General features: G+C 39.8%; 2 protein-coding genes across 2 annotated transcripts; both read left to right on the top strand.

Annotated features, from left to right (window-relative positions):
• Positions 1-25,337: 25,337 nt before the first annotated feature.
• cav2 (caveolin 2) lies at positions 25,338-36,242 on the top strand. Its single transcript, XM_041795938.1, has 3 exons — positions 25,338-25,692; positions 28,635-28,822; positions 31,791-36,242. Exons 1-3 carry the CDS (start codon positions 25,543-25,545, stop codon positions 31,939-31,941), a joined length of 489 nt encoding a protein of 162 aa, XP_041651872.1. The 5' UTR covers positions 25,338-25,542; the 3' UTR covers positions 31,942-36,242.
• An 8,805-nt stretch (positions 36,243-45,047) lies between these two features.
• cav1 (caveolin 1) lies at positions 45,048-62,914 on the top strand. Its single transcript, XM_041796322.1, has 3 exons — positions 45,048-45,395; positions 46,323-46,490; positions 60,824-62,914. The coding sequence occupies exons 1-3, from the start codon at positions 45,360-45,362 to the stop codon at positions 61,163-61,165; spliced, it is 546 nt and encodes a 181-aa protein (XP_041652256.1). The 5' UTR covers positions 45,048-45,359; the 3' UTR covers positions 61,166-62,914.
• The last annotated feature ends 9,175 nt before the right edge of the window (positions 62,915-72,089 follow it).

Below are 72,089 nucleotides of genomic sequence, written 5' to 3'. Positions count from 1 at the left end.
ACAATCAGCAGAGCAGTGTTGATGTCTTAGCAGTCGTTAACCTTTCTCTGTGATTTTAGGTGGTCTTTGCTCCATTGCTGTTGTTCTTAAACTCTTCCAGTTCCATACTAAAAGTCTCTACAGAATGACGCATTTTGTATCAGAAATGTTTGCAAATGGAAACTGCATGGCTGGAGACTTGATTTTATACACCTGTGGCAACAGGTCTGATTGAAACACACTGATTGGCACTTGACCACAGTGCAGCCTGAGTCAGCATGAATTTTAATTGACTTATTTGCAACGGGACCACGTACACCATTGAGTATATGTGAAGCCACTTGATATTTTGTACCAGAGTTGGCGTAACACTAAATTTGTTAACCCTAACCCTGAATAATGATTTTAATTGTGTTTCCGTGCAGCCTTGCAGCTCACCAAGATTGATCTATTTTCTTGAAGTTAGCACCCATGATAGCCACCTATATGGCTGTCCAGCTCTCAGCCTATGGTGATAGTTGTGAAGTACAGATGCACAGTACCCAAGTTGTTCCACTAACCTCTGCAGGTCACACGTTGTTTTTCAGGTCTCGTTCCAATCAGACGTGCACTCCAAAAGAAAGACTTCCTTAACAGATTTCTTTTAATGCATTATTTCCACACAGTAAGGGAGAAAAGCTGTTAAAAGTGGCACCACCTGCCTTATCTGTGTCTTTATGTTTGCCAGCATGCTCAACACAATGCAGCGATTGCTTGCAATTCATAACAACTAGGAAAAGATTACTGATTACATCACCTTGCATGCATTGTGTGATGGTGGTGGCTACACTCCCAGCATTAGTTATTTACCACCATGCACTCACATTGATGCATGGGTCTTTTTAAATACAAAGCAGTCAAGTTCAGTACCTTATTGCTTTATTCATCATCTGTCTCAATTCGTTATTCTACATCCCTCCGTCAGTTAATCTACATATGAGTGAATCTATCCCTGGAGAATTATGTTTATAACAGACAATAATTTAACCCATCATTTGTATTAATTGTAGATAGTTCACTTTAAATGAAGGACCAAAAAGATCCTTCTTGTTTGCTGTTTTTGTGTGTGTCATCCAAAAATGAGCGGATTGACTCTTTTACTTCATATTGTGCACACTGATTTATGCTCTGCCTTTTGTTGTAGGTTCCCCCCAGGTGACTCTGTTTCCTCCCACAGTAAAAACATACACAACAAGTGAAATGGAAACTTTAAATAGCCCGCAGCTGTGGATGTCTTTGTCCATGTATATAAATGTGACAAACCTGTCCAGGAGGCATGCTCAATAGAGATTCAACTAGCTATGATCTTAAGCTGTATATCAATAGAGAGATACTGGGTTCAGATCTTCCAAAAGCAGTGCTTTTTGCAGCTTTTCTTCCTGTATATTCCATTGTGGCTATTACGTCTGCAGTAAACAACCACACAGCATGCATAAATGAGAAGAATGACAAGACATCTGTCAGGAAAATCATTCTGATATGTTTGCAATGCTCTTCCACTGCATAGTTTCACAACTCTTGTTTTTGCCAAGAAAAAGCCAAGCCCTGACATTCTTGTGCTTGATGGAGGGTGATGGAGCATGCAGGGCAGAAAAAGAAAAAGCAGACATCTTTAAACAGTTATTCAGAGCTTCCAGTTAGAGCTGCTGTGGTTTGGGATGTGTGGGCTGGTGCAGATGTGTGTGTGTGTGTGTGTGTGTGTGTGTTGCAGGGGATGTGCTGATTCTCATGGAGGAGCAAGGAGGAGCTGGGTGTGTCAGGCCCAGCCCGTATTTGTGTCAGCATGAATAAGGCTTTATGGTGAGAAGAAGCGGGAAACTACTGAGTGATGGCACTTAGATAAAATGTACTTCTTGAACTAAACTTTGTGACACACAGTCATGTAGCTAAGACTTAGATGTTGATAAATCTGTAATATCAGTTCTGTTCAGATCAGATACATCAGTGTCTAAATGGGACATAGACAAGGTTGGTAATGTCTAACATGGAATGGTGCCTTTAGACAGCCCATTCCCTGGTGTATCCCTGATATGAATATTTTTCTAATCTTGGCTTTAGTGATGGATTTTGATTCCCAATGACTGCACTTTAGTACTGTGCCCATACTACACATTAACTGTAAGGCTTCAGTAGCCTGGTATCAGAACTCTCTTGCCTACCTTTTATACAAAACCACCCAACATCTTTTTTTGTGGTTGCACTGCTGTGTGCAGTGAAGCCGCTGGCAATGCAATGGAATAGGAGTTAGTTAGCCCCAAGCTAAGAGGCCAGCAGTGCCTCTTTAACAGCTTTTCTCCCTTCATGAATATGCTGAACAAGCCTGCTCCCATTTAAGAGGTGATGTGAAAAGAGTCACCATTCCCATTAATCCCAGCGAGGCTGGAGAGCCGTAAATAAAGCCATGCTTTTTGTTCACTAGCAGACCACTGCACATCACTTCAGTTGATGAAATGTTCATGAATACACCAAAATGCACTGCCTCTATACTACCAAACCAGTCCAGAAGAAGCCATTCGAGGCCAACCTTACATGCATTTTCAGTCACAAGGATTACCTTTTAGTATCTGAATGCCCAAATACAGACAGACACTTATTGATGCATTATCAAATAAAGATATGTAGTGTTTTATCTAAAACTGTCAACAATTCAAACATGGCCTCCAGAATATTCCTCATCTGGTTTTGCTCAAGGCTCTGTCCTTGGTCCCCTCCTTTTTCATTTTATGAATATTGACTTGGCAAATGAATTTCGAACCAATAAATCCTATTTCACTATTATGCAGATGATACTTAGCTGTACTTCCACATATAACCAATTGAAAGACCAAATGAAGAGTCACCACTCCCATTAATCCCAGCGAGGCTAGACAGCCATAGATAAAGCCATGCTTTTTGTTCACTAGCAGAATACTTCACATCACTTCAATTGATAGGGTGCTCTTGAATGCACACCAATACACGTTGCATATATACTACCAAACCAGTCCAGAAGAAGCCATTCGAGGCCACCCTTACACGCATTTTCAGTCACATTGAGGTGCATCAACACAACACTACATCTCAGTATCTGAATGCCCGAAAGAAGTAGAAATACTTTTTGATGCATTATCTAATAAAGATATGTAGTGCCTTCTCTCTAATTGTTAACAATTCAGACTAGGCCTCCATATTCCTCATCTGGTGTTGCTCAAGACTCTGTCCTTGGTCGCCTCCTTTTTCATTTTATATATATCCCCTTGGTAAAAGAATTTTGAACCAAGAAAGCCTACATCACTAATATGCAGATGATACTAAGCTGTACTTCCATGCATGACCAAATGAAAGACAAGTACCTCTAACAAAAATAAGACTTGTGTGCACTTTATGGGACATTCAACGGTGCCATGTTGTTTATACAGAGTCTTGTCTTTTTTTCCCCTATGTTGTATTTTTCACGTGGATCTTGTGCAGTATTTGTAATGTGTATGGTCTGTTATTTTGGGTTTTGATGGACATGTGCCTTTCTGTTAAAATGTGATTTTTTTTGTGCTTATGTATGTAAGGTGCGATAAAGTGTCCAGTTATCAGGGATTAATCCCTGATAATTGGACACCTTAAAAGCATTAACCCGCTTATACCATGGTTACTTGCCAAGGAAAAGAATTAACTGGAAGAATAAATCAGATGACATACTGTTCTTAAAGGATTTGTATTGTATCCAATCTAGCTGTAACCAGTTATATCTGACTGAGAGCTAAGGTGTTCAAAAGCCAAGTGATAATTATGGGGTATTTACAATCTAAGTCTTCTTTAGTTTGACATAATTATTTGTTAAATCAGTTATTGTGCCTGTTCTCAAACACTTTGCCCAACTTTGGTGAACAAAAGCTCTGCCAAAAATAAAAAGATTTTTTTACCTGACTGTATTTGCCAGGAACTAATCAACAACCTGAACACATGAACAAACGCCAAAACTTTTGTGTGTGTGTTCTTTTCCAGTCTTCCATTGTGTGTCTTGAATTAACATGCCCACTAAAAGGCTTGATCATGTTGTTAAGAGCTTTCCACAAGGAATTTTCTTTGTTTCATTAAAAAAAAAAAGTTTATTGACATTTTAGTCTGCGTGGTGGGTTTTATGGAGAAAGACATGTGAAGTAAGTGAAGAAAACTTGAAACCCTTTGACTCTGGTATTGTGAAAATGTGCAGCTGCACCCCTGACTGATTTGATAAACAGTTTCACCTTTAGCTCAAGTTGCAAAAGAAGTCAGCTGTACTGTTGCTGTCTTAAACTCAAGTCTGAAATCCAGATGAGATGGCATCTTTATTAGAAGACATGTTAGGACATAGTTATGTCATGAGATATGATCTGATGAAGTATGCACGACCAATTTGTTCTATATTTCTAAAGCTTTCATGCTGCTGGGACAAATTATACTTCCAATTTAAAAGCAATCATTTCAAATTTGTTCTTATTGGCACATGAAGAGAAACTGTTATATAACCACATATATGAACTTTCATGTTTTAGCTATTTGATGCAGTGAGTTGAGACTTTGCATAACAGTAATTGAAAATATTGTGCAAAAATTTTTCTGACCTTAAGTCTAAGAACATTCAAACAAACACATTTGCCATTTATTTAGCATGGAAAAGTTTATGTCTGTCAAAGTACTTGAATGTAGAGTTTTTTTGTTGGAGAACTTTCTGAACAAACATGCCCAGTTTTCTAACCACTACTGCACTCTCATGTCCAGAGAGGTCCTTTTGACTTTGGCCTGGCATACACTAAGGGCATGTCTGGGAAGATTATTGAGTTTCATAGCTGATTTTGAAGTCAAGGCGAATTCTGTTTGATTGCATGTTGTTTTCTGTAAAGAGTGCATGGGAGTACAACGGCCAAACACAACTTAATCAACTTTTTCTGACTGACCAGAAGAATTTCTTGGAAATTTTTGTCATACAGCCACATGCTCTCATGCAGCGAATGCAGAGAAGCAAGCAAATTCTTTAACGTCAGAGCTTTTGCCTTTTAAATGTGTCTTTTGTAGTTGCAACCACACTGTTTTCAAGACCCCTGTTCTGGATCCCATCACATATCTATGTAACACTAATATGTCTCAGTTTTGAACAGTCTCCATACCAGTTTTGACTATTTAACACACCATAAAAACGCATCATGCCTACAACACTGATGCATATATGTTCATCAACATCTGGTAGCTGTCATGTGAAAAGGAAGTCAGCATTTTCACAAAGAGCTCCAGGAGCAGAGCAGCTTCCTTTGAAAAGTAGCATGCAATGAATAAGCTTCAAATGTTCATTTTCAGTCACCCAAGGTGGAAATGTTAGCACACAAAGCCATTAAAAACTAGCAACCACTAATAGTTGGAAGGCCTGACCTGTTAAATACTGAATTTCAATCAGACCTGTTGCCACAGGTGTATAAGCCACCCTAGCAATAAAACGGTTCACAAAATGTCATTCCTGTTGGATATTCCACCAACTGTAAGTGATATTAGTAGAAAGTGGAAGCATTTAGGAACAACAGCAACACATCCATGAAACAGAAAACCACATAAATTCCCAAAACAGGGTTAACAACTGCCAAAGCGTATGTCACTTACGCTGTCCTGATTCCATAGATGAAGATTTATGAATTTCTACTAGCATCAATGTAAACACAAAAACAGCATGGCGATATCTTCATGGAGTTGGTTTCCATGGCCAAGCAGCAGCATGGAAGGCTCACATCACCAAGTCTTATGCCAGGCTGGATGGAGTGGTGTAAAGCTCACTGATACTGGTTCTGTGGAGTGATGAATGACACTCCACTGTTTGGCGGTCAAATGGGAAAGTCTTAACTTTGTATTAACTATGAAGTTTGCAGGAGGAGGGATTATGGTACAGGGCCGTTTTTCAAGGTTTAGGCTAGGCCCCTTATCTCCAGTGAAGGTCAATCTTACTGCTTCCTTGTACCAAGACAATGCTATACCTCCAACTTTGTTGCAGCAGTTTGGGGAAGGCTCTTTTCTAGTCCACCCTGACTGTAGCCCAGTGCAACGAGCAAGCAATACAAAGGCATGGTTTGATGAGTTCAGTGTGGAAGAACTTCACTGGCCTGCAGAGCCCTGACCAAAACCCAATTGAGCACCATTGAGGTTAACTGAAACAGAGATTGTAAGCCATGTCTTCTTATCCAACACTGTGTTGAAAAATGCTCTGATGAACAACAAAACCTTTGAAAATATGGTCACAAGTCTTCCCCTCCTATCACGGAAGATACAAGTGTGAAAAAGGTTGGCAGAAGATAACTAGGGACCTCCAGCTGTCAAAAAAGAATGCTATGACGTAGCCTCTAGCTCTCCTGTATTTGTTGGTGATGCCTGAGAGGAAGATGACTTTTTTGACTTTTACTGTTTATTTGCATACAAGACAACCGAAGGACACAAGGATCTCAATTTTTCCAATTTTTCAAATTAAACTCTATTGACAATTGGCAGTTTTCCATCCCAGTTTAACATGTACTTTACAGAACAAGCATTCAGGTCCTGCTTTACAATCTGACTCTAAAATGTGAGCCTGCAAGTCATGGGCTCTGCTTTTGCATCAGAAACGGTACATTTGCCTGGCATGAGTTGACATTCCATTACCACCAGGAACATTTGTGTTCATTTGAAAATGCCAAATGATAATTATACATCAGGCTTAATAACATTGAAGGGGGCACTATTTCGCAAAACAATACTGTTTTTTTCATGCTTAAATCCTTAGCTTCAATAAAGCCAACAAAAATGTTGCCACTTGTTCGTCTCTGGCTGATTCAACACTTGAAAACTCGTACCACCGTGGTACCATACATGACCTGACAGCTGCTCTGCATACCTTCCAATGCCGTCATCCTCCACGTGATAAGTAAGCGGCATAAAATCACCTTCAAAGAGGGAGAAAAACATCAGAGTCTCACCTGGATGGAGCCAAACAATCATCACTTTAGAGAGTAATTCTTTGTCTGCCATCCATGAGAGGAAATTACATCCCTTTGGCACAAAGCGTGAAATCTCTATCAGTGCTGGGATGACAGGGTGTTACCACAAGATTACAGGGAATGTAGCGCAAATGATGCTGTTGCTATTTTCTTCTTACTCAATTGTGTCTTTGTAGTTTCATTGAATAGCAGCATAGTAACTCATACAACTATGAGTGATCATTTCCCCCAGGGCTCTTGAAGTTTCTTTCATTTAAGGAGGAAAAAGCTGTGACACGTGCAAACAATACTCTTGTAAATGTCAGGTAATATTTTCCATTTTTCAGTCTGAAAGCCCTTCAAGGTGATGACTGTTGTGGGTTATACTACCAACCAAAACTCTGAAAGAGCTATTCAAGTGTTTTCCTTCCGATCAAAGCTACATTGTTGACTTCCTGTAGTGCAGGTTGAAAGATGGCTTCATTCACAGCTCCACACAGTACTTTGAATGTACATCATTGATGTCAGCGAGGATTTCTTTGCTGAGAAGTTAGTTTGCACAGTCTTGAATATGCAGTCTTTGCTGTTGTAGGGAATCTGGCCTCTCTGTTGTGAGTTGTGACCTATAAGCTCTGTGATTACAGCACCAAAACCTTACCTGGCTACAGATTCTACCACCGGTTTTCAACTGGTCAAGCCTCATGATGCACCCCCAAATCTACAGTATTCCAAATTATTATGCATATACTGATTTTGTTCGTTTTTTCCTGAATAGTCTTATAGGATTTTTCATTCCTCAACAATTATATTGTAGTCTGAATTTTATTCTGAAAATTACCGATGATGACAATGGCATTTTTTAAAAATAACTCGAAATACAGTGTTCCAAATTATTATGCAAAACAGAGTTTCAAAGAAACGCAATAGTTTCTAAAGGACTGCAGATAGAAATATGTTGTATCTTTTTGCATTAGGAGGTAATTTTCCCTCAAATCAAATGTATTTTAATCAAAACTATTTTTACAGATCAAGTCACATATTAACCAGTGGTGGACAGTATCGGAGTACATTTACTTGAGTTCTGTACTTAAGCACATTTTTTTAAGTGTTTGTACTCTACTTGAGTGTTTGTTTGTTTTTTGGAAACTTATGACTTTTACTCCACTACATTTCTAGGAAGCTTTTCGTTACTCATTCCTTTTAGGTTCAGCATAGCTTTGATGTCAGATGTTGGTGTTTTTCTTTTCTAAAATGCAGTTGGCCACACAGGAACCAATCACAGTCCCCACTCACACCTGGGATGGATTTTGGAAATAGGCTACGTCATCCTCGCTCTGTGCAGCTCCCTCCTTCATTCAAACAAAACTCTGCAATGGAGATGGCAGGAGAATCTCAAGCTGAAAAACCAGCGCACCCATGGCCATATCTCAGCTCGATGTTTGAGATTTCAGAAATGCGGAACGATTCATATTGTCAGAAATTAAATGAGAATAGTTGTCCTTATTGTTTTTGATTGCATTTTTATGGTGAAGTTTTTACAGGTCTTTTTATAGACTTTTTGTATCAGAGTGGTTATACATGTAAGTCAGTACATCATTAGGTGTTTTCAGAGAGTTACAAGGTTCTGTAAAAGCACTGAGAAAACAATACAGCAATTTACTGATATTAGAACATGTACTTTGTACTTTTAAAAACAAGTATTTTGAAATGCATGCACTTGTGAATACTTAAGTATTTTTAAAAGTAAGTACTTTAGTACTTTAACTTGAGTAAAATTTCACCAAGCAACTTTTACTTGTACTTTGAGTAAGATTTGTCCACAAGTATCAATACTTTAACTCAAGTACTGGAGTTGAATACTTTGTCCACCATTAACATAGGAGGTCTTCTTTGATATCACCAACAACTCTCTCATCCGTTGAACTTATGAGTCTGTGAATAGTGTCTGCCTGAATTTGCTTTGAGGATGCCAGAATTGCCTCCCAGAGCTGCTGTTTTGAGGATCACCCCTCACAGAGCTTAATTTTAAGGACGGTCCACAGGTTCTCAATAGGGTCAAGGTCAGGGGATGATGGTGGCCACACCACGATTTTTTTTCTCCCTTTATGCCCGTAGCAGCCAAGGCCAAAGCGTTACTTTTTGCAGCATAGGATGGTGTGTTGTCTTGAATGAATGTGATTTTACTCTGTAAGGCACTGTTCTTTTTATACCATGGAAGGAAGTGGGCATGTAGGAACTCCACATATTTTGCTGAGGTTATTTTGACCCCTCCAGGCACCTTAAAGGGGCCTACCAACTTACCTCCTATGATTCCATCCCAAAGCATCACTCCACCACCTCCATGCTGAAGTTGCAGCTTTACTGGAACATGGTGGCCATCCACCAACCATTCAGAACATCAGTCTGCACCATCACCAGCATTCATCAGTGAATTATACTATCTGAATGTTAGTTTTCATGTATTTCTGAGCCCACTGCAATCATTTCTCCTTGTGCGCATTGGTTTAGGGTGGCTGAAATGCAGCTCAACGCACCTCTGGAGGATCCTGAAGCAAGAGGCTCTTGGGGCTCCAGAGGCACCAGCAGCTTCAAACACCTGTATTCTATTCATCAGTGGATTTTTAACAGCTGCTCTCTTCATATGATAAATTTGCCTTACAGAAACTTTTCTTAATACACCTTTATCTGACCAAACCTGTCTGAATGACACAGAAATCTTTTCACAGTACAATGATCTCTCTGATTTCATACCTTTTGCTAGATACTGCACTAGCAAGCTTTTCATCTGCAGAAATATCTTTCTTTTTCCCATATTGCGTGAAACTTGTGACTTGCTTTTTAATGTGGAATGACCTCCTTCAGTAGTTTCCCTTTCCTTAGGCTCACCTGGAAAACTAATGACCAAACCTGTGTGAGTTGATGTCAGTGATGCAAGCTGACAGAAGCAGCACAATTGAAAACTCTAATTGAAAAACTAAAAATCAAATGTTTGTGTATCTGGAATTGTTTTCGCATAAGAATTTGGAACACAGTGTGTACTGAGAAATTGCAACCCATATTTTGAGAACATTTTAACCACTAAAATGTATATAATATAGAATAATGGGCATATAATAGTGTGATGATGACTTGGTATAAAAGTGCTCACATGACCTCTAGTTTGCTATGGTCTTTCTAGCACCACACCCATTACCAAACCACTGATGCTAAGGGCAAAGAGATAAAGATTTCCAGCTTCATGCTCACATCCTGCGATAGACACACAGCTGCAGGCTTATCAGGATCTAAAGGCCCCCATCAGGTTTTATGATATTTTTTTTGTACCCATCATAGCAGCAGATGGTGCCTGCTCTCTTCAAAAACAACAGAAAAAGATATCACTGAGAGCTAAAGGGCACAGCCTGTGTGGTTTAATCAATTTAGTTCCAACTGCAACCATAGAAAAGAGAACTTTGATTCCCTCAGATGCAGCTTGTCTGTTACTGTATTTAAGATTGCATGGAACATTACAGCTGTTAGGTTGAGAGCAGAGGGACAGGTGACACCAAGTTTACAGGTGGCGTCCAACTTCTTGCCAGACAGATTCGGGCTATTTTGGAAAATGGTTTGAGGGGCTCTCGAGCTTGTTGTGAAATTTTTCCACTGCCTAGAACAAATGTGACAGTCAGAGCCTCAGTATGCCGGGGCCTGTCAGGACATTCCTCCTCTGAAAACCGACATCGCTCTTTCCCCCTCTCATCTCTCCATCCGTCTACCTCATCTAAAAGCTGAGCAGGAGCAGAGGCGCAGAGACAATTGTGTTTATACTAAAACCCTCTAACTGTGAATCTGGAGAGCTCTGAGTGTACTTTTACCATTTAAGTAGGGTTTTTTACTTTTATATAAGAAACAGAAATAAATGTTGACTTATTTAGAATCTATTAACATCAAGAAAACTCGGTTCTGATATAAGAAAAAGCAATGACAAGAAAACCACCTCTTTTATGTCAACGTGAAAACAGATTTCTACAATGTAATGTCAATCAAGTAAAATATGTAATGGAAAGTGGGTGACTGCATAAATATTTCCCCCTTTCAGGTCAGTATTTAGTAGATGAACCTTTGGCTCCAATCACAGCACTGAGTCTGTGTGGATAGGTCTCGATCAGACTTGCACATCTGAACACTGCAATTTTCTTCCATTCTTCTTTAAAAAACTGCTCAAGCTCTGTCAGGTTGCACAGGGATCGGGCCTGAAAAGCCCTTTTCAAGTCCAGCTACAAATTCTCTGTTGGACTGAGGTCTGGGCTTTAACACAGCCACTCCACAACATTCCCCTTGTTGTCTTTAAACCATTTCTGTGCAGGTTTCCCTTTATGCTTTGGGTCATTGTCTTGCTGGAAAAATAAATCTTCTTCCATGCCGTAATTGTCTTGCAGACTAAGATTGTCCTCTAGGATTTTCCTATATTTTGCTGCATCCATTTTACCCTCTACCTTTACCTACAGGGCCGGCTGCTGAGAAGCATCTTTACAGCATGATGCTGCCACCACCATGCTCCACAGTGGGGATGGTGTGTTTGAGGTGATGTGCAGTGTTCGGTGTCCACCAAACATAGTCTGATGGCCAGACAATTAGACCAAAGAACGTTTTTCCATACGCCTTTTTGTGAACTCTAGTGGCAGATCAAAATGAGTTTTCTTCAATAGTGGCTTTCTCTTTGTCAATCTCCCATAAAGCTTTAACTGGCGAAGAGCAGTTGATGTATTCAGAGTATCTCCCGTCTCAGCTCTAAAGCTTGTAACTTGTTCAGAGTAGTCATAGATGTCTTGATGGCCTCTCTCACTAGTCTCCTTCTTGCACGGTCACGCAGTTTGTGAGGACAGCCTGATCTAGGCAGATTTACACATGTCCCATATTCCTTCCATTTTTGATGATCAATTTAACTGAACTCTGGGGGATGTTCTGTGTCTTGGAACTTTTCTTGTTTTCTCTGACTTAAACTTTTCAATAACCTTTTTTCCGAGTTGATTGGAGTGTTCTTTTGTCTTCATGGTGAAATGGTTGCCAGGAACACTTATCAACTAGTGACTAGACCTTCCAGAAATAGGCGTCTTTATATGGCAGTCACTTGAGAAAAATTCACTGCACTCAGGTGATTCCCATTGAGACCCAGTGAGACTACTACTACTGAGACTACTAGCACCAAATGTCAGGACCTCTGTATAATTAGGTCAGTCACTTTAAAGGGGGTGAATATTTATGCAGTCAAAAAGCCAAATTTTATTGACCATGATTGGTTTACAAAATCAATAAAGGGGTAAAACATTCAAGGGGGTAAATACTTTTAATAGGCACTAGTAGTGCTGAGTGAATATTGTTCTAGTGCACTCACTGTATCCCACAATGCATTGTGAAAAATAGTGAACAACTGATTGTCAATATTCCAGCAATTACCATCATGCATTGTGGTTCAAGTTTTGAGTGAAAATTGACATTTGAAAGGGGAGCAAAACTAGTATTAATAAAGAAAACTGAAGCATGATACAGGTAATACTTTATAACAGGGGTAATCAACTAAAATTCAAAGAGGTCCAGCCAGAGAAGATGTATTAAACCAAAGGTCCAGAACATCATAATGTGTAACTGAGTTAGTGTGATATGTGGATCTGGGTATGATTTCAGGGACTTTATGCACTGGTAAAATATGAAAACTAGTTTTCCTTTAATGGTGTTAGTTTTATTTTAAACACAAGTTTTTATTTACACATAGAAATAAAAGTGGAAAGTATAATTTGATTGTCATTTTCATGGTAATTTACAAACTGTATTACTCCTTAAATTCTTAAAATAACATATAAAATAAAATGCTATAACTGTCCCTCGTATGAATGCAGCAGTACAGTGTTTACTGCCTGGAAGCAGACAGTTTATTGGCCGAGTAGCACCATGTGAGATGGCTTAACTCGCATGCAGTTGGTCTGTACATGTCCTGATCTGCAAAACCAGTACTGTAAATCCTAGAATAGTTGTGCCGCTTAAAATAGAAGTCAAATTTATAGTTTCCGTTTAATTTAATGATTGTAGGTCCGGGTCCAGGTCCATACCGGATGGTGTCTGGGTCTGGGTCTGGACCGCGGTCCGCCAGTTAGTGACCCCTGTTTTATAATATCCATTTTTGTATCTAAAGCTAGGTTCAGTATTCTTGTTCCTACTCCACTGTAGAGTTATGATGAATGTCTGGATCTTATTAAGGAACTCATTACACACAGATGAGGAGAATTATATCTTATGAAACAGCTTATGATGCAAATTTGATTTAGTGCGTCTTATACTCAAACTCATACTCATATAAAAACGATGCTTTGGTTTCAATTATCAGCTTTCAAAAAATAGAATTATTCCCTAAATATAAAGGCAGGGAAAGACATCATCTCCTATAAAGCCACTTTCCTGCTTTTATGTGCTTTTCTCTACAAAGTAACTGTTTACAATTCTGCTAAACATCAGTGCACTGTAGTCTTCTTGCTTGCACATGCAGTTGTTTTACGCTTGAACACAGATGGGTATTGTCTTTCCTCACGTTACCTTACCCGGAGGTGATTAGGGGGCGTGTCTCTGCTGCATTTCTGACTGTGAGGAGTGCATGATGACAATAAAACTCACTCTAATGAAGTGACACCAGCAGACAGCTTTATGGTTGTAGTTAGTGCTTGTGACTCTGCCAGGAAAAATAGTAGACGGAAGTGTGATTCTAGAAAAGTAGTAAACCTACACCTATTCTATGCAAATCTGTGTTTATACAGGCCTGTGCATGCTACACTGTGTCTTCATGCAAGCATTCTTTATCAAGCTGTGTATCTTTTCCTTTTTCTCCACCATTGTTGTGCTGTTTACTTGTATCTACAATATAAAGCCATTTGTTCACTCTGGGAGACTGATGCATACAAGGCCTTGCTTTGAGTTAGCCTGGGTCATTTTCTTTATTTAATAGAGCAAGAGCTCTGTGCCAGAAAGCAATATTCCTTATTACTGGAAAGAATTTTGAATGAGTCACTCAGAGACAACTCTAAGTATAAAATAGCCCTTGGTTATGCCAGACATCAGGCTGGTTCCCTTTGCCTTCTCTAACACTAAAAGCAAACAAAATACAACATATTTTAGGGTCTTTTCCCAATGCTAAAGACTGCAGAGCATCCCTTTAGCTCAATCTGTGATCCTCAGGTTAGCCTGGCTACACACTAGACTACATTTCAACTTCATCTTTGCAGCATACACCAAAAGAGTCACACTGTCGTGCTTCTTGTTGTAATAGGTCAGATATTGAAAGGTCATCCAAGCCATCATTTCTTCCAGCGCTATGAAAAATCTCCCCTGTCTGGTTTTAGTCAGAAAGCTCTTTCTTCCCTCCACTTAATACCAAATGCAGTGAGACTTCTTACAGGCTTTAACAGACGGCATCACATCACCCCAAGATTTTGCATCATTACTTTGGCTTCCTTTTACTTTTAGAAAACATTTAAATAGTTTTACTTACCTTTTCTCTCTCTCAAGTATAGCCCTGGCTCTAAGCTAACTGTAAAAGTACACAATATCCAGTTAGCAACACCAGTCTGTTTGTTTTCACTGACTTCACTGACTGTGATGAATGCCACCTTTGCAAAAAGACGGTTCAGGAAATTTCATCCCTGCTGGATATTCCACAGTCAACTGTAAGAGACATTATTAGTAAGTGGAAACATTCAGGAACAACAGCAACTCAGCCATGAAGTGGTAGACCAGGTAAAATCTGTGTTGGCTGGTGAATGATGCATAGAGTCACCAATGCTCTGCTGATTCCAGAGATAAAGAATTCTGAACTTCAAACAGCATTAATGTAAGCACAGTAACATTAATGTAAACAGTGCATCTGGAGCTTCATGGAATGGGTTTCCATGACCGAGTAACTGCATGCAAGCGTCACATAACCAAGTCCAATGCCAAGCGTTGGATGAAGTGTATGTAATATAAACCATATCTACACCGGACTATGGAGCAGTAGAAATGTGTTGTGTGGAGTGATGAATCATGCTTCTCTGTTTGGCAGTCAGAAGAGCGAGTCTGGGTTCGGCAGATGCAGATCATTGCCTGCCTGATTGCATTGTGCCAAGTGGAAAGTTTGGTGGAGGAGTGATAATTACATGGGGTTGTTTTTCAGGGTTTGGGCCCCTTATCTCCAGTGAAGGCCAATCTTAATACTTACGCATATCGAGACCTTTTGGACAATGCTATGACTTTGTGGCAACAGTTTGGGTAAGGCCCTTTTCTATTCCATCTTGACTGTGCCCTAGTGCAGAGGGTCTAAACCTTTTCAGCACACGACCCCCAAAATAAAGGTGCTAGAGACCAGAAACCCCCACTGTACCTAAAGGTGGTTGAACACAGCCATGCACAATTCAGAACAGTCATGTGCAGACAAGGCCATCCATACAGGAGGGTAAATGGGAGAGCTTTCTGGTGCCCAGCCAAACTGGGGGACCATGGAGGTCAGCAAAACCATGGTCCATTGTAAAGTTAAGCTGCGATATCCATATTTTACATTTTAACCTGAAAAATAACCAGTCTTATAAAAGAAACAAATGTATTTATTTATTCATGTGTGGTAAAAAGCCTTCTTAAAAATGTAAATCCTTTTTGTCCAAAAAAAAAAAAGTTTAAAAATAGCTAAAATTAGTTAAAAATGGGAAACAACAAAAAAAAGGTGAAAAAGATGGTGAAGTTGGACTTTAGAAGTAGAAGAAATGGTTTGGAAGTGGCAATAATTAGATAAAAATGGGCATAAATAGTGGTAAAAGAGAGTTAAAATGTGGCTAAAATGGCTTTAAATTGGCAAAAATGGGTGGAAATTTGGTGAAATGTGAAGGAAAATTGATATAAACTGGCAAAAAAAGGGTTAACTGAGAAAGAAAAAATTAGGCAGATATTGTCAGAAATTGAACTACCAAAATTGGGCATATCAAATGGTAAAATGTGGTTAAAATGGGAAAATTGGGTGTAAAAAACGGTTAAATAATGGCAATTCAGAAGTGGCAAAAACAGGCAGAAAAAAGTGGTGGAAAGAGTTTAAAACTGGCCTAAATAGGTGTTAAACGTCTAAAATGTGTTAATATTGGTGGGAAAAAATTATGAAAATGGGTAAAAAATGTGACAAAATTGGTGTGAAGTGGCAACAGTGTAATTTAAAAAATGTTCTTAGTTTTTTTAGGGCATCTGGAGACCCCCTCTCAGTGTCTCGCAACCCCAAAGGGGGTCCCCAAGGTTGAGAAACACTGCCCTAGTGCACAAAGCCAAAGCTCTATAGACATGGTTTGACGAGATTGGTGTAGAAAAGCTTGACTGGCCTGCACAGAGTTCTGACTTTAACCCCATCAAGCCCCTCTGGGATGAACTGAAACAGAGATTGTGAGCCAGGCCTTCTCATCCAACATCAGTGCCTGATCTCATAAATGCTCTACAGAATGAATGGGCACAAATTCTCATAAAAACACAAAATCTTGTGGAAAGCCACCCAAGAAAAGTGCAGGTTATAGCCATAACAGAGGGACCAGCTCCATATTTAAGTTCATGTTTTTGAATACAATTTCATTACAGTGCCTGTTGTAACAGTCAGGTGGCCAAAAACTTTTGTCCATATTATGTATTTACAGTTTGATAATAGAGGCTCAGGCTTGATCGGGGGCAGTATAATAATTGGATGACACCAGATTCTTGAGGATTTTTTGAACAATTATCAAAAGTCATAAAAACAGGTCACACCATGTTCTATGTATATAAAGCTTCTGTGAGCTCAATAGCATATAAAGTTGAGGTGTTAACATTACTTTGATACTTCATCCGCTTGAATTCCAGAATATATTCTCTATTCAACACACATTGGAGATGTGTGCACAGAGGAAAGCTTGGAATCAAACAGATTCAAAATCTTTCTGTTTCTCAGTGATTTGCCCCTGAAGAAACTTTCTTTGCATTGATATTAAACTGTGGAGAAGCCGCTCTGCAGTGCGTCAGTGTGCGTGTTACAGGCTGAGACAATGTATGCATCTTCTAATTATCAGGAGCATCCTGCAGCAAAGACTTTGGACCAGGTTTAAAGGAATATTTTGGCATTTTTGAAGTTAGGATGTACTTGGAGATGGTTGTGGCACTAGCCTTCAGTGATTCAGTGAACACTCCCCCTTCAAACAGGACGTCCTGGAGGAGGCAAGGCTGAACAGCATAGCAGATGGGTACAGTTTCTGCCTGTCATTTAGTGAGTTTAAGTTCAAAGCATTTCATTTTCCCCCCAGAAAGCCTCTGTGTTTGGTACTAAATTGCAATGAGAGTTTCAGCTACCAGGTACATGCTCTTCCGCCTGAGCGTATCTGAGCAGCTTTTTGGGTTTGCAAGCTTCATCAGACATCCAGAGTTCACCTCTGACTGGGTGTAAAAATGACAACTGCACTAGTTGGGAAAAATGGGGGCCTCTCGTGTGTAGCTAGCCTCAGCCAGCAGCCTCTGGGTCTCAAAACATGCCACTCCTGAATGATCCTGAGCTGACAGAAATAAATACACACAGAACAGACTGCTCTGCACACAGTAACAAACAGAGTCACTGCAGAATTGATGCTATAGAGTCAACCTCATACAAACAGTAAACGGGTAAAGATAAATATACTGCAGAACACATGCATCATGTGTCTGTGATCCCACACAAATAGACATGCACACATGTATTTATACACAGACCATCACACAAGCTCTGCTTTCATGTTTTCAACTACCATTAGTTATATTTGCAGCTCTGTTGGACAGTCAAGCTCTATCTCATAAAAGCTCTCCAGACTTATTGGAAGTGACACCGTGAGTTCATTTTTCACAGTGGTGGGAATTTAAGACTTATATCTGCGCAATCTGGGTCTCATTTATCACAACTTTTCACACACACAGTCTCTGGCTCGACTCAAATCGGAGTCGAATCTGTGATTTACTGCTGGACAAAATGTAATGGTGCAAATATTTCAGTGTTTTAAGTGGAATTTCTACAATAAATAAATCCTGAGAAGTGATTTCCTTCATTATGATGCTTGAGATAACAGCAGATAACATTTATAAAAACATAATATGTTACAAGACAGCGCATTTTGCAGATAGATGGATAGAAATGCTTCAGTTCGGTTTATTTTTCTCTTTTTGTTTTTTTTTTAATTCCTTTGAAACTATTGTATAATCAAATCAGCTGAAGCCAGGCCACTTTAAATGCATTTTAGCGTGAGAATGTAAAAACACGTCCTTGAATCAGAGAGTGAAGGAAAGTTTGGGTGTTTTCTTTCACCTGCACACATACACCTTCACACAAACATGAATGGAAACTTGTAGTATTCACACAAGTTACAAGGAAACACTTTCCTAATGTTCCTTCAGGTGATGCGTCTTTCAGACGACAGGCATGAGAGTCCTTTGGGTGTAACAGGAAATCCCAGAGTGTGCTGTGAGTGCGCTGATATCATTGTTCCCCTTGGAAACTCCTTTCATAATACACATTTGTTCCTTATGAAGTCAGAGGAAACGTTCCACTATGCATCGGTACGAAAAATCTCAAGGGAAACGCAGGCCGGGATGTCCTGGAATGTGGCTGTTTGGTGCTTTAATTACATTCTCACCTGTAGGATTGAAAGGCACACAGGCTAGAAGCAGGTCAGCCCGTGACACCTCTGCAGCTGATTTAAATCTGAAAGGAAGACAAAAAAACAAAAAACTATTATTTATTGATTATTCACTTACTTATTATTATTAGTCTAATATGCCATCAGTGTACTTTCTCCCTCTGTCACAGCTTTGTTGCTTCATCCTGATATCTGGTCGATCAGGTCCAAGCTTTTTAATCCTAAGTTCCTCCTCTCAAAACACCTTATTCTTAAACATTCAACTAAGTTTTCTTATTGCATTTTGCTAACTGTCTTCCTAGCATCTCTAGCATCATCACAGGTGCAGTTTCTGGCAAAAAGCCAGAATTTTTCAGTGACGGTGCATGACTTCCTCTGTGTGTCTCAAATAACAGAGCTAATTTCTCTGCTGCCACCTGTTGGCATCTGGCGATTGGTTAGTTGTAATCCCTTCGGGGGCGCCGTCGTGTTGCGCCCACAGAGCTCCTATTTCTTGTACTGAAGAGGAGCGAATGTGCATGCCCAGCTTATAACAGAGGTCAATGAAAGGCTGTGGGTGCTCAAGCCAAGCGCCCCAGGGAGGAAATGAGTGAACAGGAAGTAAAGGCAAATGCTAAGAATGTTTGTGATCTACTGATTTATTGCACATTATACATTTAAATCTCTTAATGAATCATATTTATACAGTGCATGATAGAGTTTATCTATATTCATATAAATTTATTGATATTTAAAGCAAATGTTTAAAAAATGTATTCAATGAACTTAAGATCTGTCCTCTCTTTGTGGAGAGTGATGGGGGGCAGAGCCCTAGCGCCCCCTATTGACCAGCCACCACTGTGGATCTGCCCGTTTCCGTGTTTCTCACTGGTGAATCCATCTTGCAAAGCTCCCATCTGAACAGTTTGGGCCCGGTTAGACAGTGACAGGATCAATCAGCGTCAATGGGCCAGTACTTTCAGGGGCGACAGAGTCGTGACCTAAGCAAGCAGCGACAAGAGGCTGGTGCAATTATGGCGGAAGAGATTAGAGTGGATGCTACTAAAGCGTAAGCTTGATCAGAACTTGACATTTCTTCGTTAAAAGAAGAACGAACAGGGGAGCAGGTGGCCTAGTGGTTAAAGGCGCTCCCCATGTACGCAGGCGGCCCAGGTTTGAATCCAGCCTGAGGCCCTTTACCACATGTCTCTCCCCCACTCTTAACCCTGTTTCTGACTCTATACAGTGTCCTCCTCTATCTAATAAGAGCACAAAAATACCCAAAAATAAATCTTTAAAAAAAAAGAAGAAGAAGAAGAAGAACAAGCAGCAGTGAGTTGTTTTCTTTTCAAAGATGAAAAGGTCATGTACTGTCATGTCTACAGTGGCCATGGTTCACATTATGCAGTTCTCTATGGAGTTTATTCCTTGGTAGTGGCACACCTCGGTATCGGCGACAATGTCATGTGTTCTGATGCTCTGATTGGCGCTTAACGATGTGACAGACAGAATGTTCATCCAGTCACCCTCCGAGTCTTTCTCAAACACTGGCTATAGGAGATTTTCCAGCTGGATGTGTGAAACAGACCCATCTGGCATGTCAGGTTGTGTCTTGTCTGTTGGGCAACAAGGACCATTTTGGTTTCATCAGACCAAATAACTTTCTTCCACTGGACAATGGAGGCTCCCACATGCCTTTTGGTGAACTCTAGTCCAGATTTGATATGAGGTTTCTTCAACAGGGTTTTTTGTCCTTTGCAACTCTCCCACAATGTTTTGACTGGTGAAGAACCTGGGCAACAGTTGTTGTATGAAGAGTCTCTCCCGTCTCAGCTGCTGAAGTTCCTTGTCTCCTTCTTGCACGGTCACTCAGTTTGTGAGGAGGACCTGATCTAGGCAGGTTTACACATGTGCCACATTTCTTCTATTTCTTGGTGATGGATATAACTGAACCCCTAGGGAATGTTTGCATTCATCCCCTGACTTAGACTTTTCAATATCCTTTTCTTTGAGTTGCTCGGAGTGTTCTTTTGTCTCCATGGTGTAATAGTAGCCAGGGATACTGATTGACCAGTGACTGGACCTTCCAGATACAGGTGTTTTTATTTTACAACCACCTGAGACACATTCACTGCACTCAGGTGATCCCCATTTCACTAACTGTGAGACTACTAACACCAGTCGGACCTCTGTTGATTTAAGTCAGTCACTTTAAAGGGAATATTCGTATATTTATGCAATCACTTATTTTAAATAACTTTTTTTACAGGCATTACTCTGTAGAAATCTGTTTTCACTTTGACATTAAAGAGGTGGGTTTTTTTGTCAGAAACCCTAATTACATTGACCATGATCAATCTAAAAGTCAAGATCAATGTGTGGAGGTGACCAGAATCATCACTTTTCTCTTCTGCAAACCTATCCCAAACATCATGGCAATTTCACCACAGAATTCTGGTCCAGTTTTTGAAATACACATGGATAAACACCTGCATCCCTATCAGACTTTGCTCTGACTGATCAAAGCTCATGTTATGATCTCATCTCACCACCAGCATCCAAACTGTAACACAAACCAAAGGCAATAACTTCCTCTGCTGCGCTCTCACACTCTCACATTCTCTCATGTCAACACCGTCCTGTCCCCGCCTCACCCCCAGGCAAGCCAGCCAGCCAGCCAGGTCTCCCCTCCCTCTCTAAATGCTTCTCTGTCAGAACCGTCCTCTGTGTGTGCTAATCCTGGAGTATTGTGGTGTTGCATTGTCACCCCTCTGTTCTGTTCTGCTCTCAGTGTTTCTGCTTTGCTGTCACTCGCAGTCCTGACCTACTTTTTTTTTCATGTACTCGTACGTTGTGACCAGGCCCTGGTGGACCCTAAACAAAAGAGTGTTGTTTGCATGTTGCAGGATGCTGAAGCTGCTACATTGACAAATGAGATGCAAAGTGTAGAGGGCTGCAGGCATGTTGGCTCTCCAGAGGCTAACATTTAGCAGAGATGAAGTTGCTCTTGAGGGAAAAAATGCTTTGATTTATTTAAAAAAAAATGCTAGATTTATCATAACAGACAAACTTTAGTCATAACCAACAAATTCATCTTTGCAGTTCTCTTAGCTTGGCAGCCAATCAGGCAATAAAAGTCAACGAAACCAAACTTTATTTTTCAAATTTTTCCTCAACACAAAAACAAGATATTTAATGTTGAAACTGGTCCCCCTTATTTTTCTTTTTAATTATCTCACATTCTGAATTTGAACATGTTCCAAAAAAAGTTAGGACATGGGCAAGAAAAGACTGGGAAAGTTGTAGAATGGTTATAAAAAAACCCTGGAACATTCCACAGGTATGTAGGTTAGTTAGTAACATGTGATGGTACCATGATTGGGTATAAAAGCAGCACTCCTGAAAAGATTCAGAGATTCTGGAGAAATCAGTGAATATCAGGGGCAAGACCAAGAACCAACACTGAATGCGTATGTTCTTCAATCCTTCAGGTGGCACTACAATAACAAACACCATTATTCTGGGATAGATTTTACAAGAGATGTGTCAATACTGTTCTTCCTCCCAATACTGATTCTGATACCAGAGCATTTGGTATTTACTGGTACAGAGTACCGATCTGAAACCATTGTAAACTTTCTGGACGGACTGTGCCGTGGAAAACTGGCACTTTATTTTAGCTCTACATTGAACCCAGAAGTTGGCTAAACACATAGAACGATAATGTACAGCCTCCTGACACACTTAAAAGTGTTCTTCCTGCTAATTTTTGTTTTACTGCTAAATATTGAAATAGGAATGACACAGACTACCACATCACAGGCTCTCTAGCTGTCTGTCCATCAATGATCTGTGCGCTTAAACATTCAACGGAACAACCTGCCATTGGTTGATGACCCCCACAAAGCGTTTTGAGAAATCAATATGGTGGTTATCATTCAAGCTAGCAGTCATAATTGATCGATGGATGGATTAAAAAAATGGATATAAAGATGTTCAATATCACATCTACTGGTGTGGATTTAATCTTAAAAGTCCCAGAAAAGTCATTCAAGTTCCAGGCTCTCTAGAAATGCTTCTGTAAGGTCCATGGATAGCAGCAATAGAATGGCACAATGGCTCTATATGGCTCTAAAGTTATTTAACTTTAAATGGCACATGTCTCTAAAAATGATGTGCAGTGTTATGAATAAAAAGGATTCCCAGTTTATAGTTCTAAAATATAAAGCACAATAAAGGGTTAAACGAAACCTTATTGGGCTGGTGCACAAACACATGCACTCACTGATACCAATACCTGCATTTTAAGCAGTATTGTAAATATTCCTGATTCTGGTATTGGAATCAAAACAACCTCTAATTACAAAATGGGCTCTAGACACTTCAGAAAGCCAGTGTCAGTTAACAAACTACACTGATGCATCTACAAACATAATCTAAGACTTTACCACGCAAAGTGAAAAATACATGTCAACCATGTGCAGAAGCATTGTCTATTTCTCTGGACCCAAGCTCATCTGAGATGAGCAAACCATAGGTGGAAAAGTGTGCTGTGCTGACAAGTCCACATTGTCATTGTTGTTAATTGTTTTTGGAAGCATCTGTGTCAGTGTGTGTGGGTGTGTTGGGGGGGTGGTTTTAGTGTCCATTTCATAGTTAACTTGCACATCTGTGAAGGCACCATTGATACTGAGAGGTACGTACAGGTTATGAAGCAGCGTATGCTTTGGCGTCTTTCCCACAGTTGGCATGAGTTACAACAACATGGCTTCACAATAAGAGTCCAACTAATACACCAGCCTGCATGGAAGCCTGCCTCCTTTTGTGAATACACATGACCCATAGTGATGCACAAAATACAACAACAAAAACCCTACAGAAGGGGTCATCAACTCCATTCGCACAAGGGCCAGATTTTTCTTAACAGACGCTGTGGGGGCCGGGCATTGACATTAACTACAATAGAATTAATGTTTTGGTCTGATTAACTTATTCCTGTAAAATATTATGTCCTTTAACAGAACCTATACTGCAGCCAACCACAAGGGGGTGATTGAAATATTTAACTCATAGACTGTAGAAAAAATTGGAAAAAACCCTGTGTGACGTCAGTCGTCTGCTTACAAAAGGCGGACTCAAACCGTTCTTGAAGCCAATCCGTGGACGCTTCCATATTGAAATTGCTGTCTCAACCGAACTTTGGATCAACCTAATGGCCCGCCCACTAAGCGCGACTTCCTGTCAGCCTGCTACTTAGCATTCTGGTTGACAGAAACTGAACCTCTGCCTGCCGAGCTATCTGTCAATCATATGAGAATCACCAATCAGCTTTCATCCTAAATATAATCAAAACAATTGTGGTACAAAAAAATTCCCCACCCGTACGCTGAGAGCACAATAAGACACTAGCTAATGAGACACGTTTGGTGTTTTGAACCAGGCTGTAAACCAGTTTATTTGTGTGTCAAAACCAGCTGTTTAACGTGTGCGGATAGGACTTCCGGTGTTCCTGCAGCCAGCCTCAAGTGGACACTCGCGGTATAGCAATTTTTTGCACTTCCGCATTGGCTTCATTTTTCAGGACTGGAGGTTGCCGCTTGATTTAACTACATATTTTAATAAACCAAAAACACATAGAAGAAACAGATCTTCAGTGTAGATTCTCAGGAAGGGAAGCTGCACTCTCAAAGAGACCTGCGTGGAAAATTGATGTGAAAAACCATAGCTTTGATCAAGATAAGACTGTTACCATGCCAACTACAGCCTCCTCTATCAAGAAAGGCATACAATTTTCTGGATTTAATAATCTTCCAAGGGCCGGATGGAAAGCTGTGGGGGGGCCTCATGTGGCCCCCGGGCCGCCAGCTGATGATCACTGCCCTACAGTCTAAAGGAACAATCAGTGTATAGTCCACCAGAAGAAAAGGTGATGTAACATAGTGGTAAGCATGCCCCTGTCCCAACTTTTTTGGGGCATGTTGCAGGCCGCAAATTCAAAATTTGCATGTGTTACCAGAAATGTTTATTGATAGCACATCCGACGATTACATAAAACCTTCCAAAATAATTTCCTTATTTCCAACAGGAAAACGAGGAGTGGTCTGAAGTGCTGTCCCTACTATAAACAAGCTTCTGTATCAGATATTTTTAGAGTAAACGTACTTTTCACCCAAGAACAATTATCTAACAGCTAATGTGCTTGTTTTATTAAACATGGCGACCAACTAAGGTTTTATGGATAAATCATCTCCATAGTAGTGGCAGTAACTCGCAGAGTGCTTGTGAGGTCAGAAACTAGGAGATCTCCTGGTGAACAGCAGCTGCCTGAGGAAAAAGCCTCTCTGTTGGTGTTCCTGTTTAAACATCTAAGGAGCTGCAGCTATTTTAACTATGTTGGCTGCTGAGTGCAGAGCAAGACCCAGCCAGAGAGTGATAAATCCACACAGAGTGAAAAGGACATTTGTGGTTAATCAGCTCAACAGGTAGATGGGTGATGAGCTCATAATCAGCTACCATAATTACAGTCATTTTAGTGGTTAGAAGATCAATTATAAACTGGCTGGGCTTTTCAAAATCCAAAAGGCAAGGCTTGTTTCAATGCCCAAGGACTCAAAGAAGTCTGAAAAATAAGTATAAAGCAAGGAATAGCTGCAGGCTGATCAGCTCATGCTCAATCACATGGCTGAAGAGGGCTGGTGCGTTCAGCTTGTTAAACCCTGAGGACCTTCCACGGCCCCTGACTGGAGGCCTGAACGCTACACAGTAGAATCAGTCATCACAGAGCTCGCGCGCTGGTCTGGGGAAGTGACTTTGAGCTTGTTGTGTCTCCTCGGCCCCACGCTGCGCTGCTTTCCATACGGGGCGGGGTGCCGCGCAGTCCGGCGCACAGAGCAGAGCGCACCGTCACCAGCTGCTCTCCCTGCACCGTCTGACTGAACAACATGGGTCTGGAAAAGGAGAAACTGGACACCAGCATCATTATGGACGAAGACGAGTTCAACAGATCGATAGAACCGATCCTGTCGAAGAAGGGGAAAGTTTACACGGCGGAGCCGGACCGAGATCCAAACGATATCAACGCGCATTTGAAGGTGAGTCTGAACAAGGAGCCGAAGCACTATTTCAAAGTGAAACTACGCTCAGTGCTGCTTTCTAAAGCGTGTTTTGGACAGTCAGGGAGTGAAGTAGTGATAATGTTTTTATGTTTCAAAGTGTGAAACTGGCAGACAGCAGCGTGAATACCTGGAAGTGGCACCCTGCCTGCGCGTCACTCCATCACCACTGTGATTACAGTCTTAGGGCTGGGCGACACGGACCAATCATCAGATCTTGATATGCTTTTTAGCTAAAGGGCATTACACATGTTACATCTTGACAGAACAACAAGTAGCAGACTCAGTACCAGCATTATAAACCTTGATGTGGTACAAGTAAAAATCTCAGAGTGACCTGTTAGACACCAGGGCAACAATAATAACAATCCTACTCAGCATGTGTTGAGAAATTTTTCTTTTTAATGATCAAAAACATTTGCAACATGGCCATATATGGTTTTCTGTGTTGCAAAATAACACCTCCATTACTTTTATCATCAGATATGTAATGATGATTTTCAACCAGGAGAGTCTAAATTGCACATATGCATTGACAACATCTGGAAAAGTGGGTTTAACTGCCAACTAGCAAGGTTTTCCAAATGTTGCCAACATATTTGTGCATCTTAGACATTGCTCTCTCTCTTTTGGTTGAAAAAAGTACTGATGATAATGAAGTCTATTCATGTTTTAATGCCATAGATCTATTTAAAAAAAAAAAAGGGGGGGGGGGGGGTCATTCTGAACAACATGAAAACTGGGTTTAAGTGAAAATAAGTGCAAGTTCCAGATGTTATCAATGCATTTGTGCAATTTAGACAACGTTGAGGAGTTTGCCTGCAATTTTTTGATCATTTAAAGCTAAAAATGACCCAGTATTGGGTGCTGACGGGTGACTGTTGTTTCTTTTCCCACGGCATCAAAGAGAGGTTTCCATACCAAGGTCTTTATACAACAAAATAATGAAATCCTGCTGAAGTAAGAGCTGATTTTAACCTAAAATAGAAAATCACAGGGTCAATAAGCACATTACAGTTTTTTAACCAGGCATTAAGCCTGGACAACATTTTTCCTAATCAACATTAAGATAACCTACACTGATAGGAAGTGTATTATCATTCACTGTATCTCCTTTGTAAATAGTAGGGATGCACAATATTGGATTTTTGCAGATATCCAATATGCAGATAGTTAAAATCAACTTTAGCTGATATACCGATACACCAGAGGTCTGCTGAAATATGTATTCATACATACGCCCAATATGTACAGCTGATATAAGCCAATACTTAGCAGATATTGAAGTTGTAAATAATGGCAGAATATTCTTACCTACACTTTAAGATCAAACAGTTGAAAGTTGTTAAAAAATGTGACTCAAAAAATCAGAAATGGCTATTTCAGCACTATTTTTCTGAGTCATTAGAACACATTTTTTTGTGTTAAGGTAAACAGTACTCAATCATTCTAAGTGTTTTTTGTCATTATACTCAAACTATTTGAGTATAATTCTTTAATCTGCAGATTCTTCCCAGAATGCCGCTGGGCATTAGACACTTGTGCACCATGAGTGAAGTTACTGACTCAGTTAGAGAAGTCCCACCTGTAATGAGTAACAATAATTAGGGCTGGGCATTTAATTGTGATTACATCGTAATATGGCCTGCTGCAATTTACAAATCACAAAAGTTGCAATATTTCTTAAACTTGAAATGTGTCAAAATACCAGTGTAAAACTTTTTTGCAGGAGATTTTTTATGCACATCATGCAAACATTAAAATTTTTTTTGATAAAAATTACTTTTTTACTTATTTAAAATGAGATGACATAAAAATGGTCATCCCTTCAATTTAGCAATTGATATCAAAGTTGCAATATGAGCCAAAAAAATCCAAACTAGCTATCCATCCATTTTCTATACTACTTATCCTGTTAGGGGTCATGGGGGGGCTGGAGCCTATCCCAGCTGTCAATGGGCGAGAGACCCTGGACTTGTCCCCAGTCAATCGCAGGGCTGCCATATAGAGACAGGCCACAGCGAGCACGCTCACATTCACACCAATTTTAGAGTCACCAATTAACCTAACGAGCATGTTTTTGGTGGTGGGAGGAAGCCGGAGTACCTGGAGAGAACCCACGCATGTGGGGAGAACATGCAAACTCCACACAGAAAGGCCCTGACTGGGAAGCGAATCAGGAACCTTCTTGCTGTGAGGCAACTGCGCTAACTCAAGCAGCCCACCCATTTAGCTTTTTGTTTTAAATTGTTTTGACCCAGTATATTCTATATGATATTGTTAAGGTTATAATATAGAAATTTATTACTTGCATTTATTGAAAATATATAAGATGAGGAATCTAAAAATAATCGCAAATTAAATTGCAATTGCAATATCAGGGAAGAAAATTGCAATTAGACTATTTTCACAAATTGTTCAGCCCTAACAATAACATACAGTAGACGGTATACTGAACATGATGGAAGAGGACTTCGTGGTTTAGTGTGCACGTTTCACTTATAGTCACTTGCTGTCCCTTAAGTTGGACTTCTTTGGGTGGTATTAATGTTCAAGATTAAAGTATGAGGTAGACATAAGGGAAAATTACAGCGGATGAAGACCACGTAGCTTTACGAAAAGAACTTCAAGACATTGTTTTGAATTTGATTTAAACTGAATTTTTAGGAAAGTTTCCACTTTATAAAAGTCAAGTTAACCCAGCATAAATGTACAAGTAATGATTACTCAAAAATCTATTTCCTTACATAAAAACTTTAATATGATCAGTTTCAACAAAAACATTCAAGTAGTTTTAACTTTTTTCGGTTTTACAGTACACTGATACTGATGCCAATCATCCCTAGAAACCATGTTGATATATATTAGGAATAAATATATATTTCCCAGCCTCACAGCTCATTACATGTTTGATCTGACAGGTCGGCTTTGAAGATGTAATCGCAGAGCCCATCTCCTCTCACAGCTTCGACAGAGTGTGGATAGGAAGCCACGCCGCCTTCGAGCTGGTCAAATTCATCTTCTACCGGCTGCTGAGCACGCTGCTGGCCATTCCCATGGCGTTCATCCTCGGCGTGGTGTTCGGGGTGCTCAGCTGCATCCACATCTGGTAGGGAGAAGTTCACCTCAACTTTTTCACACAGCAAAAAATATGTTGCATCTTCATAGAAGAATGATACCTTGAGCCTAAAATATGCATAATTTGGTGAGGATAGCCTTGCAGTTACATTAATGAGATTAAATTACTTTATATCAATAAAAGGTTTTAGGTACCAGACACCTAGGTCACGTCCCAGTGGGAGAATTACCTGAACACTAGTGAATGTGACTTTTCCTCGGGGGCCACAGCTAATTGCCAGCATACTTTTTCTGGCCCTTTAGGCAAACATTGACAGGAGTTATTTTTACAGCCAGCGTCACATGTAGTTGAAGTCTGAAACATTTTGCCAGTGATCTGTTTTTATACTTATATTTGGATAATTATGTCATGCTTATGTCGGCTATACGCGCCTGCAGCGACTTTAACCAGGTGCCTCCATATTTTGGAGCTAATCATGCAATGAATTCATATGTTCCACTACCCAAAGAGTCCATTTATTAATACTTGATGGAACAACATTTGTAGAAAGCGCTGTATGGAAAGTTAGAAGGAATGTTTTGTTCCGCTGGTATTGGAAAATAGAAAAACGCCCCTTGCCCTTTGCCAGTTAGCTGCATTCTAGCAGCTCCACAGGCATGTTTGCAGACCGGAGTGCGACATTCTTCACATGCAGATTGAGAGATGTACAGTTACTTTGATGTGATCTTTGACCTTTGGTGAGGTCACAAGTTCTGGAGGATTCCTTTTAACGTTTGAAGGAGGAAGTCAGCACAGGTATTCGTCAATGGAGGTACTCAGTGGTACACTGAGGTGGTCAATACACGAGGAATGTCAGGGAGAGAGATCACAGAGGGGTGCTGCTTCAAAGGAGAGAACTGTTTTATTTTAGGTAATATAGTGGAGTGAAGGTCCAAGGCTGCAGAGAAGTAACAATGAGGAACAAATCAGTGAGCACATGAGACAACAACACTGATAGAATAACTCAAATTTCCAACTAAGTCTGCCATAATACCAAATGTTAAACTTCAGTGTTATTCTAGTCAAATCAAACATTGAAGTATTGAAACCTGTTTCGATATCAAGGCAACAAAAATAAAAGTCCAAAGCAAGCAAACTCCTGTTCAGTCTGAATGCTGCAGATTTATTTTTGCTGCTGAAACAGCACTAACCCTCTTTTGTTCATGAAAGCTTTTGGGTATGAAATAGACTGAGAGATTGTAGCTTGATTTGAAAGCTTGATTATAAGGATCCACCAATGCATCGATTTCACCGTGGTAATGGCCAATATCAGCCCTGCTGACAAACATCAGCCATAAGCACATAATGTGGCATTAATCAATGTTAGGAACCAATGCAAATCTGTCATTTCTAATCATCTTAATGCTGGCATCTATTATATGTACAGTGCATTCAGAAAATATTCAGACCCCCTTCACTTTTTCAGTGTTGTTATATTGCAGGCTGATGCTACAGTTGAAAGAAAATCAGTTTCATTCTCATTAATCTACACTAAGTACCCCATCATGACTAAGTTAAATCAGAATATACATTTTTTTTGCTAATAAATAAAAAATGAAATAAAGAAAAGTCACTTTGAAATAAGTTTTCAGTTTGCAAAAACACTCAAAGTGGGCTTTCATGTGTACTGAGGACAGGCCTCCATCTAGCGACTCTGCCATGAAACCCAGATTGGTGGAGGGCTCTTACTAAAACCCCTGACTGCTCAGTTTGACCGGGCAGCCAGCTTATGGAAGAGTCCTGACGGAGCCAAACTTCTTCCTTTTAAAAATTATGAAGGCCACTGTGCTCTTCAGAACCTTCAGTGCAGCAGATTTTTTTGTAGCCTTCCCCAGATCTGTACCTTGCAACAATGCTGTCCTTCTATAGAGAGGTGTGTGCCTTTCCACATCATGTCCAATCAACTTAATTTACCACAGGTGGACTCCAACCAAGGTGTAGAAACATTCAGCAGCAATCAAGAGAAATGGGAGGAGCCTGAACAAAATTTTAAGTGTTTTTGCAGGGTCTGAATGCTTTAGCCAATTATCATTTATAATTATTTTTAATACATTTTTAAAAGCATTTAAAATTCTCTTTCACTGTTTTATGGTGGGGTACTGAGTGTAGATTCATGAGAATTAAACTGCCTGCACACAGCTCTGACCTCAACCCTATCAAACACCTTTTTGGATGAACAGTGACGAAGCCAGGCCTTCTCATCCAACATCAGTGCCTGATTTCATAAATGCACTACAGAATGAATGGGTATAAATTCCCACAGAAACACTCCAAAATCTTGTGGAGAGCCTTCCAAGAAGAGAGGAGGCTGTTATAGCTGCAAAGGGGACCAACTCCATTGTAAAGTAGGCGTATATGAATACAATTTAATCACAGTCTCTGTTGGGGTAATGTTCAGGCAGCCAAAAACTTTTGTCCATATAGCGGACATAGAGAAGAGTCCACAATTATTTCTTCGAAGTTGTTTTCTTCTTTTCAAAGCAAAACACCACTTGGATCACAAGTAGCAAACTGTTGTAGCCTTGATTGACAATCTCTGACCCGCCTAACTGACGAACTTTGAACTCATGCAGAGTTGCAAAGACAGTTTTGACAATAGTAGATTATGATTGGTCGGATCATCCCTGGTAGTGTTGGCAGTCTGTTGGCCAAGACTGTATATACTGTACCTCTGAGAATGGATGCTAATGTCTTTCCATTATCAATGCAGCTAGAAGTTAGAATTACACAGCTTTCAATCAAGACTTCCTTTTCTGTGTTGCATCTGCAACATAAACACTGAAATTTCTTGGTGCATAACATCCTAGAGTGATATTTGATCGTCAGTTGAGTCTCAGCTTAACAGCTGACCTTATGTAGAATCTGTAAGTAGAGATTAATGCTAAGATAGTAGTAGATAACTTTCAAAAAGCCTCCTCTCTGACCTGCTGTTCTAAGTTGTTCCTCTTTGTCCCTGTAGGTTGGTGATGCCGGTGATCCAGTGCTTCTTGATGCTCTTACCTTCAGTCCAGGTGGTATGGAGGAGTCTGACAGACATGTTTATAACACCGCTATTCCACAGTATGGGAAAAATCCTGTCCTCCGTTCAAGTGAAGACCATTGAGAACTGATAGGGACATGTCTCTGTCCTCATGGAGGAGGAAATGTAGGACGGGTTAAAGCTGAGACATGGATTTGTTAATTTGTGGGGAAAAAGTGAAGGATTTGTAGATAATTCTGTTGTAGATCACATATTTCATTGCTGATGAAGCATAGCTGTTAAATCTCACCCCTTTATTGAAATTTACCCCATTTTTGCTCTGATGTCTTAACACCTTTCCCCTGCAGATTAACATCCATGCAATCCATGCATGCAGGCCTTTGTTACTAAAATCGCTCTAGAGGTCATTATTGCCTTGTGGACAACTCGAATATATTTCCCAAAAAGGAGTTGTTTTTCCGATTGTGACCAAAATGAATTCTTGTCATTCCAATACTTTGGCTAAGAGAATTAGAATCGAGGCACACAAACTGCTGACACGCTAAGAGATGTAATATTTCTGCTTTTTTTAATATACTGTATATATTGCTTAAACTTCAGCTACAAGTTGAATGTAATGACTGAATCAGAGTGGAGAATTCTGCAGTATGACTTTAAAATACTAAGATGCAGCTTGTTGTACATTTTCAAGCTTATTTACTGTAACTGCTGTGTTGATTTCACAGTGCATTGGCAATAATATTGGGCATTTGCTTTTATATGGATATATTGAACTGTTTTGATGTTATTGAACTAAAGTGCATTGAATTTTATCAGAGGGTTGGCTTTCTAATTATTTTGTAGCAACCAACACTTGATTTGAGATCAGACATTTGTCAGTTTCTGACATTATTGGCATGAGCGTAGCACATTTTAGTACTGTATTGGTTGACGCTTTGACTGAGCTGAAACTCTGGTACATGTAAATTTAATATAGAGATGCTTTTGTCTGCTACATCACTGCTATGAAGTCTGTTGGGTTTTGAAGACTTCTGAAGCCAAAACGACATGATTTTACCTTTATTTGCGGTGGATTTTACAAAGTTGAGTTAAGGTACAATTCTGCTGAGGCTTAAATTTTATTCTGCTTGTGCAAGTTTTAAAAAGTGAAAACCAGCCTTGAATAATCAGATACATGAACTGTGTTTGCATGCAGTTGTCTATTTTAACATGCGGCTGGCACAAGTATCATTAGCTGTCATATGTTACTGCCATTTTTTTACTGCAGAGAAAATGTTTAGCTACTTGGCGACTACATTTACCACTATCATTAGCAGCTACTTGCTAGCTTTAGTTTTCTGAGAATAGCTGCTTGGTTTTAAACAGGGTTTATGGTATTTTGGAACTGTATATGGCTAAAGTGAAGTTAAGCAAACACCATGGATCAAAACCAGCTAAAGATATGAAGCGATATTTCAACCTAGGGTACGGTTTAGCCATTAATTAGATAGAACAGTAGAGAGAGCAGGAAATCGGGGAGAAAAAGTTTGGGAATGACATGCAGGAAAGGAGTCACAGGCTAGATTTGAACCTTGGAAGACTTAATTCAGGTATACACTGTGCAATTTGAAGCTGACACTATGACAGTCATGGCCAAATGTTGGTTCATAATGTGCAACTCAATCGCCTTCGATGAATGAGCATCCTGCACAATTTATGTGTTTACACAACACAGTCCAATGGTCATGCACGAACTGAGTGCTCACGTGAGTTTGGGAAAGACTGACAAAAATCTGTGGTGTTTCCTTCAAAAAAGCCTCACAGACTGAGGTTAAAGTCATATCCAGTCATATCCTCTATCTTTCCTCACAAACGGCAACGCCATCTGTGTCAGCCAGAGTTCCACAGGTGTGAATATTTCCTGCTCTTTATTATAGCAGCATTGGGGGGCATTAGAAAGTCATTCCCGCTGTTGTCATAATGATTTAAGATAATGTCTGGCAGTTTACAATGAAAAAAATTCCCCATAGTTGAGGATTCCGCCTGTGGCTTTGCTCTCGCTGTGGAAGTGTCTTAAGTTGTATGACCAAAATATCAAATATGTCAGAAATCCATCCCACCAGCTACCAGCAGCTTGTCAGGCTGTAGTCGGGTCATGGTCAGCTGGTCTACTGCATGCCAAACAACACATGATCCAACTGAAGGTCAGTGCGACCTCCAAGTGAGTCGCGCAACACAAAATTTGTGGCTGTATCTGATGAAATTGCACAGTGTGCACCCGGCTTTAAGCCTCAGTATATGGAATGTATCCCAACAGCTTGTTCATCTTTGCCTCCAGTTTAGTCTGTTTCAACTGGCAGAAGTTTTATTCAAGCAGCTCAGAAGACTTCAAAAGGCAGTTGATGTAATTAATAGAGCCATGAAGTCCACCAGGAAGGTGTACAGATAGTCAAATTTCCAGAATTTGGATTGTTCATATAGTCCAAGACCAAGGGCCCTATCACATACCAGTTGAAAGTGTTTTGCAGCTGCTTTTCCTATTCTAATTTTTTCACTGTACGCTCATGTTGTTTAATCAGAAAATGACTTTACACAAATTTGGTGCCCATGGGTGTGTTTGTCTTGAAACGAGGAGAGGACAGGCGCAAAGCTGGCATGTTAATTCTGAGATCAGAGCTGACATAATATTAATATCAATAATCAATAGTGAAAATCAGATCAGCTCAGACTGATGACGATGGTCGGAACACACCATATGCTCTTTGTTTCAGCAGCATTTTCTTCTTTAGCAGCATTTATATATAGACTCCAGTGTATTGGTTCATTTTATGGACATGTGAAGTGGTGATTTTTAGGCAACTGCATTCTTAAATGTGGTCATGACAGCAGCATGACAACAGAATGAGTCCTTGAGTGACCTTTTTTTGTCATGTCAAAATATATGAATCCGACATGTATTAAATGAACAATGAAACTAATACAAACACTAGCTAAAAGTCACCAGTTTGCACAGTCACTGGTTGAACTGAAACACCTATTTTATTTCCATTATTTTACAGGTATAAACACTGACTCTTGAAACAGAATTTGTCTGCCCTAGACATGCATGATTGTCTCTCTGCAGTGGCATTAACACATCACAAAGATGTGGACAGTACTTTCAGCCATTGACGTCTCAGCTGTTCTGTTGACTATCCCACCTCCTTCACCTCCACCTTGCCTCTACCAATACTGTATATTGCCTGCATGTTGTGTGGATTTTTGAAGACATGCCCAGACAACTCTTCAAAGTGAGGTTGGGGATGCATGGCAGTCATGGTGCGTCCACGGCAGTTCTATCTCCAGCTTAAGGAAATGAGCACTGATGCTTGGATTGGTTTGATTTATGCCACTCCCTAAACATACCCATGTGTAAGCAAACAGCTTAACCTAACCTCTCTGTGCTCTGCACCTAGATTAAAGTCTGGACTGTGTGCCTTAAAGATAGCAAAATGTAGATGCTCCAAATCCTTGCACACCAGGTGGCATGTCTAAATACAAATTAATACTCATACAAAACATCATTAAAGTACAGTATTCTTTGTTTTAGTATGACCATCTATAACAAGAAGGCAAATCTAGTGCCTGAACTTAACCAAGATTGGACTGTATTTGTCAGATTTAGGCACAAAAAATGTAACAGATTTGTTGAGGAAAAGAATATAGTTTGGGCTGCAATAATACATGTGTTGGTTTGTTCTTAAAAGGCTAGAGAGTCATTAAAGTAGTCCACACTGCATGTTTGGAGATTGCCTTGCTGTTTGCAAGTACATGCATACAATGCAAACAAGGTGTTGACAAATTGCATTGCATAAAACAGCAGCAACATAAAGTAGTAGTATTAGAAAGTAAAGGTGAATTAACTTTGCAGTAAAATACAGTATAGCTTAGTAACAGACGGTATTTCAAAGCTGTATTAATAATACCGTCACAGTTTTATCATGGCTTATTTTCTAACAAATGTATCATTTTACTCAGAATGACAATGACACGGCAAAGATACTGCATGACTGGATGTTATGTGTTCCAGCTGACAGCTGACGGCCAGTTCTGCCAAAGCTTAAACCCTTTTACTGATGTTTTACCATTTACAAGCTGACAGCCAGCATGCTTGTGCTTTAACTGTCAGGGGAAATTCAAGGTAGGATTGTGCAATAGTGGAGGACACAGGTGCGTGGCGATAGCTTTCTCCCCCCTACAGCAATGACATGTAGCACTAATAAACCTCAGCTCAGCCGCCGTTTTCTTCACAAATCATAAATCTTTTCAGACAAATCATCCCTAATCCCAGTTGCATCTCATAGTAAATATTCTTTTGTTGCTTATTGTTGATATTCTCATTTTGGAACTTTTGTTTTAGCAAGCCAAATGTGCTCTTCATGACCAAAATAAAGAGATTTTTCCTGAAGGTAATTTTCCTCTGTGTGGTTTCTTCTTTCAAAGATGAGTGTGATTTGGAGTGTTCGAGGTCTCATAAATCATTTTTGCTGAGATTGCATGAGACACTTTCCTCAACTGAGCTCAGCTGTGGGCTGATGGAACATGTCCTGAGGCTGCGTTCTGAGACCTGCAGGCCTCCACAGCATTTTTACACATCCATCTTGCATCTCTCACCTAAGAATATTTACTTAACCCCAGGGTTTTAAAAAAGTCGGTCAAGTTTTTACTTATTTCATGTTTATTTGTAGGGACAAGTATGAGGGAAGTAAACAATTGCCACACAGTACAGTGTTTATGGCATGAGTTGATTGAAATGCTGTCACTAGCTAGGTCTTTAAGATACATAAACCTCAACAAAACATGCACATAAAAAAACCTTATTGAACAAGCTCAGCAATAAAAGGACACAACACAGAATGCATAATGCATGAACAAATTCCACCTCCTTCAAACACAACATATTGTACCACTGTGTCACCTCAAAATGTACGTTTGTTATGCACATGCCCTGCAGACTTCAGTATACTGCTTTGTTTTGCTGCTTGCATCTGCCATAAAGTGCAGCAATCCAATAAGCCAATCACATTGCATCTTGAAAAATATTTTTTTATTGTCAATTAAGGCAAATTGCACTTTTTCCTATTGTTAACACCATGCTTAAATACAAATACCAACCTTAGAGTATGATATTATACAAGTAGAACCTGATCTTTAACTTTTATTCCAAATAAAATTGTCATTTTCATAATAATAATGTGATGAATTCACTATCCAAATACAACAACAGTATGTATCCATTGGCCCTCCTTATGCTGAGAACCAACCACAGACATGTAGCGTTCTGTAGCTGACCTTTGAGCTCTGGCTTTCCTCCAGACCACTAAGCAAACACTTCAACAGGACTTACAGCAACAATGACACTGTGACTGTTTCTGTCCCACTGATATATTACTATCAACATTGCTGCTGCTGTATATAGTAACGCTGTCACTGCTGTGCAAACACTGTTGCAGCTGAGAATACAACTGCTGTTACAACTACTGTCAGTGCTACTTATTCTAATAATGCTGCTACTCAGAGTACTTTGTACCTGCAACGGCAATATTTCAATGACTGATTACTTTTACCACTGTAGATAACTGTTTTGAAATTTTGCCCCTCAAAAAAATCTTTAAATGGTTTAGAAATCAGCCAATTAAAAAGTCAATCAAGTCTTTTTTGAGCAGCTATTTGGTAAAGATAAAGAGGGCAACAGAGGCCTGTTGCTTGCAAAAATGGGAGCAAACTCTCATTACCATAGTCCAAGGTTTCTTTGTGCTTAAACAGACATCGTTTACAGTGCCTTTACAAAGTAGTCACCCCCTTTTTACCTTTTTCTTGATTTTATAAATCAAACATGGTCTATATAATTTGGCTTTTTGGACAAAAAAAAAAAAAATATATATATATATATATATATATATATATATATTTAATGTCAAAGTGAAAACATATTTCGACAAAGTAATGTCCAATATATTAAATTATCTAATGTAGAATAAGTGACTGCATGAATATTCAACCCATTGAAGTTGCTATTTAGTAGATGCACCTTTGGCTGCAGTCACAGCACTGAGTCTGTGTGGACAGATCTCAATCAGGCTTGCACATCTGGATAGTGCAATTTTACTCCATTCTTCTTGTTGAGCATTCACCTTGTTGTCTTTTAACCATTTCTGTGTAGCTTTCACTGTATGCTTCAGGTCATTGTCTTGCTAGAGAGTAAATTTTCTCCCAAGCTGTAGTTCTCCTGCAGACTGAAAAGATTGTTCCTTGGGATTTTCCTATATTTTGTAGCATTCATTTTATCCTGTCTTTACAAGTCTTCCAGGGCTGGCTGCCAAGAAGCATCCCCACAGCATGTTGCTGCCACCACTGTGCTTCACAGTGGTGATGTTGTGTTTGTGGTGATGTGCAGTGTTTGGTTTCTGCCAAACATAGCATCTTGTCTTATGGCCAAAGAGCACTATTTTGTTCTCATCAGACCAAAGAACTTTCTTCCACTTGACCATGCAGTCTCCCTATTGTCTTTTGGTGAAGTATAGTCAAGATTAATCTGAGTTTTCCTCGACAGTGACTTTCTCTTTGCCACTCTCCCATAAATCTTTGATTAGTGAAGAACCCAGGCAACAGTTGTTGTATGCAGAGTCTCTCCCATCTCAGCTACTGAACTCTGGGATGTGTTTAATGCATTTGAAATGTTTTTTTTATTCATCCCCTGACTTATTCTTTTCAGTAACCTTTTCTCTGAGTTGCTTGGAGTGTTATTTTGTCTTTATGGTGTAATGGTAACCAGGAATACTGATTAATCAGTGACTAGACCTTCCAGACTCAGGTTTCTTTATACTACAATCACTTGAGACACATTGAGGTGATCCCCATTTCACTGATTGTGAGACTACTAGCACCAATTGGCCAGACCTCTGTTGAATTAGGTCATTCACTTTAAAGGGGGTGAATTTTACCTTACATAATTTGTTTAACTGACTTTAATGTGTAGAAATCTGTATTTACTTTGACATTAAACATTCATTTGAAAATAAATAAATAAAACAATAAAATAAAATCAGTAATTGCCATGATTGATTTATACTGTGAGCTCAATAAAAAGCAAAACATCTAAGGGGCTGAATAATTTTTTAGGCACTGTAAACATTTTAGCCTCATTGGATGTTTGTTCGTACAGTACTGAAATTAAACCATCATTAGCATAACTATGCCAAAAAATATATGTTGGAATATTCAGTTATGATGTTAAGTGGGCTATAAGCTTCAGAAAGAGGCCATATTGTGCAGTTACAAATGTTATTAATGCAGTGATGTGATCAGTGAGCAATAACTTGATTCTGACAATTATGAAAGCTTTTAAATATTGAGGGTGAACATTTTGGACGCCAAAAGTTATTGGTTATCATTCACTTGGCTCCCCATGCACTTCACTGGCTCAGCAATCAAAAGCTTATACAAAAAATTAAAGAAATAAGACCAAACACCACCAAGCACTTCTTCTTTACTGACCATTGTTCTTCGACTGTCCAGCAATTCTATATTTCATGGATGCATAGATGCAAGGTAGTAATAGTTCTAAATTGGTTATACAAATAATTTATATCATAGTTATCCGTAATCAATATAGTTTACAGCATAATGTTAACCTATTTGTAAAAAAAATAAGAAGAATTCTACCATTGAAAGTGTTACACTAGTAAAGTAAATGAAAGTTCTACTTTCATATACAGTGCATGCTGCTACATTAATTGCTGAGAAAGTGCTGGGTAAATTAGAGCTTCTTCAAGTTTCCTGAGACTTTTCTGACACTTTCATCTCTGTCACTCCTTCCTTTGTCATGGTTTTGTACCGCTGTACTGTACAGACCGTCACCTTTGCTGTACAAAACTATTTTTAAAGCAGACACTCCCTCAAACACATCCTGGGATTCCCATCAGTCTGCGGTCCACTGCTGCAGATATGAACCTTGTGATGGTTACATCACATCCTGTGTGTTGGTAAACAGACTTCTGATGAGGAATCACATGGCTTTTATTGTGTGCAAATGAGTGATATTTGCTCTGACTTCATTTTTGTCAAAAAGTGCATACTTTCACAAGATATTGATATTTTCATATTATGCAGACTTGTGTATGTGAGGTATCCACAAAATGTTTATGTATTAAACAGGAGCACACTACTACTACTAAAATGCACCAAATATTTGCAGCTCTCAGACTATCAAATAGTGGAGCTTGGTGGTCAGTTAACAAGCAGTATAAAACAGAAGTAATAATCAGTTTTAAATGTTGTTTAATATCACTAGAATAACTACGTAGCTGTATAAGTAATGACTGTGACCTTATTAGAGCCCGAGCACTGGACCTCAGAGCAAGGGCCCGATTGTGGCCCTGTCTACACGACAATGTTTTGCTTCATTTCCCATTTTCATTTCCAAAAAGTACCACGTTTCGACGACAACGTCTTCAAAATGATCTCCGTTTACACAAGACTGTGGGAAACACCAAAAACGATCTAGTATACATGCCAGGCCAGTAGATGGCGGTGTGATTTTGCAATGAACCAAAATCCAATATTGCCTTTGGGCTGTCCTTCTACGGCGTATGGGTCAAGTCAGAATCTGGTGCAGGCACGAAATACATCTCCACTGATCCAAGTGATGGTGAAGTAAATCAACACTTTGTTGGAGAAGTACAGTTAAATTCAAAAGAGTGAGGAGCACGAATAGTACACTAGTGTCGGCCATCTTTGTTTTGTTTTGGGCTTCCCATCCGTGCATGCATTATAAGCCTACTCGAGCATGGATATTTACTGCAGCCGCAGTGCGCATGTCCATTTTCAGAATATCCGGTTTCCCTGTTTACACGGAGATGGGGGTGTTTTGAAAAACTTCCACTCTGGAGCCCATTTCCAAAAAGTTCCATTTTCAGGCACCAAAACACCATTGCCGTGTAAATGGACAGCCAAAATGCTACAAAACTTTTGTGTTTTCACTCGAAAACGTCGTCGTGTAAACGGGGCCTGTATCTGTAGGCATTTTCATTATTACTCCACCTGAAGGAGGCTTAATTTGGGGGTCTTAAAATGCTCTAAAACTCTTGTTTCACTGCAAAATGCCTCTCCAGGTTTTACCTACATGCATGAAAATCGGTGCACATACATGCCATGTCCAGATGAAAAATAAAGTCTATTGGGACAATGCTCTAAAATGTACAGGAAATGAGTTAATAACAATTGAAGGTCAGATTTTTGTATTTTTTGCCAATGGAAAGGTTGCACATTTTAATGAACTAGTCGAAGGGATTTTATCAGATTGACTCCATAACTTTTATGGGTATTTTTATACAAGCTGAAGATGGAAAGTTATAAAAAAACTTGAGTTTTCACCAAAGGGCGGGGCTATGACTAGGGCCCAAAGTTGGACAACTTTTAACAATTAAATAAATGATTATTACTAATAATTCTCAGCGCTCATGTCAATCAACACAAAACTTCACATGCATGACAAGAGTCCCCTCCTGAACACATTTATACTATTGAAATGTAATTTAGTCATTGCACCCCCTTCAGCCAACACAAAGCTACTTCTGGTGGACAGGTTACAAGTTTTAACGACCTAGTCCAAGAGATTTGATCCATGTTTGAGTAAGTAATACATTCCTTTTTTTTTGACCTTCATTTCTAGGGTGGGGCCTTCGAGTATACATTAGCATGTGGTGTTTTTTAAAGTAAGTAATCAGACCACACCTTCCTGTGATTTCCCATCATCCTCAACCGGCTCTGAACTCAATCTAAGCCTTCATTATGTTATTAACACTCATAGTTATACCTTTAAAAGGGAACTCTTTCTTTCTTAAAGCTACCATTAGTGAGCTCAAGCTGATTTTGCGTAAGCCCTGTGATTACAATCATTTTCCAGAGCAATCACCCAGAGAACAGAAGTGGAATCAGATCACAATCAAATTGTGTTTTTAATAATCACATCGTAAAACCAAACTTCCATTAAATCAAGTTCCCAAAGATCCTGTCGTACCTTTTATTTGAAAGTGACGTTTTTTTTGCACATCTGACATAAAAGTTGGAGAAGTTTGCATATCTGATCGAGCCCACCATAAAGACGAAAAAATGATGCTAAATGACAATAATTTTTTTAAGTTACTTTAAATTTAAATCCTGGAATTGTGCATATACAATATTTAACACCAAATATTTTTGAATATAATAAACTGAAACTGCATGTATCAATAAAAGGTATCAATAATAGGGATTAGTTACAGAGAAAATTGTCCTGTAAGGAGTTACTGGAATCATAGCCAATCTCACATGATGGCTTTATGTTGCACCTGAACTCACAGTCTCCTCCTAAATATCATCTAGTCTGTTCTGTGGCACTTCCTCAAGCACTGTCTGCAAACAGTTGAGTGTGTCAGCTGGTGTCACTCCAAGATGAGTTCGTACAAGAATGTCAACAAACCAGAGTAGCCTGTATCAGTTTCACAACTTTGTAAAGGTAGAGAACAACAGCTGGAGTGACATTTCAACCAATTCTGGTCAATCATAGCTCACCAACAATGGTATAAACTCTACTTTGTAAGGTGACATGAAGTAATGACAGGAACGTTTCTGTGTTGTGTTGTGTTATGTTTAGTGAGTTAGGTTGGGTTTCGTTAGCTTATGTCAGGTTATGTTAGATTAGGTCAGGTTATGTTAGATTAGGTCAGGTTAGGTAAGGTTCAGTTTGGTTTGGTAAAGTAGGGTTAATTGAGGTTAGATTATGGTAGGTTAGGTGAGTTAGGTTAGGTTTGATTAGGAGAGTTAAATGGACTTGGCAGGTGGACTTTAGCTCGTATAGTGCTTTTACAGTCATCTGACTACTCAAAGCGCTTTTACATCGCAGATCACACCTACCCATTCATACCCTTTCACACCATTCACTACACATTCAGATGGTGAAGGTTAATATGGAGACTTGGCCATCAGTATTAGCTAATCCCATTCAAATGCATCTGTACATATTTACATTACACCGAGAAAGCAGTGGGAGCAAATCTGGGTTGAGGGTCTTGCCCAAGGACTCATCAAACTGTGACCGGGGGGGGGGCAACCTACAATGATTGCAAGACAACCGACTACCAACTGAGGTCAGGTTCAGTTTTGTTAGATTAAGTTAGGTGAGTATAGTTAGGTTTACTTAGCTGAGTTTAGCTAAACTTAGTTTAGCTTAAGTTAGGTTAGGTTAGGTTATATTAGCTTAAGTTAGGTTAAGTTAGGTCTTATTAGATTAGATTAGGTTAGGTAAGGTTAGGTTAGGTTATGTTAGCTTAGGTTAGATTAGATTAGATTAGATTAGATTAGATTTGGTCAGATTAGGTTAGGTTAGGTTAGGTTAGATTAGGTTAGCTTAGTTTAGCTTAGCTTAGCTTAGCTTAGCTTAGGTTAGGTTAGATTAGCTTAGTTTATCTGAGCTTAGTTTAGTTTAGCTTAAATTAGATTAGATTAGATTAGATTAGATTAGATTAGATTAGGTTTGGTCAGATTAGGTTAGGTTAGGTTAGGTTAGGTTTGGTCAGGTTAGGTTAGGTTAGGTTAGGTTAGGTTTGGTCAGATTAGGTTAGGTTCGGTTCGGTTTGGTCAGATTAGGTTAGGTTAGGTTAGATTAGGTTAGCTTAGTTTAGCTAAGCTTAGCTTAGGTTAGGTTAGATTAGCTTAGCTTATCTGAGCTTAGTTTAGTTTAGCTTAAATTAGATTAGATTAGATTAGATTAGGTTTGGTCAGATTAGGTTAGGTTAGGTTAGGTTAGGTTAGGTTAGGTTTGGTCAGGTTAGGTTAGGTTAGGTTAGGTTAGGTTTGGTCAGATTAGGTTAGGTTAGGTTAGGTTAGGTTAGGTTAGGTTTGGTCAGATTAGGTTAGGTTAGGTTAGGTTAGGTTAGGTTAGGTTAGGTTTGGTCAGGTTAGGTTAGGTTAGGTTAGGTTTGGTCAGGTTAGGTTAGGTTAGGTTAGGTTTGGTCAGGTTAGGTTAGGTTAGGTTAGGTTAGGTTAGGTTTGGTCAGATTAGGTTAGGTTAGGTTCGGTTCAGTCAGGTAAAGTTGGGTTAGTTTAGGTTCAATTAGGTTAGGCTACAGTAGCTTTGGTGAGTTAAGATAAGTACGGTTAGGCAGGTTTGGTGAGTTTAGTTAGGTTCACTTAGGTTAAGCTTGGTTAGGTTAGGTAAGGCTCATTTAGGTTTGTTTATGGAAGCTCTGGTGATTTAAGTTAGGTCAGGTTAGATAGGTTTGGTGGGTTTAGCTGGGTTCACTTAGGTTAGGTTAAGTTAGGTTAGATTAAGATAGATTAGGTTTTGGTGACGCCAAATTGCCCATATTAGGTGTGAACGCTTCACTGTGATTAACTGGCAACCAGTCCATGTTGTATCCTGTCTCTCACCCGATGACGTTTGGGATTTACTTTAGCCCCCAGTATCCTGAGCTGGACAAACCTTTTTAGATCATGGTTAGATGTAATTCATACCAATACCTACTTTATACCACAGGAGCAAACACAGATCTACACACTTAATTTCCTGTAGTTTGTTTTTTTTATTGTCAAAAATGCAGACAAATACCTGAACTCTGTTGAAATTGCAGAAATAGATGGGGTATTTTAGGACAAGCAGGTGGAACTGGCATCAGTAAGGGAACCCCTCACTTCTGATACCACTGATCATTAAAATGATGGAGATCTTATGATGTTGAAGCACATTATAGGCGTATAGAAAATGTTGAGAACTTTAATCTACAGAAATGTTATGGTTGTTTTAGTACCATTTTGACAGTCGAGGAGACTGCAATTTATGATCCTTAGAAAAAATATGCACAATATTAGACACCTAGGACTTCCATTTTTGTTGCCATGGTATAAACAGGTTTCAATATTCATTTTTTATTAGAATCATAACTTGTTTAAATCTGATATAGTGACAATCATTTACTTCTTTACAAAAATGCTTTAGATGTTTATAGTGTTCTGCCATTTAGCTAAAAAAAAAAAAAAATACAGAGCTATGATTTTTGGTGCATAACCCCAGCCCTACTCTCTTATAACAGCCTCTTGGTCTCCCTCAGGCTAAGGTATGGCATGTATCCACACCTTGCCATCTCCAATTAACGCCCACATTTCTCTGAACAAAAAGCTTTTTATACTCTGCCTTGATCCCCATATAAAGTAATTCCACGCCAGTTAAAACACCCTTTTAGTATATGACTGAGTTAGTCTCTCCCTCAGCCGGGCATGTTCCACTGAGGCTCTCCCGTCCCTGCTCACAGGTGACTCCCGAGCTGTGGAGACGCGCGCTGCGGGATCCAAGGAAACCCCGGAGGTTTCCCCTCACAGCTCTGGCATCAAATTCAAGTCACGTTCAGACAGAAGGGCAGGAATTGGAGCACAACAACAGGTCCCTGAGAAGAACCCCGGTCCTCTCACTTCGCCTCCACGCCTCCCACTTTGCTTCCTATATTGTCTCCTTGACTGTTTCATCGCTCTAATCTTTTCTAACTTGTGAACAGCATGACAGGAGGACTGAAGGACGGCGAAACAGAGGAGGTACAGTATCGCTCTCATACCCTGGTTCTGTTTTAGCTTACAGGTTTTACGCTGACACTGCAGGGAGTTTTCCTTATCGAGGAGCTGTTCACAATTTGAGCTCATTAAGGGAATCTGGATGTTTTCTTCATCTCCAGAGCGCAATATTTCAGTCGTTATCACTTTTTTTCTTTGGCACATAGTCATGAGAGCGTCTCCCACACGCGCTGAGGGAATGTGAAGGACCATTGAGTATACATTAGCATGTGGGTGTGAGATTGAACCTGCTAAAACGGGACAACTTATTGTTTTTACGCATCAAAGGCGTTCGTGCGTAAAAGCGCTAACAGCAGTAAACGCGCGACATGTTTAAGCATACAATATTTGTTGAATTTCGTGCATACACCTAAATAACGACAGTAAAGGTGATATCTGAAGTTAGAGAGTGCTGATCAAGCACAGACGAGGACTTGGGGTGCCACACGGGTCTTTACGCACGAAGTTTTTAAACGATGAACACGGAAACAGGCGTTATTTTCACATTGTGCATAAATGTAACCATACTTTTACAAGTTACATTGAAATAAGAAAGTATGAAACATATTTTTTTAAGGAATATGTAAGGAAAAATCCAGTTTAAACGAAAATGATTTGAAATTTGAATAAATGCTTTTACGCATGTCTTAAATAGTTGCTATGGTTTCAAATGCATGTTGAATCAACAGCATGTCAGGTCAGGGTATTAGATTTCTACTCCGGGTGGTGAGGACCCCTTGCGGCTGGATCGAGGGGTGTGGTGCTTCACTTTCTGTTCATTTAAACCCATCCCTGTTTATGGGGCAGGCTGGTTACTCGCAGCTCCAGTCTCTCTCCCTCTCAGCGCGCTGCACACTATCCCTCCTCCTCTTCACTCTCTTCTTTTTTTCTGCCTCCTCCGGATCCTGACAGGAGTTTCTGCATTCGCCGTTCATCCGAAAACAAGGGAACATATACAAACCTAACAACAAAGACATGGACAACGAAAGTCTGAACGAGAAGACGATGGAGGATGTCCACACCAAAGAGATCGACCTGGTCAACCGGGATCCTAAGCACATAAATGACGACGTTGTGAAGGTGAGTCAAACCTGGAGGGGAGTTCGCGTTTGAGCTTTTAAGGTCAAGTAAGCAGCTGTTTTGTCTTTTTGTTTGTAGCTGGTGAAACCGTAGCTTTACCAGAATACCTGTTGCACAGTTTGCACTCTCTCTTTGCTCAGTGGAGCCACCTGGTATTCACTTAAAACTGAAATAATCTGACACTGCGCTTAGCTGTGGGAATAGTCAGACTGGAGTTATGTGTGGATGTGCGCGTAAAATGCGCACGGCAGGTTTTTTGCGCACTGTGGATCCAGAAGCGTTCCCCCTCAATAACTTTCCCCTATTAGGAGAAAGCTCTGCAGACGTATAAAGCTCACTGACGTGACACAATGTAAGGCATTTCTTATGCGTAATTATCTACGCGTCTGCACAAGCAGTGCACTGGAAACCTTGAACATCCTTGCTCCAACAAAGGAAACATTACGAATTTCCTGTTGTTGGAACACACGTTTCCCACAGTCCACTTTGCACACGCCTTGTCGTTTGGAAAGTAGAATTCTTTCCATTAGAGAGCAGACTGGCCGCGCAAATACTGAGTGTTTATTTTGTTTCAAGGAGTAAGCAGAAGGAGAAAGGTTATAGCAGCAGAGGAGAGGCGCGCTTAAGCCACCTGACGCGCCGGGATTGTAGCGGAGAGCAGCAGCTGGGAGTAGTAAGCAGTTTTTTTTTTTTTTCATAAGAGTAGGGGTTAAACGGCTCACTGCGTGGATCAGAAGGGGTCAGCGCTTTGAAATGCTTGAACTTTGCCTTGTTAAAACAGGGAAACACCCAAGTAGCTGGTTATTGCGAGGGGATATCCCTCACCACTCCCCATCTCTCCTCCCTTCTTTTCCTCCCATTCTAGTCCCCCCCTCCTCCCTCTCCTCCCTGCATGCCTGTAGTTGCGTCAGTGGAGCAAATATCCATGTGTTGCTTTTTATTGGCTGCTGTCAGCCTCTAAATGATAAGTTTGAATCTGAAATTATGGACTAATATGATTGGAAGGATGATCTTTAGAGGACTTCTGTTTGCTTTGTGAGTCACGGCTGTATAGTAATAGGATTCAGCTGAATTTAGAACAGCTTTATTGGCATAAAGGTGGTCTGAAAAGTGGCCAAATAGTTCAAAAACAAGCAGAAAAATACAAAACTCTTTGCCACTGATGACAGGTCAAAGGAGAGGAGAAGTGCATGCAGGAGTGATTTTTTTTTATTAGTGAAATGTGACTTTAATCACATGAGAACTGTGCAAGCACAACTACTTGAATGTGACTAAATCAATGGCAAATCATTTTTAGCACCAGAGAATTTATCAACAAAGAAATGTTTGAGAACAGTACATGCCAAAGGTTTCCCATGTGACATTATATGAGTAAAGGAGCCACATCTTCAAATGAGAAAAAAAGTGCTTCATGAGTTAAGCCATGTCTATAAACTGGAGGGTCTTCTTTCAATGTTGCCATAAAGTTAAGTTTGAACAAGTTCTGCATTGAAAGAGAAGCTAAAAGTGAGATTTCCAACTTTTTCGACTGCGCTGGGAGTTTAATATGAATGCAAGTTTCCCCTCTCTCTTTCTTCTTCCTCCACTTCTTCAGCTCTCTCTCCACCATTGTGACCGTGAGTCAGAGTCTCCCTCCAGTCTGAGTCTCAGAATAGAAAACAGCTTTCTGATAGTCCTGCCCCTCTCTAATCAACTCAACAGACTGCTGGTGAAATTATCTGAAATCACATGAGAGAGCACTGTAAAAAATAAAAACAGCAGAAAGGGACAGACGTGACACTTAAAACATGTGACCAGGGCTTGAAAGTCTATAAAGACATCTACTCAAGTACTTGAGTACAATACTGAACCACTGTCACTAATGAGTGCCAGTGCTATGCTACTTTTTGGAAGCTTTCCAAACTCAAAATTAACAATAAATAGTTCCAACAATCTGCACTAATGTCAAAATGGTACTAATAAATAATCACATTATATTCTTGTAGATAATAAAGTTCTAAATTTGGAAGTGGACATACGTGCATTTGTGTTATTTACTCAATTTTACCATTATTACAACTAAGTTTTGCTTTTTTTCTTGAGGTCTTTACTTTTTTATATCATCATCTCGAGATAGCGATGCAGGTGTTCCATAATGCCAAATTTATTTCTCAAGATCTTGATAAATTGAGCAGACTTAATCACCATCATGAGGAAAAAACAGCATTATAATTTCAAGATAACAAGATAAGTGCATTGAGATCACAAGAAAACAGCAAGTTTTACTTGCACTCAAAGACAGAGTAAAATTAAATTACAACCTAAAAATAGAATTGTGGACCTGTTTGAAAAAATGCTTTAATTGGTAACGAGCAATTTAATTACTTTTTTGACCTCAAGTGAACAAGTTGCATGAATTTGACTTGATTTGCAGCTAGTTCAGCCGAGTTGAATGAACTTAAATTCAACCATTTGAAGCAATCTTTTAAAGTAGGGTAAGAATCTTTGAAGCTTGTTAGCTAGTTAGCAGCTTGGTCAACTAACACATTGACGTACAGTCTCTCTGAAATCTACTGCAAAAAATGTTATCAGCGTACTTGCAGTACATCCAAAATATTACAGTTGGGAGGAGATTTGTAGACATCACAGAGATCCCCATAGGAATGAATGGACTTTCCTTTGACTTACCTACATAACCATATGTATGTGGAAACAAGGTGTTAGCTTTAGCAACAGAGCTACCTTAGCTACGCTTGCTGCATTTGAATGTTTTCATGGAAGATGAGTTTTTTTTCTGTTAGCAGACTGTTTAGTCAGCTTTACTCAGGTTTTTAACTTTTGGCATCCTAACAGTTGCCTGAACCCTAACCCTTCATTACAAAAGTTTTAGAGTGTATTTTTCTTTTACTGTATTTCAAGCAGTGGCTGACACAACTGGGTCAAAAGAAAGTCCAAGAAGTTATTGTTATTATGATAAGTGGAATCATGTTATTCATTTCAACCAGAAGTCAGAGACTCAACTCAATTAGCTTGAAGGTCAAGCCTGACATGTTGGGGGCGATGGTCAAAGCATTCCAAGACTTCCTTCCAGTAGACAGGATTAAATACCCCATGCAAGAGCAACAGTCAAAGTAGATATTGTTCACCGTCTCCTATTGTAATGTGACACAACTTCCTTCTTTAAAGATTTATTTTGGGGCTTTTCGTGCCTTTATTTGATAGGGGAAGACAGTGGACAGAGCCAGAAATGGGAGAGAGGGGGGAGAGACGTGGGGCAAAGGGCCACAGGCCAGATTCGAACCCGGGGCCTGGGTACATGGGTAATGCATTAGATCGCTAGGCCACCTGCGCGCCCCCATCTTTAATAATGTTATCAGTGTTGAGTTTTTCAACAAAGCCTCCACCTTTCTTCTTTGCACTTCCAGGTAGTTTTGATTCCCTTAGGCTGGCCACACACTACAGGATTTTAAGTCTGATTTTAGGCACGATTTGACCCCCTCGATGATTGGGGGGGCGTATACCGACTGAAGCCTCGTCACAAACAATTAGAGTAGTCTGCATGTGGGTGGTGTCAACATGATTAATTTGCTGCTCCAAATCACGTCATATCCTCCCAGACCCCGAAACATAAATATCAAACATGTTTGATATTTACGATTCTAGGTCGTCGTGGTTTCTGACGGAGTACCCACAACAACCAATGAGAGGGAGCACACCGGGTAGCGTCACCAGACGGATCATACGTGATTTCACTGCTCACAACCAAAAACACAACTGTACCGTAATTCCAGCCAGGATTTCATCCTGAGTCTTTTCCTTGTTTTATGATTTTTGCTGCACCTGTTACGCATGCCAGGAACAGCCTGTTGTGGAGAGACAGCAAGACACTATCGACAGACAGCCGTGTTTTTTTTTCTGAAGTCACGTGATCAAGCGAGGTCGTAGGCAGGTCAGCAGGTGTGTGGTCTCCAGCGATCTCAGTCGTCTAGTGTGCGCGTTCAGAGGATTAAAGATGAAAAATCTTTGGAAATTGCTCTGAAGTCTGTTGTCTCCCACAGTTTTAAAATCGTTTCAGAATAAAAATCGTCTACTGTGTGGCCGGCCTTAGATATAAAAATGTCTGCTGCCATTTTTGTGAGGTTAATGCATCAGAACTTCTTGTTTAAAGACCACAGTTTGGGCTGAAATGCTACATTAGGGCCTGTGTCCATAGCTGCCTCTCTTTGCATTGTCAGCACCCATTTTTAAAACAAAACCATCATAGTCCAGCAGTTTCAGACATTAGCTTTTGAGCACAAAACAACATCACGGTGCCCTCAAAGTGCTCTCTGTTAAAAATGGTTCTAATATTAGCATAGCCCAGCAATGTCATTCCTCCCTCACTAGTCAACCAAAATCAAGACGAGGTGTGACTTTTGATACCAGCTTTGGCAACAACAACAGTGGAGGGGATGCTAACTCTGACTCATCTTTGAGTGAGTAGTTTGCTGCAAATGCCAGGAATGGATTGTTTTAGTGTTTCCTTAGTGATATCTCCCTAAATAAAGCAAAATGTTCATGGCATGGACCAATTCAGAAGTGACGTTATGGATACAGAGGAAAGCAGAAGCCAACTATTGTAACTTAGCAGCTATAAATGCTGGGGAGAAGCTCTCTAAAACTGAGGTTTTGGGTGCTGCCAGCACTAAAAATATCAGCTATAGACAAACAGACAGTGGTCCAATAGGTGAAGGAGAAAGAGCTTGTGACTTGAAGTTTGAGCGCCTGGCAGTAATGCATATCTGCTGGCTGGACTGAAAATTTTTCCCGTAGTATGTTACTTTCCACTCCAATTTATTAGGTAAACCTTCATCAGACTCAAACTAAAAGACACAAAATATCTTGCGATTTTTCTCATGAACTCACTGACTGCTGCAAGGCCAAGCTGCCTGACTCACGCTGAGAAACACTTAAAGTTGATTTTCTCTCCTGACGAGCCCACATGTGCTCTCTACCTCCCTCTGGATGGGAGAATCAACTCTGATGAGGCTGTCGCTTTTACAGTGTTGCCGTACACAGCAGCTCTGGGGTGCTTTGAGGTCATTGAAACAGCCCTGCCAAGTGGAAGCGTGTGCCCCAATGAAAAAAGCACAAGCAGGGAATCCCTTCCAGCAATCCTCATTCTGCAAGCCAGCATGACCAAACACACACCCCCGCATTCGGCACTCACACGTTAACGTTTAGTGTGTGCAGACGTAACGTATGCACAGAGCATGAACACAAAGACATGTAGTGGAGGAACACACAGTGTTCTCCTGCTGCAGCTGGCCGCAATCACCTGGCCACATCAAACACGTTCCTGTACTGACATGCATGTGGAGTCTGTTCTCTTTCCTCTGGAGACTCTCTGGGTCTTTATATAGCTGAGAGGAGTAGAAATGCCCCACTGGAGACAATTTTTGAGAGGGAGTTGTGAAAGTTTGAAAAAAAAAAAAATCCTCTCTGCATCGGATGCCTGTGATTGGTTGATGGTATTTAAAACATCTTAAAAACACTCATTTTGTGTGTGAATCTCAGCATAGATTTATGTCTGTGGAGTCATGACTCAAATATCTAATTTTCAGTCACAAACAATAATCACCACCATGTCAGTCGAGGTATTCAGTGCTTGTGAAACTCAGAGTCACAGATTTATTTCCAACCAAATGTCATGCAAATTCAACACATCTGTGCATGTACAACAAAATAAATATTAGAAAACAAAGATGGCATCACATGAAAAGCTGTTGAAAAAAGTTTTTTTTTTTTTTAAACTTTCATTTCAAATTAAAAAAAACATTTTGTTACTTTTCATAACTAAAAGAAAGAATAAGAATGCATTTCTTAATTAAGGGGGCTACACTACGAATAAGGGTTAACTAAAGAGACATTTATGTCAAATTGTATTTATTGACAAACAGTATTTTCTCACATGCCTGCAACATGCTTCCACAGATTTTGGATTTGATGTTGAATCAGTATCTCACTATGTGCTATATTATCATGTGGTATTATAAGCCAAACAACTGGCCTGTGTCAGTGTTGAAGGAAAGCTAGGACCTCCTTTTTTCACATGTAGTTTTATTTATTAATTTATCTTATTAAGGGATGATATGCATTGTATAAACAAGCGCTATAATTCTTCAAAATATACTTCTGTAGAAGGAAAAACACTACTCAAAAAAGATACAATCACACTAAAACTAATGTGAGCAACATGCAGGTTTACATGCACAGTTAAGCTGAACTACATTTATAGCTTTATTGTGGTTATTTAACAGGACTACTGTCCTAATCCTAGAAGGTGATTTCATTCCTTGGAACATGTCTGCCTCCATTGTGCTGTGTAGCAGTATGCCTCTTTTTAGTTAGTCATTCTTGGACTCTGTTCTGGTTGACCTTGCAAAAAAGTTAGTAAGCAGCTAAGCATTTGTTTGCTGAACAGCAAAATCACAAACTGTACAGCTCCATACATCTCCTATAGAAAGTATTCACCCCTCTGATGTTTTACCCATTTATGGATTTCATAAATCAATCCTGGTCAGTATAATTTGGCTTTTTTATGACAAAGAACTCTTTAATGTCAAAGTAAAAACATTTTTATACAAAGTAATGTCAATTAAGTAAGAATATGTAAGGTAGAATAAATGACATCCACATCAAGTCAGTATTTACCAGCTAGCCCTTTGGCTTCAATCACAGCTCTGAGTCTGTGTGGATAGGTCTCAGTCAGGACTGTACATCTGGAAACTATAATTTAACTCCATTCTTCTTTGTAAAACTGCTCAAGTTCTGTCTGGTTGCACTGGGATCAGGGGTGAACAGTCCTTTTCAAGTCCTGTCTCAAATTCTCTTTTGGATTGAGGTCTGGGCTTTGACTCGGCCACTAGAGAACATTCACCTTGTTGTCTTTAAACCATTTCTGTGTAGCTTTCCCTTTATTCTCGGGTCATTATCTTGCTGGAAAATAAATCTTCTCCCAAGCCATAGTTCCCTTGGAGACTGAATAAGATTGTCCTCAGGATTTCCCTGTATTTTCATTTTACCCTCTACCTTTACAAGCCTTCGAGGGTTGGCTGCTGTGGAGCATTCCCATGGCGTGATGCTGCCGCAGTGTGAATGGTGTGTTTGTGGTGATGTGCAGTGTTTAGTTTCCACTGAACATAGTGTCTTGTCTGATGGCCAAAAAGCACCATTTAGGTCTCCTCAGACTAAAGAACTTTCTTACACTTGACCATGGAGTCTCTCAAATGCCTTTTAGAGAGCTCTAGTCCAGGTTTGATATGAGTTTTCTTCAACAGTGGCTTTCACTTTGCCACCCTCTTATAAAGCTTTAAATGAAGCTTGCAACTCCTTCATAGTAGTCATAGATATCTTGGTGGCCTCTCTCACTAGTCTCCTTCTCACACCGTCCCTCAGATTGTGAGGACTGCCAGATCTAGGCAGATTTACACGTGTACCATATTCTTTCAATATCTTGATGATGAATGTAACTCAACTCCAGGCAATGTCCAGTGCCTTGGAAATGTTTTTGTATCAATCCGTTGACTTGTACTTTTCAATAACATTTTCTCTGAGTTGCTTAGAGTGTGCTTTTGTCTTCGTGGTGTAATGGTAGCCAGGAATACTGGTTAACCAGTGACTAGACCTTCCAGACACAGGTGTCTTTTTACTACATCACTTAAGACACATTCACTGCACTCAGGTGATTCCAGTTTCACTAATTGTGAGACTAATCTCAACAGTTGGCTGGAACTTTATTTATTCAGTCCTTGTATAGAGGTAGAATCTCAGAGTCATTTAGTCTACATTACTTTTTTTTTTTTTTTCAAAAAGTGAAATTATATTGATCGATTAAGAAATCAATTAAAGGGTAAAACATCCAAGAGAATGAATACTTTTTATAGACAGTGTACCTACTCTATGTCTTCAACTTGTGCAATGCTGTGCATTTATGCTGACTTCTTGTTGAATATAAATGTACTAAATGTGTCCCTCTTGCCAATCATCCTAATCCCTCTCCAGAATCAAACCAAACTTTTCTCCACTGCCAACAAAGGAGTTCATTAACACGCTCCACACTCTGATCCTCTCCTCCAGAGATCCTTTCTCTCTCTCTCTTCAGGCATGGTTGACAGCCTGAAGTCAGAGCTCTGAAAATAGCACATCCCCTTATTTATTCAATAATACAGTTACTATAGCGACTGGTCACATGCTGACCCTGAGACTTCATTGTTTCATATAAAAATGTCTGGATGGACCAAAGAGGTCCACCCACACTTGGACCCATCAGAACTGGGCCGCAGCAGTAAAAATAGACTAAATGGGAATGCTGTAATATATATTTTTTTAATTCTATAGATGTCCATATTTAGGCATTACTATTGACTCAGCATTACACTCTGAGGTTTTGTGACTTTTCAAAAGTATGCTTCAGTTAAAACTATTTCCGATATAGTATATAGAAACCATCTGAGTACATGGATTCTAAGAGATCATCTGCAAAAATAACAGTATGAGTCTGGCATCAAAGACAGACTTTATGACGATGAAGTTTTACATCACAACCTTGATTACAGAGCAGTGTTTAGCAAACTGAAAGAAAAAGCCCCAAACCGCTTCTCTTTGTGCAGTCGAACCTCTCCACCATCTTGTGTCTGTGCCTCTTTGCAGAAGGCCGTCATTTAGTCTCAATCAAAGTTCTGGAAACTGCAGCAGAGTGGGTCCACTTTAAAATTTGTAGCCGTGGAAAAATTAAATGGACGGCACGCTGGTTTTGTGGCTGCAGTCAGATTTATTTTATAAGGCTTTAGTGAGCTCTGCCAGTTTGTGCCGTGTGAGCAGCTTTATGCACGTGCTTAGGATAAGAATCGCTCTTACAAGCTGATGTTTCAAGGCAAAATCTACAACCAGATTTCTATTTGGATGTTTGAAAAGAGTCATCTAATTAAGACAATAAGGCACAAAAGGACAAAACACAGTTTCTTCCATAAAAACACCCATCCTTGCAATATGTCAATGATTTTTAACATGTAGCATTAAGGATTTGTGGGTTTTTATGATCAAAAGTTGGAGGCAGCATGCGTTCTTTCTTGTTTAAGATACAGATACTCATTTTTAGAAAGTTCTTTGAACAAAGTAGCTTTTCATTAAACTTTTCTGTAACTGCCCTGGAATTTTTTTTGTGTAGTTAAATGAACAATCCATGAGGCCCTGGTTTAGCTCAGTTGGTAGAGCATGGAAGTGCATAGATAGAGACCACATTTTTATTGGCACTGGTTGTGATTAGATTCCAGTACTGCATGTTATTCCCAAACACCTCTGTATGTCCTGTCACTCTACATCTGTCCTGTCAAAGACCTAGGACAGATAGGCAGAACTCAAAAGGTTAGCATGTAGTCTAGAAACAGCTAGGGTGGCTCTTTTAATTGTCCAATCCCTAAGTAACTGAGGAATAAAAATATTATAATTAAGGAGAAGTGGAGATGTGCAAAAATGGTTTGGACTGTCATACTGATTTCAAACTCATAGGTGCTTTCATGTAGAAAAGTCCCATTAGCTCCACTGTTTATTAGCATAACTTAAAGTTGCTCATTATTCTTCAACAGAATAATGTTGAATGCTTATTAACGTCTTTATCTGATATCAGACAAAAAAGCATCTATGTTATCTTACAGCTCATTATTTAAGTGAGTTACTTTGCTCATTGGTCAAATATCTCTGTATCATAAAGTATAACATCAGAAAATCAATCATGGTTAATGTAATTTTTTTAACTCTGATGTCAAAGTGAAAACATACAGTGCTTAACAAGTTAATTAGACCACCTGTCATATTTGTCTCAAATACCATCCGGCATCATGAAGGGCTTTAATGCGGACTCTTTCATTTTCAGTGAGCTCTCCATGTTTTACCGTTTTGAACAGGAATGAGGGATTTCAAACTGAATTCACCCAAACTTAAGCCAGCTCACTGGGCTTCTCTGAGAAGTCAGAAATTAATCAAGCATAACATTCAACCACTAAAACTCATTTTTTCTGTTCAGGAATGCAAATAAATAACTATAATTTGACATATTAATACTCTGTCGGGTTGCATGGGGATCAGGCGTGAACAGCCCTTTCAAGTCCAGCCACAAATTCTCAACTGGATTGAAGTCTGAGCTTTGATTCAGCCACTCCAGAACATTGACCTTCTTCACTTTAAACTATTTCTTTGGAGCTTTTTCTGTATGCTTTGGGTCATTTTCCTACTGGAAAATAAATCTTCTCACAAGTTATAGTTCTCTTTGCAAAATGAATAAGATTTTCCTCAGGATTTTCCTATATTTCACCACATTCATTTTACCCTCTACCTTTACAAACCTTCCAGGGACGACTGCCAAGAAAAAGCCCCACAGCATGATGCTGTCACCACAGTGGTTCACAGTGTGGATGGTGTTGTTTGTGGTGATGAGCAGTGTGTGGTGCCCGCCAAACATAGCATCTTGTATGATGACCAGAAGGCACAATTTCAGTCTCATCAGACCAAAGAACTTTCTTCCACTTGACTATGGAGTCTCCCACAAGCCTTTTGGCAAACACTAGTTAATACTTAGTATAAGTTTTTCAACTGTGGCTTCCACAAAGCTTTGACTGGTGAAGAACCAGGGCAGCAGTTGTTGTACGCAGTCTCTACCATCTCTGCTGCTGAACTCTGGGGGATATTCAGTGCATTTAACATTTTTTTGGTATCCATCCCCAGACTTGTACTTTTCAATAACTTTTCTCTGAGTTTCTTGGAGTGTTCTTTTGTCTTCATAATGTAATGGTAGCCATGAATACTGGTTAACAAGTGACTGGACCTTCCAGACTCTTGTCTTTAAACTACAGTCCCTTGAGACACATTCACTGCACTCAGGTGATCCCAGTTTCACTTACTGCGTGGCTATTAGCACCAATTGGCTGAACCTCTGTTGAATTAGGTCAGTCACTTTAAATAGGCTAAATATGTATGCAATCAATTATTTTGTATTATTATTTCTTTCTTTCTTTCTTTATTTTTTGTTGAATTGGTATCACTTTGCAGAAATCTGTTTTCACTTTGACATTAGGGTTATTTTGACCATGATTGGTTTATAAAATCAATAAAATGATACAACATCCAAGTGGGTGATTACTTTTTATGGAAACTGTACAGCCTTATAAGTAGATTGAAGTCCGTTTTCTTTAAAAAACAAAATTTAACAAAAATGTACTTAGAATAAAATGTGAAAAACAATTAAATAGCAGAACTCAAGCAACTTAAAAGAAGTTAAAAAAAAGTTGATAACTATTGTGTGATTCTTCAGTGAGTTTGAGTAAAGGCCATCACATCTTCCAGAGACTACTAACCTTGCATGGGACTGAAACACTTGACTTTTCCATTTCCCTGCCAAGGTGTCACTCTGGATAATATCTACATGACTTATGGATATAGCACCCATTAGCCCTCAGGAGCCTGTCCTCTCTGTTAGCAGGACACAGTCTCCAAGTAACTGTAAGATGAATATTGACTCTGCGCTCAGAAGCCTGTGTAGAGGATGTGAGAGAGCAAAGGAGAGTCTGCATTGTGTTTACAGAGAGCGAGATGCCACTTTACCCTCGGTTCCTTAAACGGCACTGGTCAGGGCTCAGGAATTACTTCATTCTAAGCCCCAATGGATGTGCTTAAAGTAAAATAAGCTAAAAGTTCATGTTTGTTTTAATGAAAGATAGAGGGTATCAATCACACACTATGGGTGGCACACCAATGTCTTCTTCTTTGGACTTTCTCTGGATAAACATTGGGGTTTAGGTAGTTAAAAGTCTTTCTGTTGTTAGCCCAGTAATGGTGGCTGTTACTGGTTGCTCTAACTGTGCAGTCTTCCTTCTGTTTATTCCCAAAAACCTGAAATGTAAAACACATTTCATCCTGTGCACCTCAGAAAAGAAGATGTACTGCACACAGAGAATGTTTACAACAGTGGAGGCGAAAGCTTCCAGGAAGTAGATGTAGCCTGATAATTATTTAGATATCAAACAGTTGCACGGTGTCGTTAAACCACTGAGCAGATTGAGCCCTCCTGGTGTTTTATGGGATAGCTACATCTGCTCCATCTGTGGTCAACGTTAATTCTGAGAATATCTGAGTTTAGTCTGTCCTTTTTGGACCAAACTTAGTTTATTTGTTTAGCCATTGACACATTATATCAAATGCAATCCCTGATACTGAAAGTTTTATCCGCTATTTCTAGAAAGCAATGCGGTCTCTGAGATATTGTGTATAGAGATAAGGGTTTCGGGCGGGGCCGCTGGTTGGTGGTTAGACTGTGTACCAGTCAGTGCAAGGGGAGGTATAAATCCAATCAGCAGTTATTTTCTCCATCTCTGCAAACCGCCGCATTAACAGGGAGTGAAGCAGATTATTTATGAGGAAATAATGAGTTAAGATTGGAAGGACGATAACATTTTTGAATGCTGGATTCATTAGCATATCATGATTCTTGGGAAACACTGTTGGCGGTAGATGAAGGTGTGATTGAGTCATTATCATGAGTCAAACATGACTGTGGTGGTGCCAACTGTCTCCTTGGACTGAATTGTTCAAGTTTTAAGGCTACCTTGGTAACAAGCATGATATTCTCAAAAATCTTAAACTAACATTTGGCTTAACGTACAATTCTGCTTAGCTGTAGGACGTCAGTCATTGGCTGTAGGATGGATACCACTGATAAAAGGTCTTTTTATCAACTTATATTCCCACACATGTCCCAGTCCTGGGCTCAGTATGATTTTAACACAATTTTGTCAGATCTAAGACTGAAGAAATATGATCTCTTAAATCCTCTGACCATTAAAGTGGAAAAAAAATCTTATTTTTCTTTATATGTTTAAATTTTTTAAATTTGACATTGCGTAGTTACAAATAAGACCATCTTTATATTTCTTTATGAAAACAAAAGACCCTGATAAGTGCTACTGCTTCAGCTTCTGATGTCAAAAATAGAAGGCAAAGGATGAAAGCAACCTCTGCTAGTTTGACAATGTGTTTTGCAATTTTTTCTTCTTTTTTTTTTTTTTTCAAATCAGTGCCAAGTGTCCATATTTGTGAGGGATGTATAATAGTAAAAGCATGATAGATGTATGTCACACCTGCTGGATATTCCAAATGATATTATAAGAAAGTGGAAGCATCCAGGAACAATCACGTAAAGCGGGGTCAATGTTGTCTAAAGTCGCCAACCAAGAGTTCTGAATTTCCACTGGCGTTAATGTAAGCACAAAACTGTGTGGATGGAGCTTCATGGGATCGGTTTCCATGGCAGAGCAGCTGCATTTTAGTCTCACATCACCAAGTCCAATGCCAAGTGTCGGATGGAGTGGTGCAAAGCACACTGTCGCTGGACTGACGAATCAAGCTTCTCTGTTTGGCAATCACATTGGAGAGTGTGGGTTTGGTGGGTGTCGGGAGAACATTACCTGTCTGACTGTATTGTGCCAATTGTCTGGTTGAGGAGGGATAATGGTATGGGGCTGATTTTCAGGGTTTTGGCAAGGACCCTTATTTCCAGTGAAGGCCAATCTTAATGCTTCAGCATACTGAGACATTTTGGACAATGCCATGCTTCCAACTTTGTTGCAAGTTTGGAGAAGGCCCTTTTCTATTTCGACATGAATATTGAGCCTTAGTTAAGATTTAATATGACTTTTCTTCAGCAGTGCACTGTTGTAAACTGAAAGTCATGGCTTTCTATTTGCCACTCTTCCATAAAGCTTTGACTGGTGATGAATCGGGGCAACAGTTGTCTTATCCAGACTCTTTCCCATCTACACTGCTGAAGCTTGTAACTAGGTGTCTGGATGGCCTCTCTCATTCTTCTCCTTGCACGGTCACTCAGTTTGTGAGGACAGCCTGATCGAGGCAAATTTACATAGTGCATATACCATCCGTTTCTTGATGATGAATTTAACTGAACTCTAGGGGATGTTCTGTGCCTTTGAGTCCACCACATGACTTTTAAAACTATTCTCTGAGTTCCTTTGAGTGTTCTCTTGTCTTCATGGTGTAATGGTAGCCAGGAATACTGATTAACCAGTGACTGGAACTTCCAGACACAGGTTTTTTTTTATACTACAAGCACTTCAGACACATTCACTGCTCTCAGGTGATCCCCATTTCACTAATTGTAAGACTACCAGCACCATTTGGCTGGACCTCTGTTGTTAGGTCACTTACTTTAAATGGGGGTCAATATTTGTGCAGGCTAAAGACTTCCAAGGAGCTGAAAACTTTTTAAAGGCACTGTATTCTAACTCTTTCTTCTTCTACCTCCTCAGGTCGACTTTGAGGATGTGATTGCCGAGCCTGCGGGGACCTACAGCTTCGACGGCGTGTGGAAAGCTAGCTTCACCACCTTCACTGTCACCAAGTACTGGTGCTACCGGCTGCTGACGGCACTGGTCGGAATCCCCCTGGCACTGATCTGGGGTATCTTCTTCGCCATCCTGTCCTTCATCCACATCTGGGCCGTGGTGCCTTGTGTCAAGAGCTACCTGATCGAGATACACTGCGTCAGCCGCGTCTACTCCATCTGCGTGCACACCTTCTGCGACCCGCTGTTCGAAGCTATGGGCAAGTGCTTCAGCAACATCCGAATCCGTACCTCCAAGGAGGTGTAGCATCCAAAACAGAGAGATGGAAATGGAGAATTCACAGAAAGAGGGGAGGGAGGACGGGAGGGCTAGAGCCACACAGACGGAGGGAAAAGTCAGAACAGAAAAGAAGATATTATTAAACCTCTGGAAAGAAGAGAGGTGAGACTTTTCCAGAGCTTGGCGTGGCTTGTTTGGAAGTGAAAGTGCGTGGTCATATGGCACCTGATCCCGCCTTTTTTTCAGCTGTTTTTCTCTCCAGTGTTGGTGTAACCAAATGGGTGGTCACAGGAAAATCAAAGGGTTAATCTTTGGGGATTTTGTTGTTTTTTTTTTTGTTCTTTTTTTTTTTTTTAAGCCAACTTTGTCCATCATGAAACAAACCATTTCTGTTATTTTTGCCATGATGTAAATTCCCTCCATTTTTACCATTTTTGTGGAGAGCTTCTCACTTTTATTGATTTATGTGAAGAGGGGATGTCAGGCGGTATGGCTGTAGTCCCTCGCGCTTATATGTGTTTGTGTTTTTTGGAGCCGCTGGGCAGGGCAGGATGGTGGGATGTCGGGGTTGGGACGGTCACAGCAGAGAGAGAATGAGCGAGTGCTGCCAAATTCTATCTGACTCAGCACAAACAAAACAACCCCACAAGCCTGACAGCACAGCGGTGGCAGCAGCCCTCCCTCTGCTCTCTTTGACCTCCAACCCACAAAAACCAACCAGCCCCCGCCCCTTTACCCGGCTTTTCCAGCAGTCTGACACACTGAACCTGCCCTCGTTCCTGCATGCACCTACGTCGCCTCGCCAGCAACTCGCCGTCCGCCATCTCCACACCCGCCACACAGCCCTGTGATGCAGAAACCGTCTGCGTCTCAGCTCACTCGCTCTGTGCAACAGCTTTTCTCTTCATTATTCCCATTATTACCAGAGTGTGACAGAGAATGTTAGAATTTTGCTAGAAATACCCAATTTTTTTACTCAACAATGGTTTTCTGAATATTTTAGTGACACTCACAGCTTTAAATGCACATCACTTTAGTGGCATAGTGAATGCTTTTTATTTTCTACACTATAAATATGAAGAACTTTGAGGGGTTAACTTCTAAACTGTTGTTTTAATATGTACTGTATGGGTGTTAATGCAGAGATTTTAAAAGCTATGGCCGCATTCCAACGCACTAATCTATGGGAAAGTATTTTGCAAAAAGCACTAATAAAGATCTTTGTTCTGTTCTTGCAAAGGTGCTAGTGATTAAGCAGTGATGTTTGCATGCTCTTCAAGCTTGTGTGAAGATTTCTCTTTGAGCTGTGGTACTTACACAGATTAATGCATTGGAATAAATACAATGTGAGCTTGAATGAGTGATTTTAGATGCATTTTAAGTTGTTATCTGGTCATAATTTTGCACCCTGCCTATTATTATCTGTTCTCTTTTTTATTTCTCTTGCTGCCCTTTTTGTTGACTGTGGACATGATGCATAAAGCATAAACCTGTTGCCTCCTACACCAGAGATAAGGGAGGGCACAGCTGAGTGGGGTTTCCAGGGTTTTTTTTGGGGGGGGGGTATGTTTGATTGAGACACTAAACTTGCTTTAACTCCATCACCTTCAGTCTATCTGCTGTCTCCTCACACTCATGGTAATGTTTTAGCATCTATTCTTTCAATTGAGTGTTTTTAAGCTCTAAAGGTGATATTTTTTTATAAGAATTGATTTTCCCTCCTTGCTTTTACTGTACAATATCACGCTGTGCACATTAAAATTTAATATAATCCAATGTGCATGTGTTTCATTCTTTCTATCAACTGTTTCTCTAAAGCAGCAGTTTCCAGACTTTTTCTGCTCAAAAGCCAAATGAGAAGTTTGCCCACTGCTTGAGACCCAAATCCCAGACCCTGTTTTTACCAGAGTTTTTCATCTTCTAGCAATAATGCAGGAGTTGAGCTCTTGGCCTCGTTTCCATATATGTATGTGACTTAAGTCTGAAGGTCCATAAATATATGAAAGGGGTCGTCAGGCTGTGGTCCACTCTCACAGACCGGTCATCTGAGACGCTGTATATGTCTGAAAGGAAGTGCTGGAATTTGCTTGTACAACGAACAATGAAGTGTGGCAGATACCTTCATGAAAAATCAACATTGTAAATATTACAGACTCAGAAACATTTCATGTGCAAAACAGAGAAAAGGGCCAGAAGTAGTTACACCAACGGTGGCTCACTTGAGCGTCCTTAGCTTTAGTCAAAGCTAACATGGCTAACATTACTACATAAGCCTATGTGGTTAAGTAAGCTTTAGCAATATGAACTAAGGCAAAGCTTAGCTAAAGCTAAGCTAGATAATGTAAACCCATAACTGGTTTGTGTGCTTAGATTTAGCTACATAGCTATGTAGTTCTGCTATCCATAGCTAAGTTGGCTTTAACAACATGTGGTTTAGTAAACAGCTAAAGCTAACTTAGCTAAATAGGTAATGTATGCACATATGGCTTACGTGACTGCTTTGTGAGTTATATTAGCTATGTAACTATTATTTACAGCTAATTTAGCTTGAGAAATGTGAGCTTCAATAAACATATCTAAAGCTAACTTAGCTATGCTGATAGCTAAGAAAGTAGCTTATGTAGCTGCTTTGTGAGATTAACTTTAGCTATATTAGCTTTGATGCTACATTTTCTATGTGGCTCCATTAGTTATATAGCTCCTTTGTCAATAGCTAAGTTAGCTTTAACAACATGAGCTTCAGCAGACATAACTAAAGTTAACTTAGCTACATAGATAACATAGAAATCTAGCTTATGTGGCTGCTTTGTGAGCTGAGCTTTAGCTATATTAGCTATGATGCTATGTTTTCTTTGTAGCTCAATTAGCTATTCAGCTCCATTGTCAATAGCTAAGTTAGCTTTAGCAACATGAGCTTTAGCAGACATAGCTAAAGTTAACTTTAAAACATGTGCTTTAGCAAACAGCTAAAGCTAACTTAGCAACATTGGTAACGTACATACAAATGGCTTATGTGGCTGCTTTGTGAGCTACATTAGCTACATTAGCTATATAACTGTTATCTACAGCTGAGTTAGCGTAAGAAATGTGAACTTCAGTAAACGTAACTAAGATATGTAGCTTATGTAGCTGCTTTGTGAGCTTAGATATAGCTATAATAGCTATGATGCTATGTTTGTTATGTAGCTGCATTTTCAATATAGTTAGCTTTAGCAACATGAGCTTTAGCAGATATAGCTAAAGTTAACTGAACTACACAGATAACATAGATATGTAGCTTATGTAGCTGCTTTGTGAGCTTAGATATAGCTATAATAGCTATGATGCTATGTTTGTTATGTAGCTGCATTTTCAATATAGTTAGCTTTAGCAACATGAGCTTTAGCAGATATAGCTAAAGTTAACTGAACTGCACAGATAACATAGATATGTAGCTTATGTAGCTGCTTTGTTGGAAACTTTAGGTACATAAGCTTTGCTGGCTATGTTAGAATGTCTTCATGGAGGATGATCTTTTTCCTGTAAGCATTAATTAGCTGCCTGTAGCCATGGGGAGGGGATAATTGTCATTATTTTTTACAGTAGTTTAAAATATGTGCTTGGGGGTTAATCATGACAAAAACAGGACTAATATTGCAGTCCAAGAAATAAGAAAAGTCGACCTGTGTGGAATGTAGTAAATATTTGATAACTATTTTATCCTATGAGCAGTCAAACAAGGTAAACTAAGCTAACACATTCAAATGTATGTCTGTATGTTCAAAAACTTGTTCTTTAATCTAGTCACGCCTTATAACATTCCACTCATATGTAATAATATTCAAAACACCATGATGATCCAACAGCACTTTATATCAACTGATAAATCATGCTGTATTTCATATCAAAGTGATTAATCTGACATGCTCTCCCCCCTCATCTCTACTTGTGTTTTTACAGTTTGTATGTACAGCTGAAACACTGCATGGATTTTGAATTTGGGTCTGGACCCCAAGTTTAGAAAAGGCCGCTCTAAAGTGACCACCAGCACGTGTCTCTCTTTAAAGTCAAATGTTCACAGTAGGTTTCTTGTTCCTTTTCTTTTTGAAACATGTGATAATGACTCATCACAAATCTAATAATGCAATGATTCACTGAAGATACTAGAAGCCTAGCTTCATTACTCTGTGTGGCAGGAAACGGCCAGTTGAAGCCATTTGAGGAAAAAAATACATAAGAATGAAGCCTGAGTAGCTGAAAAAATAATTTTCAGCAGCATTGCCCTCCAAACCCTCTCCTGCACTTCTATCTGAGTCAGTTTCATTAAGACCGAATGCCTTTAGTGCTGCTAACAGACGGGTTTTTTTTTCCCTCCCTAAAGCCTGGCACAAGATTTCCATGGTTACTGGAGAAACAAATAAAAACTGTTGGGCAACGCTCATGAGACTGGAGTCTAGTCTCTTGACTGTATTCAAGTAAATTTACAGCAAAAGCAGGCTCGTAATGATGCAGCCTGAGGCTAGCCTGGGCTCTAAACTAAATTATTCAGCAGTAACATGTTGAGAATGGAGTCAAGTCAATCTAACAATGGCTCATTGTTTTAATCTTACAAGAGCTGAGTTTCAAGGATACAACTGATACAATAGCAGCCGCCTCAGGGTTCATGTTTCATTATGGAGCCAAAACTTTTACCTTTACTTTACTTTCTGCATGTTAACGCTGGAGTAAACAAGACATATCAAACACAAAGTGTCCAAAAGTATGTGGATGGGTGAACTTTTGCAATGTTTTGCAGAATTTTTCTCCTATTGCTCTACAGTTAGAAATGCCTTCACTCCTCTGAGATGTCTCTTTGTGATACTTTATGGGCAGATCTGCTGCCAGATGGCAGGCAGGTCAGGAACTAGTGTTTGTAGATAAGGTCTGACTCACATTCCAGTTCATCCCAAAGGTGTCTGATTGGATTAAGGTCATGGTCAGTTTGCTCCTTCCTCAGGAAACTGGAAAATCATAATGCTATCAACCACTTCTTATAAGCAAGCTTCTAAATCATAGTATCCACGCTAGAATTAAACATGTACATGACAGTGTTTTAATTGATTACTCTGAAATTATTATTATGATCCATCTGCACAGCAATATAAAACATGTACATGACTGGACCTTTGCAGACATGCCTATGATCACATAAACAAGAGTTTGAAAGTTTTACCATTGTGCATATTCATCAACAGTAATGCTTTTTTTTAAATTTAGTAGTTTCTAATGTAATGGCACAACTATATCCCTGTTTAGTTCCAGGTACATCAAAGTACGCCATCCAAATAACCATAGAAAAGCTTGTTGTGTGGCTTACAGGTTAGTTTTTAATCTATGCAAGCAGTCAAGTCAACTTAAGACAGACAAAACTGATCATACACAATATGCATCTGATTTTCAGATTGCAAATACTTTCATGTTTGTTTTGTATTTAATGATCCACCCATTCATTCATTATCTATACTGCTTGCCCTGTTTGGGGTTGTGGCAGCTGAAGCCGCTCCCAGCTGTCATTGGAGGCAGACTTCATCCTGGACTGGTTGCCAGTCAGTCTCAAGGTAGACATACAGTAACAAACAACCTGGCATGCTCACACTCACATTTACAGGCAATTCAGAGTCACCAGTTAACCTAATGAGCAGGTCTTTGTTCTGTGGGAAGAAGCTGGGTACCCAGACCAAGCCCAGGAATCCATGGGGGAAAATGCAACTGAATATGACTGGGACTCAGACCAGGAACTTTTCTGCTGCGAGGCAACAAACTGAACTGTTTTTCAGTTAATGTTCTTGTGCATTAAATGGCCAAGGCTGTTTGCATTTGATGTTACAGTACTGGTAGTTCCTTGGTCTGTAGAGGTGGTATGATGGTTTCAGAGTGGTTGCTCCAGCCTGGGACCAGCTTGTGTCACAGTAATTATCGTGTACATGAAGAGTTTTGCAGCGGCCACAGGTAAATGATGCCTGACATGTCTGAAGTTACATTTCTGCATGTTTCTTAAGATTTAGATTCGAGACCATGGTTTTGCCCAGAAACTTGCATTGTTCAACAATTTGTATTACCTCTCCTTTTACGGTCATATCAGGTTGATGTGTATTATTTCTCCTCATAGAAAAATACATTCCTACAGTTCTACTCACATTAAGCATTAGACAGCTGTGAGTTTGCCAGTCTGAGACTTTGTTTAATACTGCAAAGAGCTTAGACGCAGCTTCTTCTCTTGTGTTAGCATTGGTGTAAATAGCCGTGTCATCTGCGTACATTTTGGCATCTTAGCAGTCAAACAAGAGCCAGATGTTTGATTTTCATGTTTTCAAGACTTGAGAATAATCATTGACTCTTAAATACGCAGCTGACAGATTGGTTTTGAATCTTCCTTGACAAAAGCTTCCATTAGATAGCTCAAAGTGAATTTAAAACTTGTAAAAAAAGTTATGCACAACATGCATCTGAGTAACAGATTCCAAATATTTGCATGTTTGTTTAAAAGAGGCAATAGCTGTAAGGTTTAGATGTACTGTAAGCCAACAATGCTGGCAGGCAAAGAGATTAGGGTGCATGCAACTATAGTGGAAATTTAATTTGAACTGACAACATTTCTGTACTAAAAGATGAGTGACTAGTTTGATGAATTAAGGCCTCACAGTGACGGGAGAAAAATAATGGAGAGTGAGAAAGGAGAAAAATGAAAACATTTGGATTCCAGGAGTGAGCGTCAATGCTGTAGGCCCATTAAGACCATGTAAAGAGGAAAGCAAGCATGCAAAAGGCGGATTTGGTTAAAAATAAGGAGGAAAAAAAAAACAACTTGTGGATTCCTTTGAAAACTCAAGAAACAAGCAAACATAAATGGGCTTCTGCACAGCCTGCACTCAGACACAGCAGTATTATTAGAGCAACACATGCAAACAGAAACCACAACAGAGAACTCCTGTGCAGGATGTGAAAGGTCATGGCTCCGAGTAAAACCTCCTGGCTCCACAGGGGCAAGTTCCAGTTATTCTCAGTGCAGGAGCAAAGCAGAGCTAGCAGGAGGATGAGAGAACACAGAGACGGCTCTGTTACCTCAGAGAGGAGGAAAGTAGTATGTGTGAGCTAACTGAATGACCGATACAACAAGGGTGAGAAGCACTAGCTGCTGATCAATACTCCTCTGTGCTCTGGTGGTCAGTTAAACTGATGAAGATATTACTCTGGCCCTAATCCTTACAACCAACCTACATGACTGTTAGATGCTTAGGCATATATATTAATTCCATAAATTGATGTATAGTAGACTACTTGATAATAGATGTTTTGCTGATTGCTGGTCCTGCTCTCTTTTTAAGAGATAGGCCTCTTAAGGTTGCCCATAGTGTAGCGTGACATCTTTCATGTCAAACTAGTGTCAAAAACCCAAAAAGACTTTTCACTTAACATATGACAAATTGAAAATTTTGAAGCAATTTAGGCAGCTATTCAATCTCTCTGATCCCATCCACAGCAGTCCCACCTGTGCTAACCAGCATTTCTATCCTTCTGTTTCAGATATTATGACTTTGTGGAGAGATACACTATATTGTCAAAAGTATTTTCTCACCTGCCTTGATGCCCACCTTTGCAGCCATAACAGCTTCAACTCTTCTGGGAAGGCTTTCCACAAGGTTTAGGAGTGTGTTTATGGGAATTTCTCTGACCAGCCTCCCATTCCCTACTGCTAAAAACACCCCCACAGTATGATGCTGCCACCAACATGCTTCACTGTTGGGATGGTCTTGGGCAGGTGATGTGTAGTGCCTGGTTGTCTTAAGACATAACATTTAGAATTGAGGCCAAACAGTTTGATCTTGGTTTCATCAAATCAGAGAAGCTTGTTTCTGAGTCCTTCAGGCATTTTTTGAGAACTCCAAGCAGGGTTTTATGTGTTTTCAGTGAAGAGAGACTTCCGTATTGCCACTCTGCCATAACGCTTAGATCAGTGGAGGGCTGCTGTGATGGCTGTCCTTGTAAAACTTTGTCCCATCTTCACACAGGATCTCTGGAGCTCAGTCAGAGTGACAACCCGGTTCACAGGTGGACTCCAATCAAAGTGTAGGAACATCTCAGAACTTCAAGAGAAACAGAAGGATCCTGAGCTGAATTTCAAGAGATTCTGTAAATGGTCTGAATACTTTTTGTTAATGTGATATTTCAGTTTTCATTATACATTAGGAGGATGATCAAGGTGGTTATGTTGCAAGTTTAGCATGATGAAACAAAATAAGGTAAAATTCATGAACGTTGTCTTTTCTTGCCTCAGAAAGGGACAGAAATATCAGTGTGTCATTCAGTGAAGTATTACAAAAACTACTAAGTACAATTATGTTGTTTGAAGGGTTTAAAGGTGTTTCAAACTGTTTCAGCCTCTCTTCACTGCATTCTTGTAAGTCTATCCTTTATTTACACTACTCTTGAGCAGTGTTCTAGTCTCTGCAGAAAAGTTTCATTCAGTATTGAACCTGTATGTGCATGAATGGCAATAAAAGTTGCCTGGAGTTGACAAACCAACCATACTTTTATAATGCAACAGCTCTCTCTTGTGGAAGATACAGAGGTGCTTCATTTACTGACATGCCAAAAGTATCTGGATGGAAACTTACTCTGATCAGGTTTTTGGGGGCATATTTCAAAACCCATACACATTCAGGAAGGTTAACAACAATTTTAGGACCCTGACTGCTGGGATTTCTCTCATTCAACCACATCAGCAGTAGTAAGTTTCAATCTGGATGTCAGGTGATAAAAGCCTGGCTCATCACAAAGGTGAAGAGGTGTCTCCTTGGATTATTGTCTTTCCAGTTTGAACGGTTTGTAAAAATACAAAAATACCACAACCAGGAAATGTCACTCATGCATTCACCACATCCTGTTAACTTATTATAATCGTGATTGAACAAACATAACCTTTACAGAGACTTCAGATCAAACAAAATGCCGCCCAGTAATCTTACATAATTCTCTACAATTAACTGAACCACTATCAAGTGCAATTTCAGATCAAATATGGATCAAATATTACTTAATGAGCAGGGCTGAAGTTCCCTTGAGTAGGGCATCATACCCTTAACAGCCTGGGGTGTTTTATGTCTAAAGCCTGTCTATAGTAACCTGACACGTCAGATGACATCCATCTGGGAAAGCATTCTAGGAAACATCTAGGAAATGTTTGAGAAAAGGTGGAGGCTTTGAAAAAAAACTCGGAGTGTGATTGGATGAACGTTCTGTCTGTCACATCTCTACGGGCAAATCAGAGCAACAAAACACAGGATGCAGCAGCTATCAAGCTGCGCGTGCGCAACTACTGAGGAATAACGCGAAACATGGCGACTACAGCATGTAAGTACTCAGCTTTTGTCGTCTTTGAAAAGAAAACAACTCACTGCTGTTCTTTGTTCTTCTTTTAATGAAGAAATGTTGTCAAGTTCTGATAAAACTTACGCTTTAGCAGCATCCACTCTAAGCTCTTCCATCATAACTGCACTGGCCTCTTGCTGCTGCTTGTTTACGTCACAACTCTGCCATGCCTGAAAGTACTGCCCCTGGTCGCTGATTTGTCCTGTCACTTTCTAACTGGGCCCAAACAGTTCAGATGGGAGCTTAACAAGATGGATTCGCCAGTGAAAAACAAGGAAATGGGCGTATCCATCTGCTTTGCAAGGTTATGTCTATAGGTCGTCTGTGTATTTAGCTTATGTGTTTCCTATAGACAACAGGTGGCAAATTGTTATTTTTTGCTTTATTTTTTACAGTTTGTCATTTGCAGCAAGCTGCCCATGATCAACAAACGAGCGCTCAATGCACCTTTGCTCTCCCATTTCGTATTGAGGTGGAGTCTGTCACCTGTGCAGGTGATCAAAGGAGCCGAAGAGAGAGAAGAGCGCTGAGGATCATGACTGTCACTGTCTCTGCCTTGTATCGATGAACATGTAAAACTATGATTTTAGAACTGGATTTAACAAAGAGTTTCTTTCTATTTAGCTCATAAACACAGTCTAAGGTCCACTGTTAATAGCCAATTTTGTCTTTTTTCTCGTCATTTTGATGACGTGCCCAGCATTAATTTTTTCCTTCACCTGTGTCCCTAATCCATTTCTGTAGAACTCGGTCGACAAATGATGTAATTTGAATGAGAGACTGAAAATTCATACAATTAATGTTATGTCAGTATCCCAAATGCAGGTTTTCCCTGCATTCTTCAACATAAAGAAAGAGAAGACTTCTGGGAAGTTGAAAGTGTGCAAACAATTCCATGTATACGTTTTTATTAAATACGAAAAGCACAACCATGCCCTCCACAGCTGATGAGCTCAAGTTGAGCCAAGCAGGGTTGGAGAGGAGGTCCCTCACCATGACAGAGGAAATGAGCAATGTAATGGTATGATAGCCCAATCCCCTGAATATTTTTCAAAATATATCACAAGATATTATAGTAGAACTGGTGTAACATAATGACCGTCTAACATTGAGTCGGACCTTTAAGTCCTGTAAGTAGCGAGGTGTGGGCTCCATGGACTGTACTTGTTTGTCCAGTACATCCCACAGATGCTTGATTTGATTGAGATCTGGGGAGTTTGGAGGCCATGTAAACACCTCAAACTCGATATGCCCCTCAAAGGTGCCAGTTTTTGAGATGCTGTGACCCTGTTGTCCAGCCATCACAATTTGGGCCTTGTCCCACTCACTAAAATCTTTAAGCTTGTCCATTTTTCCTGCTTCTAAAACATCAACTTTGAGGGCAAAATGTTCACTTGTTGCCTAACAGGTTCCATGATGACGAAATAATTTGTGTTACTCCCCTCACATGTAAGTGGTCATAACGTTTTATGTATCAATGTATTATTTACAGTGTGATTTTTAAGAATTTTATAGTATTTCACCATTTTTACACAATTTCCCTCATTTTTGTTTACCTAGATAA

This window comes from Cheilinus undulatus, linkage group 9 (genome assembly GCF_018320785.1).
Source record: "Cheilinus undulatus linkage group 9, ASM1832078v1, whole genome shotgun sequence".
Taxonomy (NCBI): domain Eukaryota; kingdom Metazoa; phylum Chordata; class Actinopteri; order Labriformes; family Labridae; genus Cheilinus; species Cheilinus undulatus.
The sequence above is the reverse complement of the archived record's forward strand: the minus strand, read 5'-3'. Positions and strand labels throughout refer to the sequence as shown.

Excerpts from the sequence above, each read along its gene's own strand:
- cav1 (XM_041796322.1), top strand. The coding sequence starts at position 45,360 with ATGACAGGAGGACTGAAGGACGGCGAAACAGAGGAG. Across the intron at positions 45,396-46,322 it reads AGGACGGCGAAACAGAGGAG|GAGTTTCTGCATTCGCCGTT; the intron begins GTACAGTATCGC and ends GGATCCTGACAG. Across the intron at positions 46,491-60,823 it reads TAAATGACGACGTTGTGAAG|GTCGACTTTGAGGATGTGAT; the intron begins GTGAGTCAAACC and ends CTACCTCCTCAG.
- cav2 (XM_041795938.1), top strand. The coding sequence starts at position 25,543 with ATGGGTCTGGAAAAGGAGAAACTGGACACCAGCATCATTATGGACGAA. Across the intron at positions 25,693-28,634 it reads ATATCAACGCGCATTTGAAG|GTCGGCTTTGAAGATGTAAT; the intron begins GTGAGTCTGAAC and ends TTGATCTGACAG. Across the intron at positions 28,823-31,790 it reads CTCAGCTGCATCCACATCTG|GTTGGTGATGCCGGTGATCC; the intron begins GTAGGGAGAAGT and ends TTGTCCCTGTAG.